Source organism: Triticum urartu, chromosome 2A, assembly GCF_056163025.1.
Source record: "Triticum urartu cultivar PI428250 chromosome 2A, HENAU_Tu73, whole genome shotgun sequence".
Taxonomy (NCBI): Eukaryota; Viridiplantae; Streptophyta; class Magnoliopsida; order Poales; family Poaceae; genus Triticum; species Triticum urartu.
The window spans coordinates 209442230-209514318 of record NC_141874.1 but is presented as its reverse complement, the minus strand read 5'-3'; the positions used below and the strand labels follow the sequence as shown (position 1 = coordinate 209514318).

General features: G+C 47.0%; 2 protein-coding genes and 1 pseudogene across 3 annotated transcripts; 1 reads left to right on the top strand and 2 right to left on the bottom strand.

Annotated features, from left to right (window-relative positions):
- Window positions 1–2305: 2305 nt before the first annotated feature.
- On the bottom strand, window positions 2306–2758 carry LOC147984583 (uncharacterized). Its single transcript, XM_087541168.1, has one exon. It carries the CDS (start codon window positions 2756–2758, stop codon window positions 2306–2308), a length of 453 nt encoding a protein of 150 aa, XP_087397294.1.
- Window positions 2759–31904: 29146 nt separating this feature from the next.
- LOC147984582 (uncharacterized) lies at window positions 31905–36724 on the top strand (annotated as a pseudogene). Its single transcript, XR_015616134.1, has 3 exons — window positions 31905–32598; window positions 32754–33310; window positions 35817–36724. The product of XR_015616134.1 is annotated as an uncharacterized LOC147984582 (transcript).
- Window positions 36725–37520: 796 nt separating this feature from the next.
- LOC125541443 (aspartic proteinase nepenthesin-1) lies at window positions 37521–39180 on the bottom strand. Its single transcript, XM_048704857.2, has one exon. It carries the CDS (start codon window positions 39146–39148, stop codon window positions 37841–37843), a length of 1308 nt encoding a protein of 435 aa, XP_048560814.2. The 5' UTR covers window positions 39149–39180; the 3' UTR covers window positions 37521–37840.
- Window positions 39181–72089: the final 32909 nt, after the last annotated feature.

The following is a 72089-nucleotide window of genomic DNA, read 5'->3' as shown; positions in this document are numbered from 1 at the left end:
GTTAACAAATAAACCCTAAAACCCTAGGTGCATGATTGCTGCATTCGCAGGTACCAGGTACGTGGTGGATCACCTTTGTAGGAATAGTCAGCTCGCCTGATAATTTGATCCGTAGGAGTTGATGGTCGGGACCACAGGTGAACGACTTGGAGCGCGGTGGCTCACCAGTTGCCACAGATCGAGTAGCCATGTTTAAAATATCGTTTTTTAGCGGGGTTAAGAGTTCCGATTTTCAATGGCACGTTATAAGTAGTAAGTAGTTTTTAGAACGATTGGTATGGAGCGAAAATGGAATTCATAGTACTACGTACCTCCTTGGCGTATGGTTGTATGTTTTTTTGCGATGGAGGTTGTATGAGTGTATGTTGCGAGATGTTGAACCTGGTAGTTCTAGGGAAAATACTATGGTTTAGATTTAGATGCTGGTTTTCAGTAATGAAAATCGGAAGGGGAAACCCTTCTTTGATTAAAAAAACTACTACCTCCATTCTGGTTTACTAGTCCCCATCGTACTTAGGGTCAAAGTTTGTCCACGAATTTTACTTGTAAAATGTGAATGGAAAACGAGATTTTGTTATACCCAAACAAAAAAGGATTGGAGGGAGTGATTTCTCTAACACGGACGCGACCTCTCATAGCGCAGGCATTGAACCGGCGCGCCGGCCAAGAGGGCCGCACTCGCTGCAGGTCCGGCTGAGCACGCCTCCTCGCCGCGTGCAACCAGCTTAAGACTGCCCCGCCTGCCTTCATTGAATCCACGCGTGTGCCGGCAACACATCCTTCCGCGAGCCGGCAGGCATTTTAGAACACAAAAAATGACTAAAATATAATTAATTTACGCATGTCTTGACTTGTTGTGCTCGCACGGGTAGCAGGTAGTAGAGGATTTTCTTTATTTATAACTCTCCTCACATTTTTTTGGCTTTGAAATGAATCATGGTTGTGGACATTATGTATGAATGTGCAGATATCTGTAAACATGAGTTTGATGTGGAAGTTGAACTTGGAATGTCGGGCTTGCGCGTGAACTATACCATGTCCAATGCTTCGTCTGTTATTGTTTGGAAAGTAATTGCTGTTATTACATGACCCGAAAAAAAACATTTTGTGCCACATCAGTAGATGCACGGACATCACAACAGGCATGTTGATTGGATAAACATTTGAACCTAGCTATTATGAAGGAAATTTTGTATTGACAATAGTTTTAGATAGCAGGAGACGCCTAGCCTGCTCTGCCTATGCTAGCTTATTTCTGGCTTCTTCCATCTCTTCTTTGGCTTGGGTGAAGAGAGCATCCGATTGCTCTTTTCGCTTCTTCAGGAACTCAGCTACATTCTCAAGGGCTGCTGGACGCTTTCTTTCAGCCTTTACTAATGCCACGAGGACACGAACAACTGAGGACTCCACCTGGCTTGTGTGTAATCTAGCATCATCTGGGAATTTGCACCTTGTGTCTAATCCAGCATCATTAGGGAACTGGCACCTTGTGTGTAATCCAGCCTCATTTTGGAAACATGATCTCGAGGTTGACCATACTTCCCTCCTCGCAGGAACTGCATCCTGACATGAAGTTACTTCTTTTTTAGATCAATACTCAGAGCAACCTAGATCCATTTAGTAGAAGCCAGATAAACAGAACTCGGAGAAGTGAATTCAAAAGGGAAAAAATAATAAAAACAGACTACAAGGTGAGAACACACACTTCCTACATCAAGCTAAAAACGAAAGCATTAGGACGATTAAGACTCTTCTTATTACACATCGAAGAACACCACACTTAAGAGAAACCGAAACTACAACATATACACATAGAAGAACACGAGGCTACACGAAAGTAATTGAAAGGGTGTTACTTACCAAAGCTCGTTTTACAGGTTCGGTGCAGCTCCTCTTTAACTTTCCACGCTCCTTGAAGATGTCCCAAATATCCCGTGTTTGGTCTTCATTGCTCCTCTACATGTTCACACCCGTGGTTTTAAAATCTCAACATGGCAAGAAAAAAATATACTACTAGTAATACTCGCGCATCTTGTGGGCAACATTAAAGCACTCGTCTGCCATGTTAGAGCATCTCCAACAGAATCGCAATGCGCGGCGCTTTAAAAAAGTGTTTACAGTGCTGAGATCGAGAAGTAGATACTAGAGAGTAGAGGATAGTTCTCATCATAGATAGATAAAAAAAGATAATTCAACTACTCCTCATCGTCAGACTCCTCCTCGGTGATGTCCTCCTCCGACGTCTGACTGTAGGTGTGAAGATACCGATCATCGTCGGATTCCCAGGGCGACGCTACTCCTAGCCTCATGTTGAATTGAGCGTCCGCTTTTCGCCTACGCTTGTCTCGCGATAGGCGGCTCGCTCCGCCCTCCTTTGCGCGTAGAACTCGCGCTCGTTGATGATGTCCTGCGGGAAGTGTTGGCGCCACAGCGCCATGGCTTCCTCGTCCATCTCGGCGATGCCGAGACGGTGCTTCCGCCTCCGGTTGTCGCGACGATCCTCGTCGGTGCTAAGCCGCGGCAGAGGCATGAGCTCCTGCGCCCGCTCCCGCGTCGGCATGTTGGGGAAGTTCAATGTTCTATGAGGCCACCGGAGGCGCCACACCGCCGCGTCGTACGCGCGGGCGGCCTCGTTAGCGGTGTCGAAATTGCCGAGGACGAGGCGCATCCCGCAGAACAGGATCTCTGTGGAGAAGCCGCCGGAGGGGCGCGCGCGGACGCCGCGGTATCCCCAAGTTTCCCGACGACGCGGTGGCATGGTGGCGCGGCGGCGGCGAGGCGAAAAAGAGCGGGGAGAGAGCGATGGCGAGGCACAGAGCGGGGAGAGAGCGGTAGCAAGGCACAGAGCGGTGGGAGGGCGTTGGATTTTATAAAGCGCGCCGGACGCTGTGTGCCAAAACTAGCACACGCGCGGCCACTTTTTCCCCCGCGCGCGCGATCCTTTCCCGATGTCTCTGCTATCTCTACTCTCTTCTCTACTGTTATATTTATTTTATATTTAATATTTATCCCTACTTCCTTTACTTTCTACTTTTTTTCTCTATACTTTTTTTCTTGCAATATAGGCCGTCTGATTTATATCTGACAGATAGGAAGGATACAAATGGGAATTTTGCAAAAAGATACCCATACCCCTCTCCAGATTTGCAAATAAGGCCTTCCCTCGTTCATCCTTTTCTCCCACAAGATAAACTACTCATACAAATGCATCTTGACGCGTGCAACGCATGGGCATCTTGCTAGTTCTAAAAACCTTTACATCATTTGCCACACGACTGGTTGCAGATGAAAAACCTACCCAAGCACAGCGCGATACAGGAGCGACGCACAATTACAAGCTGATATTCTGTTGGACAATGGAGGCTATAACCAATTACTTTTACGGGAACAATAGCACCCAGGAAATTTGAAGGGTGGGTATGAACAAAATTGGAACTGCACATGTACTGCTAAGTGACTCAATACACACATTACCAATCGAGGAGGAGAACTATGGTCGCGGCGGCCTCTGTGAGTCATGGTCGGCAACGAGAGTCAGTTCATTGTCCACGACGGTGGTACTTCTGCGCTTGGCGTCGGCTTCCGGGAAGCAGACCCGAGACCGTGGAAGACGATGCCGGGGAAGAGGCTCCGTGTACGATGACGATGGTGGACCGGCTCCAGTGCGGCGTACGAGGTCGTCGATGAGGCAGATGCACTGCGGTGGACGAGTGCGCCGATGTAAAGGGGAGGAGCACGAAGGCTGCGGTGCCGTGGAGAAGTCTATTTTGCGGTGGGGATAGAAAATGGGGAGTATTTAGGTGTACTACTCTGGGTGTCAGGATGGGGTTGGCTGGGTAGGGTGAACCTGAAGTTACAAAAATAGCCCCCTACCAAGCGTCATCCGCAGGCCTGTTCCGAAGGCTATGATGGTAACTTCCCACTGCTCGAATCAGGGTCGCGGGAGATTTTCCCGCCGACCTCAAAATTTTGTGACACTGGACTCCCCGTGTGGCATGTTGAGTGATTCGACTAAGCAACTAGCGAGTAGTAGTAAACTCTGCATATTAGGTTTGACCGAAGTCAAACTTCCTAAAGTTTGACCAAGTTTATAGAAAAATATAAACATTTACCATAACAAATATGTATGATGTGAAAGTACATTCAATAATGAATCTAATGGTATTTATTTGTTATTGTATATGTTAATATTTTTTGTTATAAGCTTTCTGAGAGTTTACAAAACTTGACTTTGACCAATGCTAATACGCGGACTTAAATAAAAACAGAGGGAGTACACATTTGTTTTCTTAGTTTGTAGTGAACTAATCATTTGTTGAAATTGTGAAATAAATATATTAGGCTATTGACTTCAAATGTAATGGTCTATACAATTCAATAGTTACAATCATTGTCGAATCCCAAGATGTATACAAGGTCTATAGTACTTCACAACATGCTCAAACTCACATAATCCCAGTCAAATGAGAATCTAAATGCATTTCATAGTTATTACTTTGTAGGATGCAACAAAAACAACCATAACTCTACATCAGCCATTATAGAAGCAACATTTTGACATATCCCAATGTGTGAATGAAACGTGCAGAGAGAGCTTTTGAAGATGGAGCAGATAGGGCGGGAAAGATTGTATGTATGTGGACGAGAGAGTAGGAGACAAACCTAACAAGACAGAGAGAGAGAGAGAGAGAAAGAGAGAGGAAGAAGTTGGGTCTGTGAGAAATATGGATACATGTAATATACATGAGATGCGTGTGCATCTGGATTCTGTATACGTGGAAGGAGAAGAGACATCATGTTTGATGAGAGAGCTGGAAAAATATGGACGAGAGGGGAAGGATCTCGTGGGTTGAGGGATTGACAATTTTGTGCGGGGGAGAGAGGGATTGGTAATTTTGTGCAAGAGAGAGAGAGGGTGGGGGGAGGAGTCAGTCAGCCGTCGTCACATCACCCTGCTTCCAAATGACCCCGCATTCTCTAGCGCGGTGTGGTCGCCGTCTTCGATCTGCTCGATGCCCTCTTTGAAGATTGAGGTGTTGTGCATGTTGGGGTGCAAAGAAGCACAAGCGAGAGTGGTCGCCGTATAACCTTGGATGGGGATGAATTGTGTGCTCGGGGGAGTGTGTGTGTGTTGTGCTGCGTGTGTCTCTCTCTGCGTGTGTGTGTGTGTCAGATATTGAGAGAAAACAAACCTAAGGAGAGAAGTGGGTATTCACAAAGAGATTGTGCGGGCCTTGACGTGGGCAGGGGCCGGGTGAGGGTGTCAAAATGTGCGCGTTGATGCATGTGTTGCATGTGACCGTGCGAGGGACGGACGAATCGAGAGAGATGGTTGTTGTGTTACGGATGCTCCTCTCTCTGTCTCTCTCTCCCTCTCTCTATCTCTCTCTCTCTCACACACACAAGTAAACTAGAAGACCGTTCTCTCATGTATACACAACGTATCGACATCTGTCTATGTCTCACTCATGCATGATCATTTGCACCTTCACACCTCTCTATGTCTATATCACACGCACACCGTCTCCACATTGCCCTTCCGCCAGAACACACATATGGACACATACACACGTTCTCTCTTAGTCACACACACAAAATCAGTATTAAAAAAACTAGGGCGCACCTAAAACGTCCAAATACAAATAAACACGAACTGGAGCTAAATTCAAATATATGGAAATATTGCAGCGTCAAGAACTTCCATAGGAAAAAAAAGTTGAGTAATATTCGAGGATTGTTTTCACACACACAAAAAGGTTCAGTGGATGTTCGTCGAGCGCGACACGGTGACGCACCGTTCGATCGACCGCGCGGCCGCAGTTCACGCGCTTGCACAGGATTCCGTATCGTGGCTGTGGTACTAACTAATAAAAGCGCTGCCTAAGTCTAATGTTTACATGTACTAGTACGGTTTTCTTTTAAGTTTGACCAACCTTATATATAAAACTAAAGTAAGCTCCCACACGCGCACTCGTCAATATACCGCCGCCGCCGTTGCGCATGCCGGCGCCCGCCTGCTCCGGCCAACAATTTCTCGCCCATCACCGCCGTGTCGCCGCCATCCCTATGCCATGAAGCCGAAGGCTCGCTCGTTCACGTCGTCTGCAGTCCCTCCTCGCGATGCCGCCACGCTGCCAAGCACGCGAGTACTGGTGGAGCCGCGTCTATGCACGCAGCGTACGAAGAGGAGGACGAGCGCGTTCTCCAGCACGCCGGCGAGGAGGAACTAGCGTGCCATTGTCGTCTCCGCCCGCGCGGAGGAGGCGCGCATGGTGGCTGCCACGGCGGAAGCTGGTCGCGCGCGCGTCGAGCCCGCATACCAGGTGCGGACGTGGAATCTACCTTCGAGACCTTGAATGCCACGTGGATCCTGCAATCTGAAGGAGCAATTTGGGTCAGTCGACTCATGTGAGCCGTTTGATGCAACATTTTCCTCCCCCCACGCTCCTCCCCCCACGCTCGTCCAATCCGTTGTGACCAGCAATATTTTCACCCCTTCGCTCCCCCGTAATTTACTCCAACAAATATGCCCACGTTGCTGTTACTTAACTGCAGGTGCATTGGGTCACTGACATATGGGCCCAACAGGCGTCTGGCCCACATGTCAGTGACGCAACTGGACCTGCAGTTAAGTCAGTGCAGCTCAGTCCATATCTTACGTAGGTGTGCCATTGCTCGCTATAAATACTATGCCTCCCACGACATCACTATCTCCTCCCCCTCACGTTCATGTTCATCGCTATCTCCTCCCCCTCCCTCCCACGTCGACCACCATGGCATCGCCCCTCCCAAGCCCTAGGAGCCCCTCGCTGCACCGCGCGAACGGTCACGCATCGCTGTTCCGTTCCTCGCCACCACTAGTCGAGGAGGACGCGTCGGTGTTCCGCTCCTCGCCGCGACGCGTCGAGGTGGACGCGTCGGCGTTCCCAATCTCGCCAGCACGCGCGCCGGAGGACGCGTCGGCTCCCCGCTACGAGGAGAACGCCGCGCCGCCCGCCAAGCGCCCCAGCCTTGAGGAGCTTTGGAAAGAAATGGATGTCGCCATGTGGGAGGCTTTGCCTCCAGCAGAGCGCGCCAATATAGAGGCGGAGAAGAAGGCCGAGGAAGAGAAGCACACTGCGGAACAAGCTGCCTGGGAGGCCTATGTCGCGTCCGAGAGAGTCAGGCAATTGGCTCTTTGGTAGAAGGCTCGTGGGAGGGCCGTGAGGGTGGCGGAGGATGCTCGTGCCGACGCCCTAAGTGCAGTCGGGCCCAAGCGCCTCATCTACGCTTGGCGGTACGTGGACCGGGTGCACGCTTCCAGCAAGGAGGAGTACCTGTTGGCACCGGATCACCACACCAGTGAGATCGCGCTCACCCGCCGGCAAGCCGCCAATCAGCACCTCGCGAGTTGCGAGGCTGAGGAAGAGGCATTGTGTCGACGCGCTGGGAAACGGCCATGCACCAGCGCACTCGTGGCACGCCGCAAGCGCTCCTGCGAGCGTCATGGCTTTTAGGAGGAGTATAATTTTTGTTTCGTAAGGCGATCTCATTAGTTTTGGGACGCAAATGATAAATCCCGAACGTTTAGGAATTTTTAGCGTCCTTAATTAAGTATGTAAAAGGGAAAGTTTGGAAACCTTGTGTATTCGTACGCATTTTGCAAGTACGTGCATATAGCACAAACTTTACTATATACTATCGCACTACACGTCTCTCTCAATATATGCTTGCAGACTGTGCTACTCCCTCCATCCAGGTCAATAAGTCATATTTGGTTGTGCACCGTGACCAAGAAGGAGGGAAGACTTATACACCTAGACGGAGGGAGTACTACTATTACTTATGTACATGCAAATGCATGTTTTAACATTACGATGCGGTTTTTGTAAAAGTAGAAAAACAACACTAGTCAAGCTTGTGAAACGATTCAATGCAAAACAAATGCAAAAATGCTCGTTTGATTGTTTACTTTTAGCTTCCTTCTCTGTGGTTATTTCTCTGTCGTACTTTGTACGGAGTATCTCACTGGTTGGAAAGGCATGCAAATTCCCAAACCGCTTCCTACACCCTGTATCGAATTTTTTGCCTAACAAGTTGTGCCGTGCAATTGGAATTCCAACTTGAGTACTACTACTAGTAGGAGTACCAGGGGCTAGTTCTTTTAGGCTTCTAGATTAGTAATCCCATAACTACTACCCCCGTCCTGGTTTATTGGTCCCCATTGTAATCTGTGTCAAATTTTGATCATAAATTTAACTAATGAAATGTTAGTGCATGTCACATGCACTACTCCATCCGTCTAGGTGAGTAAGTCATTTTAGGTTGTGCATCGTGACCAAGGAGGAGGAGAAAACGAGAAACGTTAATGTTTATTTGCTAATTAATAGTATTGCATGCAATGAACTAACCACTGCATGTCGTGTTTCATATCTCGAGTCATTAAAAGCATGCACACTCTTTATCTTTTATTGGTTGATATGTCAAAAAACAAGAAACGAGGTAGAAGTTAATGCACCGTGCCTAAGTGTTTTGGGATTATTTGGTTTTTGTAAGATGACTTACACACCTAGACGGATGGATTACAATGGTGAGGAATAAACCAGTTAAATCTTTGGTCAAAATTTAGCACAAATTACAATGGTGAGGAATAAACCAGGACGGAGTAGTAGTTTGGAAGCCCAAATAAATGAGTGAGGCGCCTTATTGTTACTCTCCACTGTGAATAGTCTTGTGGGAAAAGCTGGGGAAGCCGCCAAAAGAACTAGCCCTAGGAGTAGTAGCTAGGGATTGAGTGTGCGAGATGAACCGGAGAAAGTAAATGCAGAGAGATGAAATGCAAAAAAGACGAAGGGATGTGATGGTTGCTTGTCCGTTTATTTTACCAGGCCACTTATTACTGTGAGTGGTTGGGTTTTGTGATATGACGGCTTTACTGCCGCGCCACGAGCGGGGTGAGAGGTGAGACTCGTGTGCAGCGCCGCCCTCTACACTTGTACTACATCGGTCGTGGTTTATTAGTGCCCCATTGAATTTGACTGAAGATTTAACTGACAAAATGTTAGTGCATGTCAACAAAAACTATATCGTTGGATTCGTATTTGAACATAGTTTTGAATGATAATTTTAGGTGACCTGCATCAGCATTTATCGTACTATATATAATGTTAGTTCAATTTTTGGTCGTACTAATCTATAGTAGTAAGGTGCCCGTGCGTTACACCGAAGAGTGAAATGCATTGATCGGGGAGTTGTTTATTTTGACAAAGGATGTGGGGGTCATCTCATGTGTAGCGGGTATCGATAGGTTTCTTCGGATATTATTTCATCTCTAGAGCTCACAAACATCCGGGTGAAATAGATAAAAATGTATCTTTTGCAAACAAAAGCGTTCAACTATTCAACCTGCATCCAAAACTTGTGAAGAAATAACACTTATTGTGCTTTGCAAGAAATGATCTTTAAGAATTAGTTTTTGAGTATCGATTGTTATACATGTTGGCTACAGATGACATGGCACTTTCTTATAGTCAATAGTTGGCTATACTATTAAGTAATATTAACCATGCCCTTATACACCTAGACGGAGGGATTAAATCAGGATGACTTGCAAGCAGGCAGAGGAGATGTAAGAAATGGTCCATCGTAAGTCTTTCACCGGTACTGTAGTAAAAATTCATACATGGAACATTCTAGACTAAACCATAAATGGATACACTTTTATTCATGCGCGATACTCCAATAGAGCAAGATCTTGCATGGAAGTCTCCACATGCTTAGACAGCGGATTACATTGAGCGAAGACTAATGATCAACATTTAACTTGATAATGCGTATGTCCAGGTGAACCTCCTTGGAGTCCCCGTGCACCGCGTCGGCGTGTAAAGGATGCCATGGGTTTTCCAGGTCCACATTGGCGGGGTAGTCCTAGCTCCCCAGAGTCCAAGTCCGTTCGATGAGGCCGGTGTCGCCGCCCACGCGACCCGTCAGCGGCGTCGCCCCTGACGCACATTACAGAGACGGGGCGGCGGCCCGCGCGGGCCTCGCCGGTGCCCACGATCTAGAGGAAGACGCTGCCGTCCTCCTCCGAGACTGGCAGGCGGCGGTGATCCTCCAGCGACTCCAGCATGGTGAACAGGTAGCACGTCTCGTACTTGATGTTCTCCGCCAAGGGCCAGCAGTGACTGCTGCACGCATCCGTGAGGTGATGCACCATGTCCGCCGGCGAGCCACAAAACGGCATCAGGCACTTATAGCAGTGGACGAAGGGCTCCTTGGAGGCATCGACCATGCCGTCCATGAAACGGGAGTGGCTGTAGGGGACGTTGCGCCAGTTGAATATATGAGCAAGTTACTACGAGATTTAGTCCAAATAAGCACAAAATAAAGCATGACGGCTATAACAGAGATGAAACTAATCATGTGGACTAGCATAGTAGTAGGATACAGAGTAGAAACATGAATTCTACCACGATTTCGAACAGGAAGGACAGAAACACATACGGTGCAACGGGAGCAGCACCGTTGGCGTTGAGGTTGTCGCCCATGTCCAAACACCACGTAGACATGGTTTTTGAGCACGGTTCGTAGTCGTTCCATGCTTGGGCATTGAAGTTTGTAACTATTTTAGATTAGAATATACTACTCCTCCGGTGCTAGTAGTAGAGCAGAGTCCTACTCTACTACTCTACTCAAGCAAGTTAGGGCATAGCACTGTAGGGAGTACCAGTACTGTGATCACTCAAGCAAGTTATCTGGCATCGACATGACCCTACGCTGTTGGTATGTGTCTCGTAAGTCAAGCGGCCTGCTGTAGTAATCATCACTTGTCCACTTCCCGCAGCACATATTCGCTTCTCCATCTTTGTCCACACATAATCTCGTCCAATCTTCCATCCCCGCTAAGGCGCCTTCCCCCTCGTCCGAAACCCAAGCACTAACAATGGCAGAACCGAGCAGCGTCCGCCAAAAGAGTGGCTGGAATTCGCTCCTCACAGAGGTAATCAAGCTCATTGTTTCGTGTGTGGACAATCTCAGTACCATGCCGCTCGCCGCGTGCTCGTCGGGGCTGTACCGTTTACTCAAAGCCCTCAGGCCGGAGCTTTTTAAGCCAGCTCATTGCTTGCTGATGCCGTCTGATCTTCAGAAACGACGTGTCACGCAGCATAACGATCGTAGGGTGGCGAGCATCAACCCCCTTGACTGCGATCCGATCCCCGTCAGCCTCAACTACATTAACGGTATGTACTGGGTCGGCATGAACACGTCTTGGATGGTGCTCGTCGACGGTCGCGGCAGCTAGATGCTCGTGGAGGTCTACACCTGTCGATTGACCCCTTCCTTCGATTAACACTGCACTGCTTTGGCACCGCGGCCGAGAATACTCGGAATCTTACAGTAGCCAACATGATACCAAGTTTGATTTGCTCAAGGTTGTAACCTGCCAAGTGCCCACAAGATCTGCGAATTATAAAGACTTCAGGCTAATTGCGTTCTTCAACCACGGTCTCGCCTATCTGACAGGTCACTGCGGTAAGTGGATAAATCTGCACGTCCATCGCAGGATCATACATCCTCCATGGTTCTCTGATGCCATTGAACACAAGGGCTTCATTTACGCTGTCGACTCCTTCTATGGCTGGACGCATTGCTGGCCTACTCCAGTCATTGCTACAAACGGTTGTTACAGCAGTATGTTACTTTCCTATGATATCATGATGGCTTGCTTATATTACTGTCAACATTTGCTAAAAAAATATTCATGCTCATAACATGCTGTTCTTAAGATTGACTAAATCAAGAGCCCTTTTTTATTTGACTCCAACTTGATATGATGTTATAGGCCGCCTGGTGTCCCTACCCTTCCTAATCCCAGAACCTTTCAAAGAAAAGAGGCATGGCAGTTGCAGGTGGTTCCTGGCTCGATCAGACGATGACGAAAGATTGATGATCGTTCGCACGTACCGTACATGTTGTTTCGCGGAATACAATCACAATCACTGCAAGGTCTTTGAGCAGGATCCCAGCTTCTCTGGGCCTTCAGGAATTTTTGACTGGAGGCTAGTAAGTAGCCTTGGTACACGCTCTCTATTTGTTGGACTGAATTACCCGATTAACCAGGAGATAACCGATGGCAAGGATCACGATGGCAGCGCGGTTTCGTTCATCAGGCAAAACTGTGTGTACACAACGTACCATGCGTCTCTGCATGCACCATACCCTGATATGTGTCGCCACGCTCTGCAGCCCAAAGTAGGAGAGAGGGTCACAAGTATCAGACTTTAACCTGTTGGCTGGAGTTTCCCCCGTCAGGCACCCATCTGGTTCAAGCCGTCAGCCAATCTCCACAGCTTTATAAATAGTAACGTCTAACTGAGCCAGTTAGTTAGATGCGTACACTTGGTGTAGTAGGATCTTTATTTAGTTTGATGCATACACTTGTTCTTTTTTGGTAGCCCTTTTGTAATGATGGCTGATGTTTGGTTTGGAAGAGAGAGTTGCATCTTCACTCTTTTGGCCTGCTTACTGCTTCTGTTGCACCCCCAGCCCTGGTTGTTGTTGTTGTTTTCAATGTACAATCAGTAGTATATTTCGTCTGTTGGTTGAATAAATGTGTTGTTAGAACGACAAACACAATGTTTTGGAAGTCATTGCACGGTTCGATCCTTTAGTGTCCCGTACCGTACGTAGCGCATACTATTTTTCGTACGGAACATATTTTTCACTTGTTGATAACATGCAGCCCACCGATGAAGGCCCAACAGAGAAGCCCATAATTAACTGGAAGGGAGGCTCTCACATGAATCTGGCCCAAGTACATGCTCATGGTCCCCTAAACATATATAAGTAAATAAATAAATAAAGCTAAATGCTCATGCACCGGTTCTTTGAGAAAATAGGTAGCCCGGTATTTTTTTTTTGAAGAATACCCAAGCTAGGCCTATTTGTTTTCTCCGAATTACTGGGCTGCAAATCTTTCAAGACAAGGAGGGATGCATTTTGTCCTGGCTTAAGAGTATGGTCAATGTCTGTTAAAAGTAATATCAAAAGGGGTTGAAAATTCCAAAAAAATATAGCAAATGGGATATAAGTTTCTTTTTTTGTTTTTGTTCTTCACTGATATCTTATACGTATTTCATTGGATTTAACATGACATAGTACTAATTTATTTTTAAATTTGTTTTAATATGACTATTAATTTTGGATTAAGAATATTTCATTCCCCAGCAAAAATTTGCGAATTTTCAAAATTTCCCACATATTTAGTTATTTTTTTGACCCTGGTACTGACCAGAAAATGGCCAGCAATTCTAAAAATGGAAAACGGGCTACAATAAATTCCATATGAATTATAAAATGAGTAAAAATTATAAAAATAATAGCAAATGGGCTGTACACGCCACAGATTTCAAGGCTGACTTGTTTACGCAAGGCTTTGTCAGTGAACACACGATTCTAGCACCAGTGGTTGTTGGATGTCCATCCAACGGCTGACATGCTTCTTCAATCTCTAATCTTCCTGATCCAGTCGCCTAAACTAGTGCCGGTGGGACTGCCTGCTCCCTCCTCTTGTGGCCCGCTGTGATGCCGCGCAGGCTTCCCCGGCCCACCCTACTCCCTCCGCTGGCCTGGCCGCACACAATCAACTGCCTCCTTATTACGCGAAAAAAATGATTCCTCCCACTGACATCTGGGGCGCACCGGTTGGGAGGCTGACCTGTGGGCCTACTAAGTTGACGCGTACGCAGGGCTTGTCAACTTAGTCAACAAACGATTCTAGCAGCAGTAACCGTTGGATTTGAATCGAACGGTCCTGCTGCTTCTTCAATCGATGCTCTTCTTGCACCAGCCGCCCAAACCAGCGTCGGGGAGACCGCCTGCTCCTGCCTCCACTGGCCGGCTGTGCTGCCGTTGAGGCCTCATCGCCCCCTACTACTCCCACCGCTAGCCAGGCCCTGTGGCGACGGCAGCCTCACACCGCAGCCGAACCAGTGAACCCTCGTACTCCTCTCCGCCTGGGCATCCACTGCCGCGTCTTCCCCGGCTCCGCGTCGTCCCCTTCCTAGGCCTCGCCGTCGTTCACCGCCTTGGTGCTCTCGGCGCGGCGTGGTCAACGTGGTCAACGACATTCCATCAGAAGAGTGCTATACGTGGAGAGGCTGACAGCTGGGTCCACGGCCACAACCCAGTTTTTTTGTGATTTGCCAAGTAAGTCGCTTTGTCAGGCCTGTTGGGCTGCAAATCTTTCAAGACGAGGAGAGCTTTTATTCGGCTGGCCAAGAAAATGGCCCATCAGTAATGAGAAATGGGTTGTACATTTTTAAAACACATAAACCGGCAATTAGTTTCAAATATCTTTTTTATTTCGAGATTTTAAATTACATTAATTTTTATGAGTGGAGAATTTGTTGGATTTTATATTGATATACATTTATTTTTAAAATCAGTTTGAATGTGAGTTGAAATTTCGGGATTAAAAACAATTCGGACCGCACCGAAATATGCAAAATTTCGTATAATTTTTTAACCGTGGCCACAATATGGGCTGTAATGCTAAAAAAAGAATATGGGCTCCAAAAAAGCCTTAATAATTAGCAAATGGGTTGTAAATTATTAGAAATAATGGCAAATGGGTTGTATGCTGTTTTCCACGGATTTGAGGCTTTCCTAAAAAAAAGGTTGACGCACAAGCAGTGACTGTTGGGTGGCCATCCAATGGCCGTTGTGCTTCTTCAATCTCTGCTCTTCCTGCTCCATCCGCTCAAACAAGCACCGGCGGGACTGCCTGCTCCCTCCTCCCCGCGGCCGGCTCTGCTGCCGCGCAGGCCTCACCGCCCCATCGTACTCCCATCGCTGGCCTAGCCATCCCTCTACTCACCCACACATGCTGTTATTCTCCGGCGACGGCAGACGAACCAGTAAACCCTCGTACAATCGTACTCCCCTCCGCGTGGAAAACAACTGCCGAGTCTTCCCTGCCTCCGTGTCATTCCCTTCCTAGGCCTCGCCGTCGTCCACCGCCCTGGTGCTCTCGGCGCGGCCTGGTCAACATGGTCAACGACCGACATGCATCTGAAGTGGACTGTACGTGGAGAGGCCGACAACTGGGTTCACGGCCGCATGCAAGGAAATGCCTCCATATTACGCGCAAAATAATGATTCCTCCACCTGACATCAGGGACCCACCGAAAGGGCCTCTGTATTTCGCGAAAAAAACGTTACCGCCGCTGACAGCTCGGACCCACCAGCTATATCTTCATACGCAAGTGCCTCCTTATTACGCACAAAAAAATGAATACTCCCCCTGTTAGCTAGGACCCAGTATAGTGGCAGGCTGACTTGTGGGCCTACTAAGTTGACGGGGATGGAGGGCTTTGTCAACTTAGTCAATATGCACGATTCTAGCTCCAGTGACCGTACGATGTCCATCCAACGACCGTAGTGCTTCTTCAACCTCTGGTCTTCTTGCTCCAGCCACCCAAACCACCGCCGGTCATGCCTCGTGCTCCTGCCTCCCATGGCCGGCTGCGATGCGGCGGAGGCCTCATCGCCCCCTACTACTCCCACTGCTGGCCAGACCATCCCTCTACTCACCCACACCCCCTGTTATTCTGTGGCGATGGCAGCCTCACACCGCAGCGAACCAGTGAACCCTCGTACTCCTCTATGTGTGGGCATCCACTGCCGCGTCTTCCCCGGCTTCGCATCGTCCCCTTCCTAGGCCTCACCGTCGTCCACCGCCCTGGTGCTCTCGGCGCGGCGTGGTCAACATGGTCAAGGAACGGCTTCCATCGGACGTGGACTGTACGTGGAGAGGCCGACAGCTGGGTCCACGGCCGCAGCAAGGAAGTGCCTCCTTATTACATGCAAAATAATTATTCCTGCACCTGACAGCGGGGACCCACCGGATGGGCCATCGTATTTCATAGAAAAAATGTTTCCCCCTGACTGCTGGGACCCACCAGCTACATCTTCGCACGCAAGGAAGTGCCTGAGAGTCGGGACCCACCTGGTTGAAGCGTACGTAACGTTGTCATTCTGGTCGCGAACGTGTACGTACATATATACTGGTGGATGTAGAGGCGCGCACGTGTCGTAGTAGAGGCGCGCACGTAGCATGTACACGTACGTACAGCGGCTAGGGTGCAAGAAAGAAAATACGGCCACGTATGTGTACATACGGGCGGGGTCTCGAACGCCTACTCGCGCATATGTACGACCAGGGCTCGTATACATGGCTGGGTCAGAATGGAGAAACAGCGTCATCGTCATGTTCATGGGGAGGCAACGGAATGCGTCGTGTTCATGGGGAGGCAATGAAATGCGTCGTGTTCATGGGGAGGCAACGAAATGCGTCGTGTTCATCGGGAGGCAACAGAACACGTGGGAGCCAACCGGCTGGGTCGGAACGGAATGCATGGTCGTGTTCATCGGGAGGGCTTGGACGGAACAGACGATGGAAACGAGGCCTGGCGTACCGCAAAACGGAGGAAACAGAGCTCCTACGTTCGGAATGGGGTCCTGTTGATCGGGAGGGGTGTGGCGTACCGCAAAACGAAGGAAACGGACCTCCTACGGTCGAAACGGGGGTCCTGTTGATCAGGAGGGGTGTGGCGTACCGCAAAACGGACGAAACGGATCTCCTACGGTCGAAACGGGGGTCCTGTTGATCGAGAGGGTGTGGCGTACCGCAAAACAGACGAAACGGACCTCCTATGGTCGAAATGGGGGTCCTGTTCATCGGGAGGGGTGTGGCGTACAGCAAAACGGGACTCCACGGGATACTGTTCATCTCCACCATCGACCTCCTCCAGCCTCCACGGGCTCATGTTCATTCAGCCTCCACCGCGCGCTACTCCACTAGCTACTATTCAACCACCCCTCCGCGGGCACCCCTCCACCGTCTACTGTCCATCCAGCCCTCCACACCATGGGGTCCTGTTCAACCACCCCTTCACGGGCACCCCTCCATCGTCTACTGTTCATCCAGCCCTCCACACCACGGGGTCCTGTTCATCCAGAGGCAACGCCACCGCTCACTATTCATCCACCCCCCCCCCCCCCCCCCCGCAACGCTCACTGTTCATCCAATCGATCGGCTTCAGTTAGCAGCAGTAGCGAAGGAATCGCTTGATCGGGTTCAGTTAACAGCCATCGATCGATCGCTCGGGTTCAGTAACGCGTAGCCTGTAGTGCAATCGCTCGGGTTCAGTTAGAGCCCAACGCCTCGCTCGGGTTCAGTTAGAGCCAACGCCTCGCACACAAGCGCGTACGTGTACGAGAGAAACACGCATCGCTCGGCCCCCAACCTCCCACCGTAACCGGGACTCCCCGAAATTTTCCGCCCCCTCGCTTCTGCCATGTTTTTTCCGTCATGGACGGCCCAAAGAATGTCATGCAGCTGCGTCTCCGGCCCGCCCAGGACGAAAAGCCCATTTTCTTTCATGATTTTTTGTCATAGAAGTAGAAGCCCACCACATCTATGATGATACCGGGTTTTGTCACAATTATCGTCATAGAAGTGTCATATGTATGACAGAGAAAAATTTCGTTCGGCCCAAAATGTCACGGATGTGTCTTTTTTTTGTAGTGTCACTACTATCGAGATTTAGTAAAAATAGACCACTCATCAAGGGTGCATGACCATAAAAGATATTACTCATATAAACAGAACAACCATTATTCTTTGATTTAAGTGAATAACCGTTTCGCATCAAACAAGATCCAGATAATGTTCATGCTTAACGCTGGCACCAAATAACAATTATTTAGGTCTAATACTAATCCTGAAGGTAGATGTAGAGGTAGCGTGCCAACGGCGATCACATCAACTTTGGAACCATTTCCCACGGGCATCGTCACCTCATCCTTAGCCAATCTTCGCTTAATCCGTAGCCCCTGTTTTGAGTTGCAAATATTAGCAACAGAACCAGTATCAAATACCCAGGTGCTACTGTGAGCATTAGCAAGGTAAACATCAATAACATGTATATCAAATATACCTTTCACTTTGCCATCCTTCTTATCCGCCAAATACTTGGGGCGGTTCCTCTTCCAGTGACCAGTCCCTTCACAGTAGAAGCACTCAGTCTCACGCTTAGGTCCAGACTTGGGCTTCTTCACTTGAGCAGGAACTTGCTTGCTGTTTTTCTTGAAGTTCCCCTTCTTCCCTTCTGCCCTTCTTTTGGAAACTGGTGGTATTGTTGACCATCAACACTTGATGCTCCTTCTTGATTTCTACCTCTACAGCCTTTAGCATTGCGAAGAGCTCGGGAATTGTCTTATCCATCCCTTGCATATTATAGTTCATCACGAAGCTCTTGTAGCTTGGTGGCAGTGATTGAAGAACTCTGTCAATGACACTATCATCAGGAAGATTAACTCCCAACTAAGTCAAGTGGTTGTGGTACCCATACATTCTGAGTATATGTTCACTGGCAGAACTATTCTCCTCTATTTTGCAGCTATGCAACTTGTTGGAGACTTCATATCTCTCAATCCGGGCATTTGCTTGAAATATTAACTTCAACTCCTGGAACATCTCATATGCTCCATGATGTTCAAAACGTCGTCGAAGTCCCGGTTCTAAGCCGTAAAGCATGACACACTGAACTATCGAGTAGTCATCAACTTTGCTCTGCCAGATGTTCTTAACGTTGTCAGCAGCATCTGCAGCAGGCTTGTCTCCCAGCGGTGCTTCCGGGACGTAATTCTTCTGTGCAGTAATGATGATAATCCTCAAGTTAAGGATCCAGTCCGTGTAGTTGCTACCATCATCTTTCAACTTAGCTTTCTCTATGAACGCATTAAAATTCAACGGAACAACAACACGGGCCATCTATCTACAATAACATAGACATGCAAAATACTATCAGGTACGAAGTTCATGATAAATTAAAGTTCAATTAATCATATTACTTAAGAAATCCCACTTAGATAGACATCCCTCTAATCATCTAAGTGATCACGTGATCCATATCAACTAAACCATGTCCAATCATAACGTGAGATGGAGTAGTTTTCAATGGTGAACATCACTATGTTGATCATATCTACTATATGACTCACGCTCGACCTTTCGGTCTCAGTGTTCTGAGGCCATATCTGCATATGCTAGGCTCGTCAAGTTCAACCCAAGTATTCTGCTTGTGCAAAACTGGCTTGCACCCGTTGTATGTGAACATAGAGCTTATCACACCCGATCATCATGTGGTGTCTCGGCACGACGAACTATAGCAACAGTGCATACTCAGGGAGAACACGTGTACCTTGAAATTTAGTGAGAGATCATCTTATAATGCTACCGCGGAACTAAGCAAAATAAGATGCATGAAGGATAAAATCACATGCAATCAAATATAAGTGATATGATATGGCCATCATCATCTTGTGCCTTTGATCTCCATCTCCAAAGCACCATCATGATCACCATCGTCACCGGCTTGACACCTTGATCTCTATCGAAGCATCATTGTCGTCTCGCCAGCTATTGCTTCTACGACTATCGCTACCCCTTAGTGATAAAGTAAAGCAATTACATGGCGATTGCATTTCGTACAATAAAGCGACAACCATATGGCTCCTGCCAGTTGCCGATAACTGTGTTACAAAACATGACCACCTCATACAACAATTTATATAATCACGTCTTGACCATATCACATCACAATATGCCCTGCAAAAACAAGTTAGATGTCCTCTACTTTGTTGTTGGAAGTTTTACGTGGCTGCTACGGGCTTCTAGCAAGAACCGTTCTTTCCTACGCATCAAAAACCACAACGTAGTATAGTCATTGCTTTTTGATCTTCAGAAAGAACCATGTTCGTTGAAACCGATTCAACTAAAGTTGGAGAAACAGACACCCACTAGCCACCTATGTGCGAAGCACATCGGTAGAACCAGTCTCGCGTAAGCGTACACGTAATGTCGGTCTGAGCCGCTTCATCCAACAATACCGCTGAATCAAGAATCAACTAGTGATGGCAAGCAATATGTATATACTCACGCCCACAACTCCTTTGTGTTCTACTCGTGCATATAACATATACGCATAGACCTGGCTCGGATACCACTATTGGGGAACGCAGTAATTTAAAAAAAAAACCTACGCACACGCAAGATCCATCTAGGTGATGCATAACAACGAGAGGGGAGAGTGTTGTCCATGTACCCTCGTAGATCGCAAGTAGAAGCATTATGCCAACACGGTTGATGTAGTCGTACGTCTTCACAATCCGACCGATCCTAGCACCGAAGCTACGGCACCTCCGCGATCTGCACACGTTCAGCTCGGTGACGTCCCAAGAACTCTAGATCCAGCTGAGGTCGAGGGAGAGTTTCCTCAGCACGACGGAGTGATGACGGTGATGATGAACTTACCGACGCAGGGCTTCGCCTAAGCTCTATAATGATATGACCAAGGTGGAAATCTGTGGAGGGGGCACCGCACACAGCTAAACAATCAACTTGTGTGTCTATGGGATGCCCCCTCCCCCGTATATAAAGGAGTGGAGGAGGGGAGGGCCGGCCCTCTCATGGTGCGCCCAAGGGGGGAGTCCTACTCCCGGTGAGAGTAGGTTTCCCCCTTCCCTAGTTGGAGTAGGAGAGGAAGGAAGGGTGAGAGAGGGAAGGAAAGAGGGGCACCCAATTCGGATTGGGCTTGGGGGGGCGCCCTCCACCTTGGCTGCCTCCTCCTCTCTCCCACTAAGGCCCAATAAGGCCCATTGACTCCCCGGGTGAGGGAGTCCTGGATTAGGGGGTCCTCGGACAGCCGGACTATATACTTTGACCGGACTATTGGACTATGAAGATACAAGATTGAAGACTTCATCCCGTGTCCAGGTGGGACTCTCCTTTGCGTGGAAGGCAAGCTTGGCAATTCAGATATGTAGATCTCCTCCCTTATAACCGACTCTGTGTAACCCTAGACCCCTCCGGTGTCTATATAAACCGGAGGGTTTAGTCCGTAGGACAACAATAATCATAATCATAGGCTAGCTTCTAGGGTTTAGCCTCTACGATCTCGTGGTAGATCAACTCTTGTAATACTCATATCATCAAGATCAATCAAGAAGGAAGTAGGGTATTACCTCCGTCGAGAGGGCCCGAACCTGCGTAAACATTATGTCCCCCGCCTCCTGTTACCATCAGCCTTAGACGCACAGTTCGGGACCCCCTACCCGAGATCCGCCGGTTTTGACACCGACATTGGTGCTTTCATTGAGAGTTCCACTGTGCCGTCATGTAAAGGATTGATGGCTCATTCGATCATCGGCAACGATGCGATCCAGGGTGAGGTTTTTCTCCTCGGACAGATCTTCGTATTCGGCGGCTTCGTACTGTGGGCCAACTCGCTTGGCCATCTAGAGCAGATCGAGAGCTACGCCCCTGGCCATCAGGTCTGTTTTGGAAGCTTGAACTATACTGCCGACATCCGCGGAGACTTGATCTTCGACGGATTCGAGCCCATGTCAGGTGCACCGCACAGTCACGACGAGCATGACTTAGCTCTGTTGTCGGACGATGTTTGGGAGATCACACCTGTGGCTACTCCGTCCCTCAATCCGGAGCAGATCGTGCCGTCCGAGGACAGGTGGATGGACCCCGCCACGGAGGCCGCACACTCAGCGGAGATAGAGCCAAATACTGACTTCACCTCCTATGAGACATGTGTTACCGGACCCTTGGATTTGTCCCCGGCCACAGGCTCCAAACCGCCTGCGTCCGTGCCTATCCAATCTGATTGGCCACCGATCATGGAGTTTACCTCCGTGGATATTTTTCAGCACTCGCCCTTGGGCGATGTGCTAGATTCATTGAGGTCTCTCTCCTTGTCAGGAGACCCTTGGCCGAACTATGTCCGGCTTGAGTGGGAAGTGGACGACAAAGAAATTCATTCCCCACCCACCACCCACTTAATAGCCAATGTCAACGACTTAACCGACATGCTTGATTTCGGCTCCGAAGACATCGACGGTATGGACGACGATGCAGGAGAAGAACAGGAACCACCGCCCACAGGGCGCTGGACAGCCACCTCATCATATGATATATATATGGTGGACACCCCCAAAGAAAGCGATGGCAATAAGACAACGGAGGATAATCCCCTCGAGAAGCAATCTAAGCACCGGCATCATCGGCGCCGCTCTAAGCCCCGCCATAGCAAAAGCAGCGATACCGGCACAAGAGACAATAACGCTGCAGATAGTGCTGAAGACAAAGACAATCCCCTCCAGTCAGGCTTCGAGCGGGAGGATGGGCAAGCTAGCCCTAAGGAACAGGCGACAGACGGAGAATCCGAGGATGACAATTACATGCCCCTCTCCGAAGACGAGGTGAGCCTCAGCGATGAAGAATTCATCGTGCCTGAGGATCCCGTCGAGCAGGAGCGCTTCAAGCGCTGGCTTATAGCCACAGCAACAAGCCTGAAGAAAAAGCAGCAGCAGCTTCAAGCTGATCAAGATCTGCTAGCGGATAAATGGAGCGAGGTCCTGGCAGCCGAGGAATACGAACTCGAGCGCCCAACCAAAAGTTACCCAAAGCGCAGGTTTCTGCCCCAACTCGAGAAGGAAGCATTAAAGCCTACACTATCAGCGTATGATGCGGCTGACCGGCCACCTCGTGGGCGAGATAAAGCGGCATATCAGCCCGAAGTCCAGCCCGCACCCCGTCGCCAGTCAAACAGAAACACCAAGGCCCGGGGCTACACGCAGGACCCGCGAGACATATTGGAAAACAAAGCAGGGCATACAAGATCGATCTACGGATCACGGGGGCGCGCCCCAACGCGTGACGACGACCATCATGACGGATATACTAAAAGCAAATCCGGCTGGGCCGAATACAGCAAACAAGACTCGTATGAACTGCATCGTGATATAGCCTGGCACAGAGGCGCCGCACACCTCCTATGCTTCGCCAATGAAGTAATGGATCACGAATTCCCAGAAGGGTTTAAACCCGTGAACATTGAATCATATGATGGTACAACAGACCCTGCGGTATGGATTGAAGATTTCCTCCTCCACATCCACATGGCCCGCGGTGACGATCTACATGCCATCAAGTACCTCCCACTAAAATTGAAAGGGCCGGCTCGGCATTGGCTGAATAGCCTGCCGACAAACTCCATTGGTGGTTGGGAGAACTTGGAAGACGCATTCCTTGACAACTTTCAGGGCACTTATGTGCAACCACCGGATGCTGATGACTTGAGTCACATAACCCAACATCCCGGGGAGTCAGCCAGGAAATTCTGGAGTCAGTTCCTAACTAAAAAGAACCAAATTTTCGACTGTCCGGATGCCGAGGCCTTAGCAGCATTTAAGCATAACATCCGCGACGAGTGGCTCGCCCGACACCTTGGCCAAGAGAAGCCGAAGTCCATGGCAGCCCTCACGACACTCATGACCCGCTTTTGTGTGGGCGAGGACAGCTGGCTGGCTCGCAACAACAACACATCAAGAAATCCTGGCAATTTAGATGCCAAAGATAGCAACGGCAAGCCACGTCGCAACAGACACAAGCGCCGCAACAACGGCGACAACGCCGAAGACACGGCAGTCAATGCCAGATTCAGTGGCTCTAAGTTCGGTCAGCGGAAAAAGGCATTCAAAACAAGCAATCTGGGCCCGTCCAGTTTGGACCGCATACTCGATCGCTCGTGTCAAATTCACGGCACCCCCAATAAACCAGCCAACCACACCAACAGAGAATGCTGGGTGTTCAAACAGGCCAGCAAGTTGAATGCCAAAAACAAGGAAAAGGGGCTGCATAGCGACGACAAGGAGGAGCCCCGGCCGCCGAACACAGGAGGACAGAAGAAATTTCCTCCCCAAGTGAAAACGGTGAACATGATATACGCAACCCATATTCCCAAGCGGGAACGGAAGCGTGCACAAAGGGACGTCTATGCGATGGAGCCAGTCGCCCCAAAGTTCAACCCATGGTCTTCTTATCCGATCACTTTCGATTGCAGGGACCACCCTACCAGTATCTGCCATGGCGGTTCTGCCGCATTGGTCCTTGACCCCATCATTGACGGATTTCACCTTACTCGAGTCCTTATGGATGGTGGCAGCAGCCTGAACCTTCTCTATCAGGATATAATGCGCAAAATGGGTATCGACCCCTCAAGGATCAAACCCACAAAGACCACCTTTAAAGGTGTCATACCAGGTGTAGAGGCCTGTTACACGGGCTCAATCACACTGGAAGTGGTCTTCAGATCTCCGGACAACTTCCGAAGCGAGGAGTTGATCTTCGATAGCATCCCCTTCCGCAGTGGCTATCACGCACTGCTCGGACGAACCGCATTCGCCAGATTCAATGCGGTACCGCATTATGCATACCTCAATCTCAAAATGTCAGGACCTCGTGGGGTTATAACAGTTAATGGAAACACAGAACGCTCGCTCCGTACGGAGGAGCACACTGCGACCCTCGCAGCAGAAGTACAAAGCAAACCGCCAATTCGGCGATAAAGCCCCCGGACACCTTCAAGCGAGTCCGGAGTACCCTCAACAGGATCGCCCGACACGTTCAGAGCTCGCATAGCAATTCGGCCTCCGTCCTAGTCCCATTCAAGCGGCGAAATTTGCGTCGCGCATACATAATTACGCACTCAAAATACCATGGGCATAGGTGGAGGCACGACTATGGCACAGCCCACAATGCGGCTCAACCGCCTCAGGACCCGTATATCTTTACCATTTTCTTCCTTTCAGGACCCTATTCTCTGAAGGACCTCTCCGATACCCTGATTATCGGACCCATCACGGGAAGGAAACACCAAGGAAGCAAGAAGCTTTGACGTACAAGGGAATCCCCAGGTGGTCTCTGATAACGATCGCTATACCTGTTTTACATACCCACACGCAGCCTGCCCTTGGATAGGACATGTCAAATAGTCCTATTTTTGCTTATTGCACTACTTATGCGTACGCTTTGATGTATCATTTAAATAACAATGTATAGCGTTAGCTTATTATTGCATTTCTTCATCTTTTTTCCCTGTCTGCTTATTTACGACAAATTGCACCCGTACATTCTGGTACGTCCAGTGCGCCAGGGGCTTCAGTATACCCCATAACACGGCAAGAAAAGTCCGAACACTTTCGATAGTGCGGCACCCCGAACTTATAGCATTATATGCATCAGCTCCGAATCATGTCTTGGGTCAATAGTTGGGTTTGCTCAGCTCCCATGTTTTGGTACCTTACGTTCCGCTATATCGGCTAAGGTAGCATTGGGAGAACTACTGCGATTGTGTCCCGGTTCTTCCGGTCGAGCACCTCAGTAGAGAAAGCTGAAAACTGACTGTCATGATGCGGCAAGAGCTGGTCGCTGTTCGAGAGGTCTCAAATTCTTAAAGATTTTTTTCCCTTCGGGTGAGGAATCGGCCTTGTTTGATTTAGGCGTATATAGCGCCCCAAGTTCGGCCTTACGAATACTAGGGGCTTCGCCAAAATTTAAAATTGTAGACTTCTATGGCTAAGTGAGAGGGGTAAAGCTGTATAGTCCGATTGCCTTGTTTGCTACGCTAAACACCTCCTTAAAGGACCAATTTTTTTGGATAAAGAGTGTTTAAGATTTATCCTGAACACCTCAGTACTAGTTACATGGGGGCAGAAGCCGACGACTGGCCAACTCTCAGATTTTATAAACGGCCGCACAGAAGGTAATATTTTAAATCGACAAGCGTTATATAGCACACATCAACTCGTTTTCATATTACAGGATCAAATGAGTACATTCATTCAAATATTACATCCTTAGCACATTCCTCCGCCACAAGGCGGACACCCTTCAGGACACTGTCATAATACTTTTTGGGGTGGCGATGCTTCTTGCCCTCTGGTGGCCCCTCCTTCACCAGCTTTTTGACGTCCATCTTCGCCCAGTGCACTTTCGCACGGGCAAAGGCCTTGCGCGCACCTTCAATGCAGACGGACTGCTTTATGACTTCAAACCGTGGGCAGGCATTCACAAGCCGCTTTACCAGGCCGAAGTAGCTGCCAGGCGGGGGCTCGCCAGGCCACATCCGGACTATGAGACCCTTCATGGCCAGTTCGGCCGCCTTGTGAAGCTCGACCAGTTGCTTCAGCTGGTCGCTCAAGGGCATCGGATATTCGGTCCCAATATATTGAGACCAGAACAACTTTTCCATCGAACTCCCTTCCTCGGCCCGGTAGAACTCCGCGGCATCCGATACGCTGCTTGGTAGATCTGCGAACGCTCCTGGAGAGCTCCGAATTCGGGTAAGTAAAAGGAAAGTCTCCTTCACATGCTTGCTTTGCATAATGGATGCCTTACCCGCCGCCATCTTCTTGACCGCCTGAATCTCCTGGAGGGCCTTTTGGGCTTCGGCCTTGGCATTTTGTGCGTTCTCGAGGGCCTTCGCAAGCTCGGACCCCTGCGTCTTAGAGTCACGCTCCAAGGACTCGTATTTCTTAACAAAATCCTGGAGCTCTTGCTGAACCTCGCCGACTCGGGCCTCTTACTTCTCGCGCTCGATGCGCTCCTTGGCCGCTTTGTCTTCGGCCTCGGACAGCTCCTTCTTCACGGCCGCCACTTTGGTCGTGGCCCCTAACAAAATTCATGATGATCCTATGATCTAATAACCACTTTTTTCTTTATCAATATACAAACGGGGTATCACTTACCTTTGTTCTCTTCGAGCTGCCTCTTGGTAAGGCTGAGCTCTTCCTCGGACCGCTCAAGGTCCCGCTTCAGTCCGAAGACCTCCGCAGTACGAGCGGCAGCGGCCCGCAGCGAAGCCTGCTTATTCACATAGACATATTCTGATTAGACTCCTGTGATTGTTATTTGATCCTCTGTTCGGCCTTTCTTTGTGAACACCAAACAGAGCATCAAGGGCTACTGTCTATGATGTGATATTTTCTCATAATTTGATTACTTACCTCAAAGCCTGTTAGGAGGCTGGCACAGGCTTTGGTCAATCCGCTTTTGGTGGACCGAACCTTCTCGACCACCGCACTCATGATGGTGCGGTGCTCTTTGTCAATGGAAGCGCCGCGAAGCTCTTCCAGCAAGTTGTCTGATGCCTCTGGATGGACAAAGGCCATCGACACAGATGGCTCACCCCCCTTAGTGAGGGGTCGCCTGACAGAATCCGAAACCACTGGAGGTTCCGGCGCAGTATCCGGCTGGGGGCCAAACTTGCTGCGTCCCCCGTCATTAGAACCCATGGGAGTCTTACCCCCCATGCGCCCGGCATCTGGGATGTCGCCTTGGGGTGCCTCCAGAATTATCTCCCCTTGGTTCGGTGCCCTTTGAGACAACACCTCGATGTCGTCCGTGGGCCGGGGGGAGGTGGCTGTCGGGAGTGAATCGCTATTCATCGCCGACTGTCCCAAAGACTCATCCGAAGAGGATACGTCGATATGGGCTTTGGATGGACTGCATGATCATGTTTGACATGATAAGAAGCAATAAAACGAAACATACCAGAATTATTATAGTATACGGATACTTACAACTTCGCCAGGGGCTTGTCCATGGGCAACCACTCCTCGTCGCTGTAAGCGGCTGTTCTGGAGTGGTCCGAAAGGAGGGTCCTTCCCTTCTTGGACCCTTCGCCCTCCCCAGATGGGGCGGCCTTCCTTTTCTTGTCCCCCCGGTTGGGGGGGGGAACTTTCCTCTTCCTCCTCCTCGTTTTCATGGGAGGAGTGCGCCTCGGTGTTTTTGGACGATGAGTCCGATACAACCTTGCGCCGGAGACCTTTCCTGGTCCCCGCGGCCTTCTTCTTGGCCTTCTTCTCCGGCGCCTCATAGGGTGCCGGAACCATCATCTCCGTTAAAAGAGCCCTTGCTGGATCTTCGGGCAATGGGGTCGGACAATCGATCCGCTCCGCCATCGCTACCCAGTCCTGTTAAAATGGCGTGGAGGCTCAGATCCCTCACATGATTATACTGGGGAAAGGAACATATTATGAGATATAAAGAGCTTACCGGATTGGCAGGGCACTTTGCGCTGAGTCCGCGATCCTCGATAAGGGGAGGAGGTACCTCAGCGGCCTTGAACAGCACCTTCCAGATGTCTTTGTGCGTTGTGTCGAAAAGCTCTCGTAGCGTCTGGTGCTCGGCCGGGTCGAACTCCCACATATTGCCCGTCTTTGACACGGAAGGATCCGGCGGAAGAGCATGACCTGGACCACGTTGACAAGCTTGATTTTCTTGCTTATCATATTTTTAACACAGTTCTGGAGTCCGGTCAGCTCCACCGATGAACCCCAGGATAGGCCATTCTCTTTCCAGGAGGTGAGCCGCGTGGGGATGTCAGATCGAAATTCGGGGGCCGCCACCCAGTTGGTGTCGCGCGGCTCGGTGATGTAGAACCACCCCGATTGCCACCCCTTCACGGTCTCCACATAGGAGCCTTCGAGCCAGGTGACGTTGGGCATTTTGCCCACCATGGCGCCTCCGCACTCCGCTCGCTGGCCTGCCACCACCTTCGGTTTCACGTTGAAGGTCTTCAGCCACAAGCCGAAGTGGGGCTTGATGCGGAGGAAGGCCTCGCACACGACGATAAACACCGAGATGTTGAGGATGAAATTGGGGGCCAGATCATGGAAGTCCAGCCCGTAGTAGAACATGAGCCCACGGACAAATGGGTGGAGGGAAAATCCCAGTCCGCGGACGAAGTGGGTGAGGAATACAACCCTCTCATGGGGTTCTGGAGTAGGGACGATCTGCCCTGTGTCTGGGAGCCGGTGCGCGATGTCTGCGGCCAGGTATCCGGCTTCCCGGAGCTTCGTAATGTTCTCCTCCATAATGGAGGAGACCATCCACTTGCCTCCCGCTCCAGACATGTTTGGAATGGCTTTGCGGAGAAGACGAGAACCTGGGCGCTGGAGCTCGAGTGCGCGAGAATGGATGGGCAGGGGAAGAAGAAGGCGTGGGTGAAAAAGAGGAATTCTTGTCCCTTTATAAAGGCGGTAGAAACTGTGCGCCTCCCTACTTGCCCCATAAAATCGCTTATTCCCCAAGCACCATGATTGATGGCACGGTTGGGTTACCCATATCTGTATTGATGAGAATATCATGATAAGGGGAACACGATCTCTGCTTCGACAAGACGTGCCAATAAAACTGCCTCGCAACACGTGCAGTGGCAAGCAGGGAAAACGGTTTGTAATGACCGGGCCACGGCAGGACGTCACGTTATGAAAAGTTGTCAGCAGATTAGATTTGTGGAATAATATACTCTCTACGGTGGTATGTGGAATTTGTTTTGCAGATCCGAACACGATCCTTGTGTTCAAAATCTTCTATGGAGTATTCGTAGAAGGAACCCGCCTTGCAATGCCGAAGACAATCTGCGCGCCGGACTCATCGTCATTGAAGCCTGATTCAGGGGCTACTGAGGGAGTCCTGGATTAGGGGGTCCTCGGAAGCCGGACTATATACTTTGGCCGGACTGTTGGACTATGAAGATACAAGATTGAAGACTTCGTCCCATGTCCGGGTGGGACTCTCCTTTGCGTGGAAGGTAAGCTTGGCAATTCAGATATGTAGATCTCCTCCATTGTAACCGACTCTGTGTAACCCTAGACCCCTCCGGTGTCTATATAAACCAGAGGGTTTAGTCCGTAGGACAACAACAATCATAATCATAGGCTAGCTTCTAGGGTTTAGCCTCTACGATCTCGTGGTAGATCAACTCTTGTAATACTCATATCATCAAGATCAATCAAGAAGGAAGTAGGGTATTACCTCCATCGAGAGGGCCTGCACCTGGGTAAACATTGTGTCCCCCGCCTCCTGTTACCATCAGCCTTAGACGCACAGTTCGGGACCCCCAACCCGAGATCCGCCGGTTTTGACATCGACACCGGGGGGTTCCGGTAACTCCCGGGTACTTCGGTAAATGCCTGAACTCATCCGGAACCATTCCGATGTCCAAACATAGCCTTCCAATATATCGATCTTTATGTCTCGACCATTTCGAGACTCCTCGTCATGTCTGTGATCACATCCGGGACTCCAAACTACCTTCGGTACATCAAAATACATAAACTCATAATACTGATCGTCATCGAACGTTAAGCGTGCGGACCCTACGGGTTCGAGAACTATGTAGACATGACCAAGACTCATCTCCGGTCAATAACCAATAGCGGAACCTAGATGCTCATATTGGTTCCTACATATTCTACGAAGATCTTTATCGGTCAAACCGCATAACAACATGTGTTGTTTCCTTTGTCATCAGTATGTTATTTGCCCGAGATTCGATCGTCGATATCTCAATACCTAGTTCAATCTCGTTACCGGCAAGTCTCTTTACTCGTTCCGTAATGCAACATCCCGTAACTAACTCATTAGTCATTTTTCTTGCAAGGCTTATAGTGATGTGCATTACCGAGAGGGCCCAGAGATACCTCTCCGATACACAGAGTGACAAATCCTAATCTCGATCTATGCCAACTCAACAAAAACCATCGGAGACACATGTAGAGCATCTTTATAGTCACCCAGTTACGTTGTGACATTTGATAGCACACTAAGTGTTCCTCCGGTATTCGGGAGTTGCATAATCTCATAGTCATAGGAACATGTATAAGTTATGAACAAAGCAATAACAACAAACTAAACGATCATCATGCTAAGCTAACGGATGGGTCAAGTCAATCAAATCATTCTCTAATGATGTGATCCCGTTAATCAAATGACAACTCATGTCAACGGTTAGGAAACTTAACCATCTTTGATTAACGAGCTAGTCAAGTAGAGGCATACTAGTGACACTCAGTTTGTCTATGTATTCACACATGTACTAAGTTTCGGTTAATATAATTCTAGCATGAATAATAAACATTTATCATGATATAAGGAAATATAAATAACAACTTTATTATTGCCTCCAGGGCATATTTCCTTCAGTAGCCTCGCACTGCCGCCAGTGCAACTCCTCGCCATCGTAGCTGCAAAGCTGAGGACCACCAACAAACCGCACGGCAGAGAGAAGCGTGGTCCAACAAACACCTTCCACCTGGTCGAGGGACAACAACCACCCGACACCTCCGGCAAGAGCCCGAACCGCCCGTGAAGGCTATCACCCGCTCCAAGGGGCAGCCTTGCAACGACCCAGCACCTAGCCTCGGACAACTCCCATGCTGGCACCACCTGGTGAGCACCACCGCTCGCCAGACAGCCTAGAGGTGGCCCAACGCTCTCTGCTCGCTAAGAACTCCATCCTAGCCGAGCCAACACAGTGCCGCCACTGCTCTGGTCGATGGATCGCATCGCCCCCTCCAGATACGCCATCGCGCCAGTCCGCCTCACCGCACTACTGCATGTCCCCGCCAAGACCACCGCTCCTTCACTCCTCCAGGTGTGCACTGTCGAAGGCCACCACCACACCGAGCCACCACCGCAGTCGCCTGCACCAGCATAGTGCCCAACAACCATGGAGACTCGGCGTCATCATGCCTGAATGTACCCGGTCGGCCAGATCCAGATAAGAACGAGCAGGATCGGGCAGAACCGAGACTCCTGCCTGTCATCGCCACAGGCGGCACCACCCGACGGGGAAACGCCCCACCACCACGGCCACCGCATCGGGCCACCGCCGGAACTTCGCCGCCCCACGCCGCCAAGCTCAACGCCCTCGGCGGCGGCGAGGGGGAGGAGAGGGACGGGGGGCGGTCGGCGGAGGGACGCGTGTGTGTGTGTGTTGGGGGGGGGGGGTCTTTTCAGGACTCTTCGGCCGCATTGTGGTTTGAAACGCTTTTGGGTGAACTGACTGATGTGTGCAATTCTACACTTATACCTCTTCGTCCGAAAATATTTATTTTGATGTATGTAGCACCAAATTTTTCTGGACGAAGGGAGTATACTACAAAGACCTCGAGCGGACCAAGAGGGAGCCGAGTCGTCTCTCTTGTCCATGCAACTCTTCCAAGTTCAAAACACTGCCATATCATGCAGGAGTAGAGAACAGAGCAAGCATCCCAAATAGCATAGCAGATCACAACATGGCGGCGGTACAATTCGGCCCTCACGAGAAGATGACGCTTGACGCGGAGCTGTTGCAAGTGCTAACCGCCGGCGACAAGGTCCGCATGGAGGAGATACTGAGCAGACAAGACCATGGTGCCGGCCACCGCCGCCGGCAAACAGCCGGCCAGGGCCACGTCGCGGTAAACGTCCATGGCGCGACACCAAGCCGCTTTCTCCTAGGCGTGGCGAGCAACGGGAACACGGCTCTGCACCTTGTCGCCGCCAGCCGCGGCCACGTCGAGCTGGCGACGCTCCTCTGCGAGAGGGCGCCCTCGCTGGTCACCGCGCGCAACAAGTGCCTCGACACTCCGCTGCACTGCGTGGCGAGGTTCGGCCATGCGGATGTGGCGGCTGTGCTCTTGCCGAGGATGCGAGCCGGCGGGGCGGAGGAGGAGTCCGCGCTGCGCGCGAGGAACCAGTCGGGCGCAACCGCCTTGTACGAAGCCGTCCGGCACGGGCGTGCCGGTGTGGTGGATCTGCTCATGACGGAGGCTCCCGATCTGGCCTCCGTTGACGGCGACCCTCGGCGGCGTTGTTTTCTGGTCCGGAGAGACGGACTGCTTTGCATGCTGCGGCGGCTAGGAGCAGAGGTAGGACTGAAAAGGTCTACAGCTGCCGCTTCTCTACTTCTTCCAAGAGCTTTTTGGCTTCAATTTTGATGTTTCAAGCAAAGTTACTGCTACAATCCTTTCAGTAAATTTCAACCTGTACTCACGCGCTGACATACTAGCAAATTTCCCTGTAGAAATGGCTGAAGCAATACTGAGCTCGAGCTGGGGGCCAGAAGGTCCAACGTTGCTAACCAGGGCTGATTCGTCAGGGAGCACGCCTCTCCATTTTGCAGTACTGTATGGACGGCTTGATGTAGTTGTGCTCTTCCTTGATGGCCATGCTTCCCTCGGGCTGGCTAGCATTTCTGATGGCAACGGGTCATTTCCTCTGCATATTGCTGCTATGGTGGGACAAACTAGAATCATGGAGGAGCTCATACACAGAATCCCTGACTGCTATGAGATGGTTGATGGTAAAGGAAGAAATATTCTGCACTGTGCTGTGGAGCATGGTCGGGAAACCGCGGTTCGCCATATTTGCCGGAATGACATGTTCTCGATGCTGTGGAATGCTACGGATTCTGGAGGGAACACTCCACTCCATCTGGCTGCCCATCATGGATATCCCAAGATTGTCATTTTACTACTGAAGACGACAAGTGTGGAGACAAGCATTACCAACAACGATGGGCTAACTGCTATGGATCTTGCTATCCGTGCAATAGTACCTGGCCGGATGTACTATTTCCAGGTAAAGTTGTCTTCTACTACTATCTCCACATTGTGTTATATCTCTAATGTTTACTCCCTCCGATCCATGTTAATTGTTGCCCACTTAGTACAACTTACTAACCCTGTTCATAAGGGAATGGATTTCTCTCAACCCCCAGTCCCCCACGAAAGTGCATCTTCTATCTAGGTTGTCCAATGTTGCATTGGGATCTATACTTTACTTCTTTTTTTCTTTGCGAAAAGATCTGTGCTTCACTTCGTAGAAACTTCTCTTTTCTATTTTTCCTAGACAACACAGCCTGTAACTTGAAACTTTGCAGACCAACAAATCATTCGAACAACAATATTACGTAACAAACTTAATTGTCATTCTGGAACAATAGTTCTGTTCTTTTTCTTACTTATTGTAGTTCTAGTGTGTTGTTGATCTGCAAAAAGTCAAATTTATCTATTGTGTCATTTTGAATTTGAAGAAACAATGTCAAACCACATGGACATGGTGGTTGCTTTATCTATAAAGTGAGGCGAAAACCTATTTAGAGATTATTATGCCACTAAGGATCTTAGTCTCATTCCTCGTACATAGAAATTTTAAAAAGAGGTCCAAGTGGATGTTAAAATACCTGCTCTTCCTTTGAAAATGAGATCAAAGATTTTTTTTTTCCATTTTCCCTTCGCTCAATTCCTTTGTGTCGAAGTCATGAATAGTAGCAACTTGTGGCGGGTACATACTAACGCTCACCGTTGCGTGGCTGGCACCTCCACAGCCAAGCCCACCACTAATGACCACCATATTCATGGAGTTTGACTTTGATTTGATGCATAGGAGCATCTACAGCCACGGTAGGCAAATCCGGGTCCCTATACGTCCGCTGACGCTTCTGGACGCGCCCGCGGACAATGATCGAACGGGCCTTAAATTTTTTCCATTTGCAAGCACAAACCCTATTTTTTTTATAACACCAAATACATGCAAGCGCATGCACATTGATCATTTTGGATGTTTTTAGTCCTGTTGGGCTGGCGGGATAGTTCGTACTTAAGGTTTCCAATGTCGATGACATCTGTGTTGGGCCGGAAGGTTTGGGGGTTTAGTCCCACCTCGCCGCACGAGGAGTGACGGGACCGGCTTAAATAGCCACATCGTCCAAAAGCGATAAGCTTCGGTCATCATTGCACCCATTCTGAACGAGGGATCGTCACTATCAATCTTCTCTGCTTAGATAATCCATATTCCTCACAAAGGGAGCATTGATGGTTGCCCGAATCTTTTTGAATCATTTCATCAAGCTCCGTCGGGCCATACCGGTCGTCCGACGAACCATCGGAATCTATCGTTCTGCCTACCAAAAAATTACCCAATGATCTAGTCGGACAATGTGTAGAACACGTAGAGGGCAAGGTGTAGTCTGGCGCAAGTGTGGCAGCGGAGCTAGGACACGTCCGGCGCTGAGGAGGAAGAAGAAAGGAGAGGAGCAAGTGATCTAGAGGAGGAAAAGAAGAGGAGAGGGTAGGTCGAAGGGGGTTTGGTGCACTTTTTGTTGGGATCGAGCTGTTTGTTCCGATGTAGCGGACGCACCAGGCTACGCTCGGGCGCCCCATATCCGCCCCAGATTTAGTCTGGATATGAGGGGCGCCGATCAGTCCAGGCATTTGAGGCCGGTTTGAGACACTTTTATTGTTGACCGGCCACTGATCTAGTCGGTCGTTTGAGGGTGGCACCCGTAGGGTTTGGGTATGAGTGGAGCCACCCCCCTTACCCCTCCCCCCTTGAGATTACCCACCACCCTTACCCATACCTGTCAATGGGTACAATTTTTTCTCATACCCGTTACCCGACAGGGTAGACGGGTACCCGCGGGTAAAATTACCCATGTTTCCAAAGCACTAATTTGAACAACTCATAGTCATAACAGCAACACATATCATAATTTATAAGCAACAGATTATAACAACACATAGTTATAAACAACAACACATTTAATAAACAACATCACTTTCTCATAAACAACAACACATCAAAACATCACATAGTTAAAAACAACAACACATGTTTCATACATTTTCAGTTCACATAGATTTTATATGGGTACATGGGTATGCGTTATACGATCTCATACCCTTACCCGCTCTACCTGGTGGGTTTTAGATTTTCCTATTTATATACCTATGGGTAACTTTTTGTCACACATCCTTACCCTAATAGGGTTTTTACCCGCAGGATACGTGGGTAATGGGTACCCATTGCCATCCCTATTTGAGGGGTGTTTGAGGTGTCCGGTTGTAGATGCTCTAACAATACATGTGTATCTAGGTTGACTTTGATTTGACCCTGGTTATTATAAGCATTGATTTGACCTATGTTTTTGAATTCATGTGAAGGAAACATCAAAGTTAATAGAACACTTGTGTTTACCGGTCCTTTGATTTGCGCATGCATTTCTATCTCATTTATATGTTTTTGCTGTACCTGCCTTTTAAGGATCCTGCAAACTAAATGAGCCCTAAACTTGTTTTATGAACAGGATCCTCATATTATTGTGCGCAGTTGTCTGGGCTGGTTGGGGGCAGCGATTACTTTAGATGGAGTCCACCCCCTTTATCTTCGTAACGTGTACAACAAACCCACTCGTGAAGAAGCATCACATAAACAAGACATGATTACAGAAAGTAGAACAATCGTGTCAGTGCTAATCGCCACCATGGCCTTCGGGGCAGCTTTCACAGTGCCGACGACCATGGGCATGCAGGGACAGCAACGCTGGCGAGACGTTTCGCGTTCCGGGCATTTGTGATTTCAGACACCATGGCCTTCCTCTGCTCCCTTACCGCGACCTGCTTTCTTATATATGGTGGTGCAAGAGAAATTCCGCGGGTCCACCGTCACTTGTACAACTTGCTGGCAACTGGCTTGGTGCCGGTGGGATCTCAATGTATGATTGCTGCGTTTGCATTCGGGTTTCACCTCATCCTGGGTTCAGTCAACCGTTGGGTCATCGTCCTCGCATACACCTTGTCCTTAGCTTCAGTGCTTCTCTGCTTCCCTGGCATCTGGGCTCCGTTCCATCTGGGGCTGGGGAAGGCGATATGGCGTCGAGCCGGATGGAGAGGATTTATCAACATACACGTGTTCCAAAGTCTTAGACGAGCATTGTTCGTTTTGCTCATCTCTGCTACGTTCATTGTCGCCATCGTACTCAGTATTGCTTTGCCAAACTACTGAGATGGCTTGTCTGTAATCTGAAAGGTACTCCTATTTGTTTGAGTGGCGTTGTCAGTCTTTATGCACGGACCAATTCATGGACTGTTCCTTTGGAGAGCTGCTAAAACTGGATATTATTACATGCGGCAATGCTCATCAGGGGCCACCACTTGCCAGTCGGTAAGGGGATTCTGGTTAACTTTCGTATTCGGAGAGTAGCCTTTCGGAAAGTTCAAGCTGAGCTCGTGTATTATTCTTCTAGCATCAATGGTGCACCGGGTATTTATTGCCTTGCAGTCAACAGAATTCTTCTGGCTTACTACCTTACATCAGATCAGAAGAATGTTACCGTGGGTTAGCTAGTGCGTTCTCGTATCCTATGGTCTTACTAATGAATGCCAAGTCACTTCGTACGTAAACTGTATGGATAACAGAAGAGTAGGCGAAGACTTGCACTAGAAAACCAATATCTAAAGAGCAGAAAGGAAATAAAATATCGATGAGAAGCTTTCTAGCATACGTGATACTACTAAGGTGATGGAACGCATGCCTGTGTTGATCCCAAGTCCTGTTCAGGTGTGGCGTGTCCGATTGCTCCTATGACAATATACACCCCCCTCTCTATTTTGACGTCAATGTATCGTATTTTTAGGTTTCATAAATTTTATCATATTTCATACGTAAAAAGAGAATGTAAGAAAATATATACTCGCCGTAAAAAATATTTTATATTATGTAAAGTTATGAACGTAAAAACATACATAAAAATGTGGTATTTTTAGTCTTATAACCTATTTTTTATTTTCTTATACTAAATTTTATGTAGTGAATCAATATTAATGTAACTATTTGTATTCCAAACATAATTTGTTTATAAAGCGATCGTAAGATTACCTCGGGTGAAGAATAACTTATTATGCACCCTGAGTAATGAGTAGTAACACACTATATATATATATATATGTGTGTGTGTGTGTGTGTGTATATAAATATAATGTAGTACTAACAAACATGTATCGAACCGACTCCTAAACTAGGTCAAAAGTCGTCATAGGCGGAGGAGAATCGAAAGACAAACGATGTGCCAGTGAAACAGCGGGTCCTATGTTTACCATGAACATCCAGTGTGTGTAACTACTAACTAGCTAGTGAACATTTTCGTTTCACTGTTAGACCATGTTTGTTACAAAAAAAAATCAGAATTATTTCAACTCTTTTTATTTTTAAAAAATTGTTTTTCCATTCCAGGTGCATTCGCCACACGTTTGAAAGATCCGCGTCGATATATAGTCGTCTAGTTCATAAAAATTGTGAACCGACATTATAATCAATAATGTGACACCGTGATCAAACACTAGCGCAATCAGCCGGGGTGAAGGATAGCACCCCGCCGTCGAGATCGTAGAGTACGTGCAGGTCCATCTGCATCACGTTGCCTATGACGGACACGCCCCTCGTCGGCAGCACCAGCAAGCACGCCACACGGCCTTGCTCGTCCACGGCGTCGAAGTAGCTTCGCCGCGGGACGGTGTACTCCGCGCCGCCCGCAAAACGGAGCACCAGACCTGGCACGGGCACGGCGTCGACGTCGAGGTCGCCGCCTGACTCGAAGCACAGGTCGAAGTCGAACGGGGCGCCGCTCACTCTCGTCAGCCGGCCAGCCGTCTGCGAGAGGAACGCCTGCCTCAGCATCGCGTACCCCGCCTCGGCAAAGTACGTGAAGGTCGTGCCGGAGTCGACGATCACGCCACCCGCGCCGGCGCGCGTGAAGCCGAACGTGCTGGGCGCGACCGGGAGGCCTGTCGCGCCGACCGTGACGCCGGTGATGTTCACGTAGTAGTACGGGGCGCGTCGCACCGGCACCGCGGGGTTCCGGACGAACGGCGTGGACTGGACGTTGTCGCCTGTCACGCTGGCCAGGGAGCCGAACAGTATCGGGCTGGCGCCGGCCTCCGAATCCGAGCGGAGGCAGTAGGAGAACCGGCCGATGCCGAGCTGCGACACGAGGGACAGCGGGCTGCGCCCGAGCCCCACGATGCCCGACGCGTTGTCCATGTGCCCGCCGTTCGCCGTGCTGCACCCGAACGTGACGTTGCGGAACGTGGCGTCGCCGACGGTGAGCGTCTCCGTGGCGAGGCGGCCGGCGGTGAAGCCGACGACGTAGCGGTAGTCGTAGGCACAGCCGCTGGCGTTGCAGGCGCGGAAGGGGCTCGGCATGGACTGGCAGAGCGGGCTCGCGCACGGGAGCTTGGAGAAGGTGGAGGAGCCCGCCGGGTCGTACAGCGGCGTCGGCTGCGGGAAGCACTGGGTGCACGGCGCGCACTGCGTCCAGACCAGGTCGCTGCCGGTGTCGAGGATGGCAGGGAAGGTGAGCGCCGGCGTGCCGATGGACAAGCTCATGTGGTACGCTCCGGCGCCGTTCTCGACCAGCGCCTGGAGGGCAAGGGTGGTCGTGGCGTTCGTCGTTGGAGCGCGCGCGAGGAAAGCCAGGCGGTGCGTGTCGCCGTGTATCGCGGCGGAGTAGTTGCTGAATTGTTGGCGCATGCGAGTGAGGGAGGCGCGGAAGCCATGATTGTGGTTTGCGGAAGTTATCGGCGGGAACGGGACGATGAGCACTGCAAACACGAGGACGGCGAGAGCTGTGGGGGACGCCATGTCTGGCCCCTTGTTGTCCACCGTATGTTCTCTTTCTTGTCTGTTTGGACAGTTTGATACGTTTCGATGGAACTAAGTTGACATTCTGGACACCAATCCCAGCTTCGCAAGTTGCATTGCTGGTGACTGCGACATACGAATATATTTGTATTTTAACTTGCCCGATAAATATTCCTAGGTTCTCATTTCGTACAAGACAATTATACCAATATATTGAGATAGAAATGCAAGAAGGGTTCCCAAAAGAAAATGCAAGAACGAAAAGGCTACTCCTTGCATTTTCAACATATATTTTGACAAAGTTTGAATGTTCAATCATGAAAGGTGCTGATACTTCTATGCAACTATTTTAGCATTCTGCCATGCTCCATCCCAAATTTCACATTCTATGGAACAGTTTGCATACATTAAGTTTCATCCAGATTTTCGTAGAGTGCTGGGCATATTTCACTGATCTACCACAAATGTCTTAGCTAGTGTCGCAATGGTTTGGATTATGATTTAGGGTGCGTTTGGATGACAGCCAAAACATACCATACCAAAATTTTGGCTTGCCCACAGACTTTGGGTCTCGTTTGGATTGGTGCCAAAAAATCGGCGTGCCAACGGCAGCCGCCAATCGCATGTGTAATTTTGGCCAACGAGTTGGCGAGCTGAGGACGCGGAGAAGCTCCGCCAAAAAATTGGCGCACCTTTTGCCCTCTCTGTTTTGGTGGGTCCCAGGTAGTTTTATCTTTTTTATTACTGTGGTGCATGCAACTAGGCTGCAGATTCTTTGTCCGATAGTTACTTAGTGGGCCCTCGCACGATTAGCATGCATGTGCATTTGTGGGCAGCTTTTTCGATGGCTACAATCCAAACAAGAATTGCTTATCAAAATTTTGGTCATGCCCTGACATTGGTTATACCAAAATTTTGGTGTAGCAATCTGGGGCTTAAACCAAACATACCCTTAGTACCAAATATATGCGGAACTGGGTTCCAGAACCTGGGTAGAAAACTGATTTGTCTTCACAAGAATTAGAAATGTTCTCCATACACGGGACATATTGGGCTGACCAATGTAAGCATTAAAGGGCTATTTGACCCACAACCATCAGATAGGAGCTCCCCGTACCTAGCATGAAGGACGTCGCCAACTGGATCTAAACGAGGCGAAAGCGCCCCACTAAAAAGCGGACATTGCATCAACATGGGTAACAAAAGGGATTGGCCTTTTCCTGTCGTCAATGTCCGCTTAGCCTTGTTTCGTCTCTTACATGAGGAAATCTTTTAGAATACCTTTGTGTGGCCCTTGACCAACCGAATTTGCATCACCTCATCCTTCTCCCATCACCGACACTAGCAACAAAGTGCATGACATGAGCTCATCCTCTTTCTCCTTCCCGGAAGTGGTCGGAGTAGCGCACATGGACCTGAGCTAGCTCCACACTAGGCGCCTTGACGTTCCCCTCCTGCTTCTCCATCCCGAACATCCCTGGAGCAATGATACGTCTCTGTCGTATCTACTTTTCCAAACACTGTTGCCCTTGTTTAGGATTCTAATTTGCATGATTTGAATGAAACTAACCCGGACTGACGTTGTTTTCAGCAGAATTGCCATGGTGTTATTTATGTGCAGAAACAAAAGTTCTCGGAATGACCTGAAACTCCACGGAGATTATTTTTGGAAATAATAAAAAATACTGGCAAAGAATCAAGGCCAGGGGGCCCACACCCTAGCCACGAGGGTGGGGGGCACGCCCCCTGCCTTGTGGGCCCCCTGGAGCTCCATCAACCTCAACTCCAACTCCATATATTCGTGTTCGGGGAGAAAAAAAATCAGAGAAAAAAGATTCATCGCGTTTTACGATACAGAGCCGCCGCCAAGCCCTAAACTCTCTCGGGAGGGCTGATCTGTAGTCCGTTCGGGGCTTCGGAGAGGGGAATCCGTCGCCATCGTTATCATCAACCATCCTCCATCACCAATTTCATGATGCTCATTGCCGTGCTGGGTAATTTCATCGTAGGCTTGCTGGACGGTGATAGGTTGGATGTGATTTATCATGTAATCGAGTTAGTTTTGTTAGGGTTTGATCCCTAGTATCCACTATGTTCTGAGATTGATGTTGCTATGACTTTGCTATGCTTAATGCTTGTCACTAGGGCCCGAGTGCCATGATTTCAGATCTGAACCTATTATGTTTTCATGAATATATGCAAATTCTTGATCCTATCATGCAAGTCTATAGTCACCTACTATGTGTTATGATCCGGCAACCCCGAAGTGACAATAATCGGGACCACTCCCGGTGATGACCGTAGTTTGAGGAGTTCATGTATTCACTATGTGTTAATGCTTTGGTCTGGTACTCTATTAAAAGGAGGCCTTAATATCCCTTAGTTTCCGTTAGGACCCCGCTGCCACGGGAGGGTAGGACAAAAGATGCCATGCAAGTTCTTTTTCATAAGCACGTATGACAATATTCGGAATACATGCCTACATTACATTGATGGATTGGAGCTAGTTCTGTGTCACCCTATGTTATGACTGTTACATGATGAACCACATCCGACATAATTCTCCATCACTGATCCATTGCCTACGAGCTTTCCATATATTGTTCTTCGCTTATTTACTTTTCCGTTGCTATTGTTATCATCACTACAAAATACCAAAAACATTACTTTTGCTACCGTTACTTTTGCTATGGTTACCACTACTATCATATTACTTTGCTACTAAACACTTTGCTGCAGATATTAAGTTTCCAGGTGTGGTTGAATTGACAACTCAGCTGCTAATACTTGAGAATATTCTTTGGCTCCCCTTGTGTCGAATCAATAAATTTGGGTTGAATACTCTACCCTCGAAAACTGTTGCGATCCCCTATACTTGTGGGTTATCAAGACTATTTTCTGGCGTTGTTGCCAGGGAGTATAGCTCTATTCTTTGAGTGACTTGGGATTTATATCTGCTGGTCACTATGAAGAACTTCAAAGACACGTAAACAAAAATTTATCCCTCAACTACGAGGGGAGGTAAGGAACTGCCATCTAGCTGTGCACTTAATTCACCTTATGTTTTGAGTAAGCTTGCGACACCTAAACCTGCTTCTGCTATTAATTCTGATATGTCGCATATTATTGATGATGCCACTTCTGCTATGCATGATACTTATAATGAAACTACTTCTATGCTTGATACTAATGTGCCACTTGGTGAATTTCTTGATGAACAACTTTCTAGGCCTATAGAGAATGAAATTATTGAAACTGATAATATTGATGAAAGTGATGATGAAGGCTCTCCCAATAAATATGAATTACCTATTGTGCCTGAGGGCTATGTTATGGATGAAGAAACTAAAAAAGACTTTTTTGCATGCAATGATAGAAGTGATCTTAAGAAATTATTAGCTAAGCTTAAACAAAAAACTCTGAATGCTAGAATGAAATATGATCCTGCTTATGCTACTTCACCTATCTTTGTTACTGATAAGGATTATGAATTCTCTATTGAATCTCATATAATTACTTTGGTTGAATCTGATCCGTTTTATGGCTATGAATCTGAAATTGTTGTGGCGCATCTTACTAAATTAAATGATATAGCCACCCTGTTCACTAATGATGAGAGAACTCGCTACTTTTATATCCTTAAAATATATATGTTCTCGTTAAAGGGTGATGCTAAGATATGGTTTAATTCTCTTGATCCTGGTTGTGTGCGTAATCCCCAGGATATGATTTATTACTTCTCTGCTAAATATTTCCCTGCTCATAAGAAACAAGCTCCCTTAAGGGATATATATAATTTTGTGCAAATTGAAGAAGAGAGTCTCCCACAAGCTTGGGGAGGCTTCTCCAATTACTTAATGCTTTGCCTGATCATCCTCTTAAGAAAAATTAAATACTTAATATCTTTTATAATGGACTAACCGATGCTTCCAGAGACCACCTGGACAGTTGTGCTGATTCTGTTTTCAGGGAAAGAATAACAGATGAAGCTAAAATTCTATTGAATAATATGTTGAAAAATGAAAATAATTGGACACTTCCCAAGCCAGCTCCTGAGCCAACTCCTGAGCTTATTCCTAAACCAACTCCGAAGAAAAGGGGTGTTCTATTTCTCAGTCGTGAAGATATGCAAGAGGCAAAGAAATCCATGAAAGAAAAGGGTATTAAAGCTGAAGATGTTAAGAATTTACCTCCTATTGAAGAAATGCATGGTCTTAATTTACCGACTGTTGAAGAAATATATGGTCTTAATCTATCACCTATTGAAGAAACACATGGTCTTGATAACCCGACACAGGTAGTAAAGGTAAATTCTCTCTATAGATATGATAAAGCTGAAATCCCTCCTACTAAGTTTGCTAGCCAATGTTTGGATGAGTTTGATAACTTTATGGTTAAGCAAGAAGACTTCAATGCTTATTTTGGTAGACAATTGAAACAAAATGCTTATATGATTGAACACTTGGGTGATTATATGTCTAGAGTTAAAGGTGAACTTAAACTCATTAGTAAACATGCTTCTATGGTTACCACTCAAGTAGAACAAGTACTTAAAGCTCAAGATGATTTGCTCAATGAATTGAATAGTAAGAATAACGACTATGCTGTTAGAGTGGCTACTAGAACTGGTAAGATGACCTAGGAACCTTTGTATCCTGAAGGCCACCCTAAGAGAATTGAGCAAGATTCTCAGAGAAATAATATAGATGCACCTAGTCCTTCTAAAAGGAAGAAAAAGAAAAAAGATAGGACTTTGCATGCTTCTAGTGAACCTATTGCTGAACCACCTGAGAATCCCAATGATATTTCTATTTCTGATGCTGAAACACAATATGGTAATGAACATGAACCTAATGAAAATATTAATGATGATGTTCATGTTGATGCTCGACCTAGTAATGACAATGATGTAGAGATTGAACCTGATGTTGATCTTGATAACCCACAATCAAAGAATCAACATTATGATAAGAGAGACTTTGTTGCTAGGAAACACGGTAAGGAAAGAGAGCCTTGGGTTCAGAAACCCATACCCTTTCCTCCTAAGCCATCCAAGAAAAAGGATGATGAGGATTTTGAGCGCTTTGCTGAAATGATTAGACCTATCTTTTTGCGTATGCGTTTGACTGATATGCTTAAAATGAATCCTTATGCTAAGTACATGAAAGATATTGTTACTAATAAAAGAAAGATACCAGAAGCTGAAATTTCCCCCATGCTTGCTAATTATACTTTTAAAGGTGGAATACCTAAGAAACTAGGAGATCTCGGAGTACCAACTATACCATGCTCCACTAAAAGAAACTATGTTAAAACTGCTTTATGTGATCTTGGAGCCGGTGTTAGTGTTATGCCTCTCTCTTTATATCGTAGACTTGATTTGAATAAGTTGACACCTACTGAAATATCTTTGCAAATGGCTGATAAATCAACTTCTATACCTGTCGGTATTTGTGAGGATGTGCCTGTTGTGGTTGCAAATGTTACTATTTTAACGTACTTTTTTAGTCTTGATATTCCCGAGGACGATAGTATGTCTATTATTCTTGGAAGACCTTTTTTGAATACTGCAGGGGCTGTTATTGATTGCACCAAAGGCAATGTCACTTTTCATGTTAATGGTAATGAGCATACGGTACACTTTCTGAGGAAACAACCTCAAGTCCACAGTATAAACTCTATTGGAAAATTTTCAAAAATCACTATTGGAGGCTTTGAATTATCTCTTCCTACTGTCAAGAAGAAATATGATATTCTTATTGTTGGGGATGTGCATATCCCCGTTGAGGTAACCTAGTGTTATTCGAAAACTCTCCGGTTCCATGTTATTCGGAATGAGTTTGTTAACAAGACCTGATCAACCTTGTTAGTGGATTCCTTTTGATGAGCATGAGATGGATGAATTTAGAAAACACAACTCTCTGTACCCTCTTTTTACTTTCTGTTATTTAGTTTAAATACAGCAAAAATAGTAATTTCTGTCTGTTTTCTGAATTATTCATGCAATATAAAAATACCCCGAAAATAAAAGTTCTCTAAATGCCCTGCCAATTTAATATGATTTTTTCTGAAATATTTGAGAATATTTGGCACTGAGAACACAGCAGGGGGAGCTGGCACCTGCCCATGAGGGTCCAAGGCGCGCCCCCTGCCTCGTGGGCCCATGGTGGCTCCCCTCCACTTATTCCTGCATCCATACACTTCTTCTTCCTCCCAAAAAAATCACCAGCCAGCTCAAGCACGAGTTCTAGCTCATTTTGCTGCGATTTTCGATCTCCTTGCTCAAAGCATCTCTCACAAAACTGCTTTGGGGGTTTGTTCCTTGGTATGTAACTCCTCCAATGGTCCAATTAGTTTTTGTTCTAGTGCTTTATTCATTGCATATTTTTGCTGCTTAGGTGACCCTGTACTTGAGCTTGCATGTCAAATTTATGTGGTCAAAAATAGTTTTGATGCATGATATTTCCTCTAGGCACTTGTAGGAGTAGTTGCTATCAATATTGTTGAGTTTGGTTCACTTTTATTTTGAAGTTACTAAAATTTCAGAAATTTTCAGAAAAAGATGAAGAGATTTTTTAGGGGCTCATCGAGCCGAAGCTCGAAGGATAAGCAAAGTGAGGAGGGTAAGAGGCCCAAGTATAATCTCCCTCGCACCACGGAGGTCCAGTCATGTAAATGGCCTTGTGATAATTTCTTGAGAGCAGCCGGGATTTATAATGATTTCTTGAGTTGGCTGAGAATATAGGTCTCACCGCCTTCCTCCAAGACCAACGCGAACAGTATCTCTTACTCACCAATATCTTTGTGCAAAACTTTCATTTCCATGCTAGGAGCTCACCACCTACGGTGGAATTTTATTTATATGATGAGCATAAGGAGATGTCACTTCGTGACTTTTGTCGGGTTTGTCTGATCCCTTTTGAGGGCAGTGTAGAGGAACCACATCGTGACGATGTGGATGGGTTCATTGATACCATTACTGTAGGGGAAAGGAGGAAGGTTTCCGACGCACGAATTACTAGCATACACTTCCCTGTTCTGCGTTACTTTGCTATATTTGCTAGTATATGCTTGATTGGGCGCGAAAAATGTGGAAACCTGAGTGCCCCTGATATTGTTATTTTGTGCCATGCCTTATTCCGTGATGATACATTCAGCATGGGCGCTATTACTGCAAAGCGGTTAAATCTTAACCGTACCAAGGGCCCCGTCCTTGGAGGCATCTTCGCCTCGCGCCTTGCTACACATTTTAACATACCTATTAGGCATTATGAGAAGGAAGAAAAGTTGTTGCCTCCTGTTTACTTAGATTATAAGAGTATGGTAGCACATGATTTTATTATTAAGAATAGGGAAAAGGATCTTAAGTACAAATTAATATTTGGTAAAAATCATCCTAAGACTATTACCTTGCCTGCTCCTTCCTTGTTTGATTTATCTGCAGGCAAGTACCTTGTTTCGTTGGAGGCCATTCACACCTACTGGAACCCTACATCAGCTACAGAGCCAGAGCCGGAATCACAATATTATCCCCCACGACAGTCTGATTATCAGTGGGATCCGGAGGTGATTGCCAATCAGTGGCAATCCGAGGCTTCTTCTCAGTACGACCCCAACTATTACTATGGATATCCGCCAGGCCACCCATGGCCATAGACCAACTTAGGCCAAAAGCCTAAGCTTGGGGGAGTACGTATTTCTCACCGACATTACATTCATGTTCACACACTCATTGCTAGATGTCGGTGCTCATACTTTTTCATTGTAATATCCATGCTAGTTTATTTTCTCTTTTTATGCTTTCTTCTTGTGTGTTTAACACACCTTAAGAAAAACCAAAAAAAATAGTTGTAGCTTTTAGCTAGTTTTAATTTCCATGCTTGTAGTAGTAATTAAAAATAAAACCCAAAAAGATTTCCTGTTCTTCTTTTGCTTGTTGGGAGCTTTCCCGTGTAAATAGTTTTATTTCTCTTCTTTTCTTTGGGGGTCAATAGAAGAAGACCATAATTAAATTGTTAAAGTGGCTCTTATAGGCATTATTGTTGATCTGACAAAAGAGTCCATATTGCCTTGTCTTCTCCTGTTTATTGAATGCTCGCAGATTCCAGCTTAGTCCAATGCACGTGCACTGTTATTATTATTCACATCATTCGATCGTGCAAGTGAAAGGCAATTATGACGATATATGATGGACTGATTGAGATGGGAGAAGCTGGTATGAACTCGACCTCTCTTGTTTTTGTAAATATGATTAGTTCAATGATGACCCACAAGTATAGGGCATCTATCATAGTACTTTCGATAAGTAAGAGTGTCGAACCCAACGAGGAGCAGAAGGAAATGATAAGCGGTTTTCAGCAAGGTATTCTCTGCAAGCACTGAAATTATAGGTAACAGATAGTTTTGTGATAAGATAATTTGTAACGAGCAACAAGTAACAAAAGTAAATAAAGTGCAGCAAGGTGGCCCAATCCTTTTTGTAGCAAAGGACAAGCCTGGACAAATTCTTATATAGAGAAAAGCGCTCCCGAGGACACATGGGAATTATCGTCAAGCTAGGTTTCATCACGTTCATATGATTCGCGTTCGGTACTTTGATAATTTGGTATGTGGGTGGACCGGTGCTTGGGTACTGTCCTTACTTGGACAAGCATCCCACTTATGATTAACCTCTATTGCAAGCATCCGCAACTACAACAAAAGTATTAAGTTAAACCTAACCATAGCATGAAATATATGGATCCAAATCAGCCCCTTACGAAGCAACGCATAAACTGGGGTTTAAGCTTCTGTCACTCTAGCAACCCATCATCTACTTATTAATTCCCAATGCCTTCCTCTAGGCCCAAATAATGGTGAAGTGTCATGTAGTCGACGTTCACATAACACCACTAGAGGAGAGACAACATACATCTCATCAAAATATCGAACGAATACCAAATTCACATGACTACTAATAGCAATACTTCTCCCATGTCCTTAGGAACAAACGTAACTACTCACAAAGCATATTCATGTTCATAATCAGAGGGGTATTAATATGCATATAGGATCTGAACATATGATCTTCCACCAAATAAACCAACTAGCATCAACTACAAGGAGTAATTAACACTACTAGCAACCCATAGGTACCAAACCCGGACTTAGAGACAAGAATTAGATAAAAGAGATGAACTAGGGTTTGAGAGGAGATGGTGTTGGTGAAGATGTTGATGGAGATTGTCCCCCTCCCGATGAGAGGATCGTTGGTGATGACGATGGCGATGATTTCCCCCTCCCAGAGGGAAGTTTCCCCAGCAGAACAGCTCCGCCGGAGCCCTAGATTGGTTCCGCCTCGTGGCAGCGGAGTCTCGTCCCGAAAGCTGGCTTATGATTTTTTCCTCATCGAAAGACTCCATATAGCAGAAGATGGGTATCGGAGGGCCACCAGGGGGCCCACGAGGTACGGGGCGCGCCCAGGGGGTAGGGCGCGCCCCCACCCTCATGGGCAGGGTGTGGCCCCCTGGTGAACTTCTTGCGCTCAGTATTTTTTATATATTCTGAAAATGACTTCCGTGAAGTTTCAGGACTTTTGGAGCTGTGCAGAATAGGTCTCTAATATTTGCTCCTTTTCCAGCCCAAAATCCCTGCTGCCGGCATTCTCCCTCTTTATGTAAACCTTGTAAAATAACAGAGAATATGCATAAGTATTGTGACATAATGTGTAATAACAGCCCATAATGCAATAAATATCAATATAAAAGCATGATGCAAAATGGACGTATCAACTCCCCCAAGTTTAGACCTTGCTTGTCCTCAAGCGAAAGCCGAAATCGAAAAATATGTCCACATGTTTAGAGATAGAGGTGTCGATAAAAATAAAATACGGACATGAGGGCATCATGATCATTCTTAGAACAACAACTTATATAATTCTTGTCATATGATCTCTTATGCTAGAGTAACAATTAAATCACGTTTTCAAGTATGAATCATAAACTTCATTGAAAACTAACAAACTATAATCTCAGTCATTGGAGCAATTGCAATTTATCATAACATAGGAAAGAGTCAATATAAGAGCTTTCCAGCAAGTCCACATACTCAACTATCATATAGTCTTTCACAATTGCTAACACTCACGCAATACTTATGGGTATGGAGTTTTAATCAGACACAGAGAAAGATAGGGGCTTATAGTTTTGCCTCCCAACCTTTTACCTTAAGGGTAATGTGAACAATAATAGTTCATGAAAACTCACATCCAATTAGCCATATATACCAGGATCTTTCCAACATGATGTGCTTGCCAAAAGATAAAATTTGAAAAGGAAGGGTGAAGATCACCATGACTCTTATGCGAGGTAGGAGATAAAAGTAAAAGATAGGTCCTTCGCAGAGGGAAGCAGAGGTTGTCATGCGCTTTTATGGTTGGATGCACAAAATCTTAATACGAAAGAACGTCACTTTATATTGCCACTTGTGATATGGACCTTTATTATGCACTCCGTCGCTTTTATTTCTTCCATATCACACGATCGTATAAAGCTTATTTTCTCCCACACTAATAAGTCATACATATTTAGAGAGCAATTTTTATTGCTTGCACCGATGACAACTTACTTGGAGGATCTTACTCAATCCATAGGTAGGTATAGTGGACTCTTATGGCAAAACTGGTTTAAGGGTGTTTAGAAGCACAAGTAGCATCTCTACTTCGTGCAAGGAATTTGGCTAGCATGAGGGGGAAAGGCAAGCTCAATCATGTTGGATGATCCATGACAATATAATTTATCTCAGATGTAAGAAAACATAACCCATTACGTTGTATTCCTTGTCCAATGTCAACTCTTTAGCATGTCATATTTTAATGAGTGCTCACAATCATAAAAGATGTCCAAGATAGTATATTTATATGTGAAGACCTCTCTTTCTTTATTACTTCCTATTAATTGCAACGATGAACAAAACTATGTTTGTCAACTCTGAACAACTTTTAATCATCATACTCTTTATATGTGATCTCATTACTCTCCATAAGATCCATATGATCTCTTTTATTTCTTTTTATTCTTTCTCTTTATTTTATTCACTCAAGATCATGGCAAAATAATCAAGCCCTTGACTCAATACTAATCTTTATTATATATAGCTCACGGACTCGATTACATAGAAGGATCATAAAGCAAAACTCACAACTAGATCATACTAAAACTTTATACTACTAGATCAAGATATTACCAAAAGGATCAAACTAAGAAAAACGATAAAGATAAAAGTGATGGTGATACGATACCAGGGCACTCCCCCAAGCTTGGCAGTTGCCAAGGGGAGTGCCCGTAACCATGTGATTATATCTCTCTTTTCAGGGATGGTGATGTGATATTATTGGCGATGATGCCCCTCGGGATACAATTCTCCTCCTCGAGCTTATTGACTTGCTGCTTGAGGTCCATTATTTCCTTTCGATGTTTTCCTGTAACAGCCAAAGCTCCCTGCACCCAAGGGTGCTGCATAGCTGTGGGAGAACCAGTGACACTCCTTTTCATATTCTCATAAGAAAGAAATCTAACATTGGAAGGGATAACCGAGTTTGGAATAGCCGAGCTCTGCAGTTCCCCCATTGTGAATCCAGCTCGGAAGCGGGAAGTGACTTCTTGATCCTCCTCCATGGCATCTATCCTCTTCAAATCAGCCTCCATCTCTTCCTCCGTTGCTGGCCCAAAGTGGTCAACATTGTTGTTTGTCATTGATCTCGGTGCCGGATGAGACACCCGGCTCTCCCCAACTGACTCTTGCGAAGACATCTTGCTCTAATCTGCAGCAACAACAACTCGAAACAAAGACGAGAGATATTTGCGTGATATGGGAGTCAAAACCTCTGGGAGATTATATAATGAATTTTTATCGACCAAAATACGTAATGTGTAAGAAAACGGAGCTGGAGAGCACACGAGGTGCCCACGAGGTAGGGGGCGCGCCCTCCACCCTTGTGGAGCCCTCGTGTCCTTCCCGGACTGCTTCTTATTTTTCTATTTTTCTAAATATTCCAAAACGGAAGAAAATTGCCATTAGAACTGCTTTGGAGTCGGTTTACTTACCGTACCACATACCTATTCCTTTTCGGAGTCTGAAACTCCGAAAAGTGTCCCTTATGTATTCCTCCGGGGTTACGGTTTCAATAACATTAGTTTCAACATTTATAGGATTACCTGAGATATAATGTTTAATTCTTTGACCGTTCACCACCTCCGGATTTGTGCCTTCGAAGTTGTTGATTTTTATGGCACCGGAGCGATAGACCTCCTTGATAACGTAAGGACCTTCCCATTTAGAGAGAAGTTTTCCTGCAAAAAATCTTAAATGAGAGTTGTATAGCAATACATAATCACCTACATTAAACTCACGTTTTTGTATTCTTTTGTCATGCCATCTTTTAACATTTTCTTTAAACAATTTGGCATTCTCATAGGCTTGGGTTCTCCATTCATCAAGTGAGCTAATGTCAAATAACCTTTTCTCACCGGCAAGTTTGAAATCATAATTGAGCTCTTTAATAGCCCAATAAGCCTTATTTAATTTGCGGAAATCAATTACCATCCTATAACCTATAATAATTCTTTGCGGAATCAATTCATCTTTATCATTAGGAACGACAATAATACCTCCCTTTTTAGGGACACAATGGACATGACTTACCCACTGACTATCAGCAACGGGATAAATTATACCTGCCTCAAGGAGCTTTAGTATTTCCTTTCTTACCACTTCTTTCATCTTAGGATTCAACCGTCGTTGGTGATCACGAACTGGTTTGGCATCTTTCTCCAAATTTATTTTGTGTTGACATAGTGTGGGACTAATGCCCTTAAGATCATCGAGAGTATATCCAATAGCAGCACGGTGCTTCTTCAAAGTTTTCAATAATCTCTCTTCTTCATGCTCTTAAATGTTAGCACTAATAATAACAGGATATATCTTTTTCTCATCAAGATAAGCATATTTAAGAGTATCAGGTAACGGTTTGAGCTCAAACACGGGATCACCCTTGGGTGGAGGAGGATCCCCTAGGATTTCAATAGGCAAATTGTGTTTCAGGATGGGTTCCTGTTTAAAGAATAATTCATCTATTTCCCTTCTTTCATTCATAAACATATCATTTTCATGGTCTAGCAAATACTTTTCTAAAGGATCACTAGGAGGCACGGCAATAGAAGCAAGACCAATAATTTCATCTTTACTAGGCAATTCCTCTTCACGGTGTTGTCCACGAAATTTAGAGAAATTAAATTCATGAGACATATCACCTAAACCAATAGTAACAACATCTTTTTCGCAATCTATCTTAGCATTAACCATGTTCAAGAAGGGTCTACCAAATATAATGGGACAAAAGCTATCTTGTGGGGAACCAAGAACAAGAAAATCAGCAGGATATTTAACTTTCCCACACAAGACTTCAACATCTCTAACAATTCCAATTGGTGAAATAGTATCTCTATTGGCAAGTTTAATTGTGACATCAATATCTTCTATCTCAGCAGGTGCAGTATCATGCATAATTCTTTGTATAAGTCATGAGGTATAGCACTAGCACTGGCACCCATATCACATAAGCCATGATAACAATGATCTCCTATTTTAACAGAGATAACAGGCATGCCTACCACAGGTCTATGTTTATCTTTAGCACAAGGTTCAGCAATTCTAGCAGTTTCATCACAGAAATAAATAACATGCCCATCAATATTATCAGCCAAGAGATCCTTTACAATAGCAATATTAGGTTCAACTTTAACTTGCTCAGGATGTGTATAAGTTCTAATATTTCTTTTACGAACCATAGTTGAAGCTTTATCGTGATCTTTTATCCTAACAGGAAAAGGTGGTTTCTCAACATAAGCAGTAGGAACAATAGGATCATTATAAGTGACAGTCTTTTCTTCAACTTTAATAGGTGCAGCTACTTTTACTTCTATGAGAGGATGATATTTAAAGCACTTCTCCCTAGGGAGATCAACATGACTAGCAAAAGATTCATAGAAAGAAGCTACTATTTCAGAGTCAAGTCCATATTTAGTGCTAAATTTACGAAAAACATCGGTATCCATAAAAGATTTAACACAATCAAACTTAGATATCATACCTGACTTCTTACCTTCATTGAGGTCCCAATCTTCAGAGTTGTGTTTAATTATTTCCAATAAATCCCATTTGAATTCAATAGTCTTCATCATAAAAGAGCTAGCACAAGAAGTATCGAGCATGGTGCGGTTGTTATCAGAAAGCCGAGCATATAAATTTTGGATAATCATTTCTCTAGAGAGCTCATGATTGGGGCATGAATATAACATTGATTTAAGCCTCCCCCAAGCTTGAGTGATGCTTTCTCCTTCGCGAGGCCAAAAATTATATATATAATTGTGATCACGATGAACAAGATGCATAGGATAAAACTTTTGATGAAATTCCAATTTCAATCGTTTGTAGTTCCATGATCCCATATCATCACATAGCCTATACCATGTCAATGCGTCTCCCTCCAAATATAAAGGGAAGACCTTCTTCTTGATAACATCATCGGGCACACCTGCAAGCTTAAATAATCCACAAACTTCATCCACATATATTAGGTGCTCATCGGGATGTAATGTTCCATCTCCTGCAAAAGGCTTAGCTATCAGTTTTTCTATCATACCCGAAGGAATATCAAAGTAGACATTTTCATTTTCAGTAGGTTCAATCGGTTGAGGAGCAACTCTTTGCTCTTCTGGTCGGGGTGAAGATACCCCTAACAAGACCCTCAGAGGATTACTTTCCATAGTAACAAGTGACAGTAAATTTCAGCACACTATATAAATTTTTCCTTACCAAAGGCGCTTCACTCCCCGGCAACGGCGTCCGAAAAGAGTCTTGATGACCCACAAGTATAGGGGATCTATCCTAGTCCTTTCGATAAATAAGAGTGTCGAACCCAACAAGGAGCAGAAGGAAATGATAAGCGGTTTTCAGCAAGGTATTCTCTGCAAGCACTGAAATTATAGGTAACAGATAGTTTTGTGATAAGATAATTTGTAATGAGCAACAAGTAACACAAGTAAATAAAGTGCAGCAAGGTGGCCCAATCCTTTTTGTAGCAAAGGACAAGCCTGGAAAAATTCTTATATAGAGAAAAGTGCTCCCAAGGACACATGGGAATTATTGTCAAGCTAGGTTTCATCACGTTCATGTGATTCGCGTTTGGTACTTTGATAATTTGGTATGTGGGTGGACCGGTGCTTGGGTACTGTCCTTACTTGGACAAGCATCCCACTTATGATTAACCTCTATTGCAAGCATCCGCAACTACAACAAAAGTATTAAGTTAAACCTAACCATAGCATGAAACATATGGATCCAAATTAGCCCCTTACGAAGCAACGCATAAACTGGGGTTTAAGCTTCTGTCACTCTAGCAACCCATCATCCACTTATTAATTCCCAATGCCTTCCTCTAGGCCCAAATAATGGTGAAGTGTCATGTAGTCGACGTTCACATAACACCACTAGAGGAGAGACAACATACATCTCATCAAAATATCGAACGAATACCAAATTCACATGACTACTAATAGCAAGACTTCTCCCATGTCCTCAGGAACAAACGTAACTACTCACAAAGCATATTCATGTTCATAATCAGAGGGGTATTAATATGCATATAGGATCTGAACATATGATCTTCCACCAAATAAACCAACTAGCATCAACTACAAGGAGTAATTAACACTACTAGCAACCCACAGGTACCAATCCCGGACTTAGAGACAAGAATTGGATACAAGAGATGAACTATGGTTTGAAAGGAGATGGTGCTGGTGAAGATGTTGATGGAGATTGACCCCCTCCCGATGAGAGGATCGTTGGCGATGATGATGGCGATGATTTCCCCCTTCCGGCGGGAAGTTTCCCCGGCAGAACAGCTCCGCCGGAGCCCTAGATTGGTTCCGCCAAGGTTCCGCTTCGTGGCGGCGGAGTCTCGTCCCAAAAGCTGGCTTATGATTTTTTCCTCATTGAAAGACTCCATATAGCAGAAGATGGGCATCGGAGGGCCACCAGGGGGCCCACGAGGTAGGGGGCGCGCCCCCCACCCTCGTGGGCAGGGTGTGGCCCCCCTGGTGAACTTCTTGCGCTCAGTATTTTTTATATATTCTGAAAATGACTTCCATGAAGTTTCAGGACTTTTGGAGCTGTGCATAATAGGTCTCTAATATTTGCTCCTTTTCCAGCCCAGAATCCCAGCTGTCGGTATTCTCCCTCTTTATGTAAACCTTGTAAAATAAGAGAGAATGGGCATAAGTATTGTGTCATAATGTGTAATAACAGCCCATAATGCAATAAATATCGATATAAAAGCATGATGCAAAATGGACGTATCATTCATCGTTCCTGATTCAGCTTATTATGAATAAACATGTTTGCAATGCCAATTAGAGATTATAGTTTCTTATGCCATGCTTAATTAGCTAGGAGCTTATAATGGTTTACCTTGCGTGCCAACATGCTATTAAAATGGTTGTGATGTGGTATGATAGGGTGGTACCCTCTTTTGAACGATTCGAGTGGCTTGACTTGGCACATGTTCATGCATGTAGTTGAAACAAAATCAACATAGCCTCTACGATATTTATGTTCATGGTGCATTATATCCTACTCATGCTTGCATTCGGTGTTGATTAATTTTAATGCATGTTCATGACTGTTGTCGCTCTCTGGCTGGTCGCTTCCCAGTCTTTTTCTAGCCTTCACCTGTACTAAGCGGGAATACTGCTTGTGCATCCAATCCCATAAACCCCAATGTTATTCCATATGAGTCCACCATACCTACTGAGGGAGTCCTGGATTAGGGGGTCTCCAGACTGCCGGACTATATCTTTTGGCCGGACTGTTGGACTATGAAGATACAAGATTGAAGACTTCGTCCCGTGTCTGGATGGGACTTTCCTTGGCGTGGAAGGCAAGCTTGGCAATACGGATACGTAGATCTCCTCCCTTGTAACCGACTCTGTGTAACCCTAGCCCCCTCCGGTGTCTATATAAACCGGGGGGTTTAGTCCGTAGGACAACAGACAATCATACCATAGGCTAGCTTCTAGGGTTTAGCCTCTACGATCTCGTGGTAAATCAACTCTTGTAATACTCATATCATCAAGATCAATCAAGCAGGACATAGGGTTTTAACTCCATCGAGAGGGCCCGAACCTGGGTAAACATCGTGTCCCCTGCCTCCTGTTACCATCCGCCTTAGATGCACAGTTCGGGACCGCCTACCCGAGATCCGCCGGTTTTGACACAGACATTGGTGCTTTCATTGAGAGTTCCACTGTGCCGTCACCATAAGGCTCGATGGCCCCTTCAATCATCGGTAATGATGCGGTCCAGGGTGAGGTTTTCCTCCCCGGACAGATCTTCGTATTCGGCGGCTTCGCACTACGGGCCAATTCGCTTGGCCATCTGGAGCAGATCGAGAGCTATGCCCCTGGCCATTAGGCCAGGTTCGGAAACTTAAACTACACTGCCGACATCCGCGGAGACTTGATCTTCGACGGATTCGAGCCCATGTCAGGTGCGCCGCACAATCACGACAAGCATGACGTAACTCTACCGTTGGACAGCGTTCGGGAAATCGCACCTGCAACTACTCCGGCCTTCAATCCGGAGCAAATTGCGCCATCCGAGGACGGAGGGATAGACCCCGTCATGGAGGCTGCACTCTCAGTGGTGATGGAGCCGGATACTGACTTCACCCCTTACAAGAGCCGTGTCGCCGAACCGCGGGATTCGTGTCCGGCCACGGACTCCGGGCCGCCTACATCCGTGCCTATCGAATCCGACCGGGCGCCGATCATGGAGTTCACCTCCGCGGATATCTTTCAGCACTCGCCTTTCGGCGATTTTCTAAATTCATTAAGGTCTCTCTCCTTGATAGGAGAACCTTGGCCGAACTATATCCGGCTAGAATGGGATGCGGACGACGAAGAAATTCGCTGCCCACGCACCACCCACTTAGTAGCCACTGTCGACGATTTAACCGACATGCTCGACTTCGACTCCGAAGACATCGACAGTATGGACGACGATGCAGGAGACGAACAGGAACCACCGCCCACAGGGCGCTAGACCGCCACCTCATCATATGATATATATACATGGTGGACACCCCCAAAGAAGGCAATGGCGACGAGACAACGGAGGATGACCCCTCCAAGAAGCAACCCAAGCACCGACGTCAGCGGCGCCGCTCTAAGTCCTGCCACAACAAAAGTAGTGATACCGGCACAAGAGACAATAACACTCCGGATAGTGCCGAAGACAACCACAATCCCCTACAGCACGATGTAGAGCGGGAAGGTGAACAAGCTAGCCCTCCAGAGCAGGCAGCAGATGGAGAATCGGAGGAGGACAATTACATGCCTCTCTCCGAAGAGGAGGTGAGCCTCGGCAACGAAGAATTTATCGTGCCTCAGGATCCCATCGAGCAGAAGCGCTTCAAGCTCCGGCTTATGGCCACAACAAATAGCCTGAAGAAAAAGCAACAACAGCTTCAAGCTGATCAAGACTTGCTAGCAGACAGATGGACCGAAGTCCTTGCGGCCGAGGAATACGAACTCGAACGCCCCTCCAAGAGTTACCCAAAGCGCAGGTTGCTACCTCACCTCGAGGAGGAAGCATTGAAACCTCCATCACCAGTGTATGATGCGGCTGACCGGCCATCGCGTTGCCGAGCTAGAGAGGCGTTTCAGCCTGAAGTTCAGCCTGCACCCCCCCCCGCCACTCAATCAAAAACACCAAGGCCTGGGGCAACACACGGGACCCGCGAGACATATTGGACAGCAGGGCAAAACATGCAAGGTCAATATACGGGTCACGGGGGCGCGCGCCAACGCGGGACGATGACCGTCGCGCCGAATACACTAAAAGTAAATCCGGCCGGTCCGAATACAGCAGACAAGACTCATATGAACTGCGTCGTGATATATCCCGGCACAGAGGCGCCGCACACCCCCTATGCTTCACTGATGAAGTTATGGATCACGAATTCCAGGAGGGTTTTAAACCCGTAAATATCGAATCGTATGATGGTACGACAGATTTCACTGTATGGATTGAGGATTTTCTCCTTCACATCCACATGGCTCGCGGTGATGATCTAAATGCCATCAAGTACCTCCCACTAAAACTCAAAGGACCAGCTCGGCATTGGCTGAATAGCTTGCCAGCAGACTCCGTCGGTAGCTGGGAGGATTTGGAAGACGCATTCCTTGACAACTTCCACGGGACTTATGTGCGACCACTGGATGCTGATGACTTGAGTGTTGGGTTTCGTAGTAATTTCAAAAAAATTCCTACGCACACGCAAGATCATGGTGATGCATAGCAACGAGAGGGGAGAATGTTGTCTACGTACCCACGCAGACCGACTGCGGAAGCGTTGACACAACATAGAGGAAGTAATCGTACGTCTTCACGATCCAACCGATCAAGCACCGAAACTACGGTGCCTCCGAGTTCGAGCACACGTTCAGCTCGATGACGATCCCCAGACTCCGATCCAGCAAAGTGTCAGGGAAGAGTTCTGTCAGCACGACGGCGTGGTGACGATCTTGATGCACTACAGCAGCAGGGCTTCGCCTAAACTCCGCTACAGTATTATCGAGGAATATGGTGGCTGGGGGCACCGCACACGGCTAAGGAATAGATCACGTGGATCAACTTGTGTGTTTCTGGGGTGCCTCTACCTCAGTATATAAAGGAGCCAAGGGGGAGGGGGCCGCCGGCCAGGAGGAGGGCGCAGGAGGAGTCCTACTCCTCCCGGGAGTAGGACTCCCCCCCCCAATCCTAGTTGGACTAGGATTCCCCGAGGGGGAAAGAGAGAGAGGGGGGCCGGCCACCTCTCCTAGTCCTAATAGGACTAGGGGAGGGGGGAGGCGCGCGGCCACCTTGGGCTGCCCCTTTCTCCTTTCCACTAAAGCCCATTAAGGCCCATATGGCTCCCGGGGGGTTCCGGTAACCTCCCGGTACTCCGGTAAAATCCCGATTTCACCCGGAACACTTCCGATGTCCAAATATAGGATTCCAATATATCAATCTTTATGTCTCGACCATTTCGAGACTCCTCGTCATGTCCGTGATCACATCCGGGACTCCGAACAACCTTCGGTACATCAAAATGCATAAACTCATAATACAACTGTCATCGTAACCTTAAGCGTGCGGACCCTACGGGTTCGAGAACAATGTAGACATGACCGAGACACGTCTCCGGTCAATAACCAATAGCGGGACCTGGATGCCCATATTGGCTCCTACATATTCTACGAAGATCTTTATCGGTCAGACCGCATAACAACATACGTTGTTCCCTTTGTCATCGGTATGTTACTTGCCCGAGATTCGATCGTCGGTATCCAATACCTAGTTCAATCTCGTTACCGGCAAGTCTCTTTACTCATTTTGTAATACATCATCCCGCAACTAACTCATTAGTTGCAATGCTTGCAAGGCTTATGTGATGTGCATTACCGAGAGGGCCAGAGATACCTCTCCGATAATCGGAGTGACAAAACCTAATCTCGAAATACGCCAACCCAACATGTACCTTTGGAGACACCTGTAGTACTCCTTTATAATCACCCAGTTACGTTGTGACGTTTGGTAGTACCCAAAGTGTTCCTCTGGTAAACGGGAGTTGCATAATCTCATAGTTACAGGAACATGTATAAGTCATGAAGAAAGCAATAGCAACATACTAAACGATCGGGTGCTAAGCTAATGGAATGGGTCATGTCAATCAGATCAATCTCTTAATGATGTGATCCCATTAATCAAATAACAACTCATTGTTCATGGTTAGGAAACATAACCATCTTTGATTAACGAGCTAGTCAAGTAGAGGCATACTAGTGACACTTTGTCTATGTATTCACACATGTATTATGTTTCCGGTTAATACAATTCTAGCATGAATAATAAACATTTATCATGATTATAAGGAAATAAATAATAACTTTATTATTGCCTCTAGGGCATATGTCCTTCAGTCTCCCACTTGCACTAGAGTCAATAATCTAGATTACACCGTAATGATTCTAACACCCATGGAGCCTTGGTGCTGATCATGTTTTGCTCGTGGAAGAGGCTTAGTCAACGGGTTTGCAACATTCAGATCCGTATGTATCTTGCAAATCTCTATGTCTCCCACCTGGACTAGATCCCGGATGGAATTGAAGCGTCTCTTGATGTGCTTGGTTCTCTTGTGAAATCTGGATTCCTTTGCCAAGGCAATTGCACCAGTATTGTCACAAAAGATTTTCATTGGACCAGATGCACTAGGTATGACACCTAGATCGGATATGAACTCCTTCATCCAGACTCCTTCGTTCGCTGCTTCCGAAGCAGCTATGTACTCCGCTTCACATGTAGATCCCGCTACGACGCTTTGTTTAGAACTGCACTAACTGACAGCTCCACCGTTTAATGTAAACACGTATCCGGTTTGCGATTTAGAATCGTCCGGATCAGTGTCAAAGCTTGCATCAACGTAACCTTTTACGATGAGCTCTTTGTCACCTCCATATACGAGAAACATATCCTTAGTCCTTTTCAGGTATTTCAGGATGTTCTTGACCGCTGTCCAGTGATCCACTCCTAGATTACTTTGGTACCTCCCTGCTAGACTTATAGCAAGGCACACATCGGGTCTGGTACACAGCATTGCATACATGATAGATCCTATGGCTGATGCATAGGGAACATCTTTCATATTCTCTCTATCTTCTGCAGTGGTCGGGCATTGAGTCTTACTCAACTTCACACCTTGTAACACAGGCAAGAATCCTTTCTTTGCTTGATCCATTTTGAACTTCTTCAAAATTTTGTCAAGGTATGTTGTTTGTGAAAGTCCAATTAAGCGTCTTGATCTATCTCTATAGATCTTTATGCCTAATATGTAAGCAGCTTCACCGAGGTCTTTCATTGAAAAACTCTTATTCAAGTATCCCTTTATGCTATCCAGAAATTCTATATCATTTCCAATTAGTAATATGTCATCCACATATAATATCAAAAATGCTACAGAGCTCCCACTCACTTTGTTGTAAATACAGGCTTCTCCGAAAGTCTGTATAAAACCAAATGCTTTGATCACACTATCAAAGCGTTTATTCCAACTCCGAGAGGCTTGCACCAGTCCATAAATGGATCACTGGAGCTTGCACACTTTGTTAGCTCCTTTTGGATCGACAAAACCTTCTGGTTGCATCATATACAACTCTTCTTCCAGAAATCCATTCAGGAATGCAGTTTTGACATCCATTTGCCAAATTTCATAATCATAAAATGCGGCAATTGCTAACATGATTCGGACAGACTTAAGCATCGCTACGGGCGAGAAGGTCTCATCGTAGTCAATCCCTTGAACTTGCCGAAAACCTTTCACGACAAGTCGAGCTTTGTAGACAGTAATATTACCGTCAGCGTCAGTCTTCTTCTTGAAGATCCATTTATTCTCAATTGCTTGCCGATCATTGGGAAAGTCAACCAAAGTCCATACTTTGTTCTCATACATGGATCCCATCTCAGATTTCATGGCTTCAAGCCACTTTGCGGAATCTGGGCTCACCATCGCTTCTTCATAGTTCGTAGGTTCATCATGATCTAGTAGCATGACCTCCAGAACAGGATTACCGTACCACTCTGGCGCGGATCTCACTCTGGTTGATCTACGAGGTTCAGCGGTATCTTGATCTGAAGTTTCATGATCATTATCATTAGCTTCCTCACTAACTGGTGTAGGTGTCACTAGAACAGTTTTCTATGATGTACTACTTTCCAGTAAGGGAGCAGGTACAGTTACCTCGTCAAGTTCTACTTTCCTCCCACTCACTTCTTTCGAGAGAAACTCCTTCTCTAGAAAGTTTCCGAATTTAGCAACAAAAGTCTTGCCTTCGGATCTGTGATAGAAGGTGTATCCAATAGTTTCCTTTGGATATCCTATGAAGACACATTTCTCCGATTTGGGTTCGAGCTTATCAGGTTGAAGCTTTTTCACATAAGCATCGCAGCCCCAAACTTTCAGAAACGACAACTTTGGTTTCTTGCCAAACCATAGTTCATAAGGCGTCGTCTCAATGGATTTTGATGGTGCCCTATTTAACGTGAATGCGGCCGTCTCTAGAGCGTATCCCCAAAATGATAGCGGTAAATCAGTAAGAGACATCATAGATCGCACCATATCTAGTAAAGTACGATTACGACGTTCGGACACACCATTACGCTGTGGTGTTCCAGGTGGCGTGAGTTGCGAAACTATTCCACAATTTTTCAAATGTACACCAAACTCGTAACTCAAATATTCTCCTCCACGATCAGATCGTAGAAACTTTATTTTCTTGTTACGATGATTTTCAACTTCACTCTGAAATTCCTTGAACTTTTCAAATGTTTCAGACTTATGTTTCATTAAGTAGATATACCCGTATCTGCTTAAATCATCTGTGAAGGTGAGAAAATAACGATATCCGCCACGAGCCTCAATATTCATCGGACCACATAAATCTGTATGTATGATTTCCAACAAATCTGTTGCTCTCTCCATAGTACCGGAGAACGGCGTTTTGGTCATCTTGCCCATGAGGCACGGTTCGCAAGTAACAAGTGATTCATAATCAAGTAGTTCCAAAAGTCCATCAGAATGGAGTTTCTTCATGCGCTTTACACCGATATGACCTAAACGGCAGTGCCACAAATAAGTTGCACTTTCATTATCAACTCTGCATCTTTTGGCTTCAACATTATGAATATGTGTGTTACTACTATCGAGATCCAACAAGAATAGATCACTCTTCAAGGGTGCATGACCATAAAAGATATTACTCATATAAATAGAACAACCATTATTCTCTGATTTAAATGAATAACCGTCTCGCATCAAACAAGATCCAGATATAATGTTCATGCTTAACGCTGGCACCAAATAACAATTATTTAGGTCTAATACTAATCCCGAAGGTAGATGTAGAGGTAGTGTGCCGACTGCGATCACATCGACTTTGGAACCGTTTCCCACGCGCATCGTCACCTCGTCCTTAACCAATCTTCGCTTGATCCGTAGTCCCTGTTTCGAGTTGCAAATATTAGCAACAGAACCAGTATCAAATACCCAGGTGCTACTACGAGCATTAGTAAGGTACACATCAATAACATGTATATCACATATACCTTTGTTCACCTTGCCATCCTTCTTATCCGCCAACTTGGGGCAGTTCCGCTTCCAGTGACCAGTCTGCTTGCAATAGAAGCACTCAGTTTCAAGCTTAGGTCCAGGTTTGGGTTTCTTCTCTTGAGCAGCAACTTGCTTGCCATTCTTTTTGAAGTTCCCCTTCTTCTTCCCTTTGCCCTTTTTTTTGAAACTAGTGGTCTTGTTGACCATCAACACTTGATGCTCCTTCTTGATTTCTACCTCCGCAGCTTTCAGCATCGCGAAGAGCTCGGGAATAGTCTTGTTCATCCCTTGCATATTATAGTTCATCACGAAGCTCTTGTAGCTTGGTGGCAGTGATTGAAGAATTCTGTCAATGACGCTATCATCTAGAAGATTAACTCCCAATTGAATCAAGTGATTATTATACCCAGACATTTTGAGTATATGCTCACTGACAGAACTGTTCTCCTCCATCTTGCAGCTATAGAACTTATTGGAGACTTCATATCTCTCAATCCGGGCATTTGCTTGAAATATTAACTTCAACTCCTGAAACATCTCATATGCTCCATGACGTTCAAAACGTCGTTGAAGTCCCGATTCTAAGCCGTAAAGCATGGCACACTGAACTATCGAGTAGTCATCAGCTTTGCTCTGCCAGACGTTCATAACATCCAGCGTTGCTCCTGCAGCAGGCCTGGCACCCAGCGGTGCTTCCAGGACGTAATTCTTCTGTGCAGCAATGAGGATAATCCTCAAGTTACGGACCCAGTCCGTGTAATTGCTACCATCATCTTTCAACTTTGCTTTCTCAAGGAACGCATTAAAATTCAACGGAACAACAGCACGAGCCATCTATCTACAATCAAACATAAACAAGCAAGATACTAATTAGGTACTAAGTTTCATGATAAATTTAAGTTCAGTTAATCAAGTTAATTAAAGAACTCCCACTTAGATAGACATCCCTCTAATCCTCTAAGTGATTACGTGATCCAAATCAACTAAACCATAACCGATCATCATGTGAGATGGAGTAGTTTTCAGTGGTGAACATCATTATGTTGATCATATCTACTATATGATTCACGCTCGACCTTTCGGTCTCTGTGTTTCGAGGCCATATCTGTATATGCTTGGCTCGTCAAGTATAACCTGAGTATTCCGCGTGTGCAACTGTTTTGCACCCGTTGTATTTGAACGTGGAACCTATCACACCCGATCATCACGTGGTGTCTCAGCACGAAGAACTTTCGCAAAGGTGCATACTCAGGGAGAACACTTCTTGATAATTTAGTGAGAGGTCATCTTATAATGCTACCGTCAATCAAAGCAAGATAAGATGCATAAAAGGATAAACATCACATGCAATCAATATAAGTGATATGATATGGCCATCATCATCTTGTGCTTGTGATCTCCATCTCCGAAGCACCGTCGTGATCACCATCGTCACCGGCGTGACACCTTGATCTCCATCGTAGCATCGTTGTCGTCTCGCCAAGCTTATGCTTCCACGACTATCACTACCGTTTAGTAATAAAGTAAAGCATTACATCGCGATTTCATTGCATACAATAAAACGACAACCATAAGGCTCCTGCCAGTTGCCGATAACTCGGTTACAAAACATGATCATCTCATACAATAAAATTCATCATCATGTCTTGACCATATCACATCACAACATGCCCTGCAAAAACAAGTTAGACGTCCTCTACTTTGTTGTTGCAAGTTTTACATGGCTGCTACGGGCTTAAGCAAGAACCAATCTCACCTACGCATCAAAACCACAACGATAGTTTGTCAAATAGACTCCGTTTTAACCTTCGCAAGGACTGGGCGTAGCCATACTCGGTTCAACTAAAGTTGGAGAGACAGTTGCCCGCAAGCCACCTGTGTGCAAAGCACGTCGGGGGAACCGGTCTCGCGTAAGCGTACGCGTAAGGTTGGTCCGGGTCGTCTCGTCCAACAATGCCGCCGAACCAAAGTATGACATGCTGGTAGGCAGTATGACTTATATCGCCCACAACTCACTTGTGTTCTACTCGTGCATATAAAATCAACATAAATAACCTAGGCTTTGATACCACTGTTGGGTTTCGTAGTAATTTCAAAAAAATTCCTACGCACACGCAAGATCATGGTGATGCATAGCAACGAGAGGGGAGAGTGTTGTCTACGTACCCACGCAGACCGACTGCGGAAGCGTTGACACAACGTAGAGGAAGTAATCATACGTCTTCACGATCCAACCGATCAAGCACCGAAACTACGGCGCCTCCGAGTTCGAGCACACGTTCAGCTCGATGACGATCCCCGGACTCCGATCCAGCAAAGTGTCGGGGAATAGTTCCGTCAGCACGACGGCGTGGTGACGATCTTGATGCACTACAGCAGCAGGGCTTCGCCTAAACTCCGCTACAGTATTATCGAGGAATATGGTGGCTGGGGGCACCGCACACGGCTAAGGAATAGATCACGTGGATCAACTTGTGTGTTTCTGGGGTGCCTCTACCTCAGTATATAAAGGAGCCAAGGGGGAGGGGGCCGCCGGCCAGGAGGAGGGCGCAGGAGGAGTCCTACTCCTCCCGGGAGTAGGACTCCCCCCCCCCAATCCTAGTTGGACTAGGATTCCCCGAGGGGGAAAGAGAGAGAGGGGGGCCGGCCACCTCTCCTAGTCCTAATAGGACTAGGGGAGGGGGGAGGCGCGCGGCCACCTTGGGCTGCCCCTTTCTCCTTTCCACTAAAGCCCATTAAGGCCCATATGGCTCCCGGGGGGTTCCGGTAACCTCCCGGTACTCCGGTAAAATCCCGATTTCACCCGGAACACTTCCGATGTCCAAATATAGGCTTCCAATATATCAATCTTTATGTCTCGACCATTTCGAGACTCCTCGTCATGTCCGTGATCACATCCGGGACTCCGAACAACCTTCGGTACATCAAAATGCATAAACTCATAATACAACTGTCATCGTAACCTTAAGCGTGCGGACCCTACGGGTTCGAGAACAATGTAGACATGACCGAGACACGTCTCCGGTCAATAACCAATAGCGGGACCTAGATGCCCATATTGGCTCCTACATATTCTACGAAGATCTTTATCGGTCAGACCGCATAACAACATACGTTGTTCCCTTTGTCATCGGTATGTTACTTGCCCGAGATACGATCGTCGGTATCCAATACCTAGTTCAATCTCGTTACCGGAAAGTCTCTTTACTCGTTCTGTAATACATCATCCCGCAACTAACTCATTAGTTGCAATGCTTGCAAGGCTTATGTGATGTGCATTACCGAGAGGGCCCAAAGATACCTCTCCGACAATCGGAGTGACAAAACCTAATCTCGAAATACGCCAACCCAACATGTACCTTTGGAGACACCTGTAGTACTCCTTTATAATCACCCAGTTACGTTGTGACGTTTGGTAGTACCCAAAGTGTTCCTCCGGTAAACGGGAGTTGCATAATCTCATAGTTACAGGAACATGTATAAGTCATGAAGAAAGCAATAGCAACATACTAAACGATCGGGTGCTAAGCTAATGGAATGGGTCATGTCAATCAGATCATTCTCTTAATGATGTGATCCCGTTAATCAAATAACAACTCATTGTTCATGGTTAGGAAACATAACCATCTTTGATTAACGAGCTAGTCAAGTAGAGGCATACTAGTGACACTTTGTTTGTCTATGTATTCACACATGTATTATGTTTCCGGTTAATACAATTCTAGCATGAATAATAAACATTTATCATGATTATAAGGAAATAAATAATAACTTTATTATTGCCTCTAGGGCATATTTCCTTCATTGAGCCATATAACTCGGCAGCCAGGGGAATCAACCAGGCAATTCTGGACATGGTTCCTAACTAAGAAAAACCAAATTGTCGATTGTCCGTATGTAGAGGCCTTAGCGGCATTCAAGCATAACATCCGTGACGAGTGGCTTGCCCGGCACCTCGGCCAGGAGAAGCCGAAGTCTATGGCAGCCCTCACGACACTCATGACCCGCTTTTGCGCGGGCGAGGATAGCTGGCTGGCTCGCAGCAACAACACATCAAGGAATCCGGGCACTCCGGATACCAAAGATGCCAACGGCAGACCACGTCGTAACAGACAAAAGTGCTGCAACAACAGCGATAACACCGATGATACGGCAGTTAATGCCGGATTCAGAGGCTCTAGATCCGGTTAGCGGAAAAAGACATTCAAAAGAAGTACTCCGGACCCGTCCAGTTTGGATCGCATACTTGATCGCTCATGTCAAATCCATGGCACCCCCGATAAGCCAGCCAATCACACCAACAGAGAATGTTGGGTGTTCAAGCAGGCCAGCAAGTTAAATGCCGAAAACAAGGACAAGGGGCTGCATAGTGATGACGAGGAGGAGCCCCTGCCGTCGAACACGGGAGGACAGAAGAGGTTCCCCCCACAAGTGAAGACGGTGAACATGATATACGCAACCCACATTCCCAAGAGGGAACGGAAGCATGCACTAAGGGACGTCTATGCGATGGAGCCCGTCACCCCAAAGTTCAACCCATGGTCCGCTTGTCCGATCACCTTTGATCGCAGGGACCACCCCACTAGTATCCGTCATGGCGGATCCTCCGCACTGGTACTAGACCCCATCATCGACGGATTTCACCTCACTCGAGTCCTTATGGACGGCGGCAGCAGCCTGAACCTGCTCTATCAGGATACAATGCGCAAAATGGGTATAGATCCCTCGAGAATCAAATCCACCAAAACCACCTTTAAGGGCGTCATTCCAGGTGTAGAGGCCCATTGCACGGGCTCAATCACACTGGAAGTGGTCTTTGGAACTCCGGACAACTTCCGAAGCGAGGAGTTAATCTTCGATATCGTCTCGTTCTGTAGTGGCTATCACGCACTGCTTGGGCGAACCGCATTTGCAAAATTCAATGCGGTGTCGCATTACGCATACCTCAAGCTCAAAATGCCAGGACCTAGGGGGTCATAACAGTCAATGGAAACACAGAACGCTCGCTCCGCATGGAACAGCACACTGCGGCCCTCGCAGCAAAAGCACAAAGCAGCCTTTTAAGGCAAACCACCAATTCGGCGATACAGCCCCCGGACACTGTCAAGCGAGTCCGGAGTAAACTGCAACAGGATCGCCTGGCACGTTCAGAGCTCGCCTAGCAATTTGGCCCCCATCCCAGTCCCAGTCAAGCGACGAAATCAGAGCCGTGCGTACATAATTACGCACTGAAAATACCATGGGCATAGGCGGGGGCACGATCAAGGCACGTCCCGCAATGCGGCTTAACCGCCCAGGGGCTGTATACCTTTATCATTTTTTCTCTTTCAGGACCTAACTCTCTGGAAGCCCTTTCCGGCAGTACGATTACCGGACACATTACGAGAAGGAACAATCAAGGAGGCAAGAAACTAAGATGTACAAAGGAACCCCCAGGTGGTCTCTAATAATAATCGACATACCCGCTTTTTACTATCCATACGCAGCTTGCCCTTGGATAGGACATGTCAAATAGTCCTATTTTCTGCTTATTGCACTACTTGTATCAGTACGCTTCGACGTATTATTTAAATAACAATGCATAGCATTAGTTTATTATTGCATTATTCATCCCCTTTTTCTTATATGTTCATTTACAACAACTTGCACCCGTACATTCTGGTACGGTCAGTACGCTAGGGGCTTTCATTTACCCCATAATACGGTGTGAGAAGTCCGAACACTTTCGACAGTGCGGCACCCCGAACTTATAGCATTATATGCATCAGCTCCGAATCATGTCTTGGGTCAATAGTTGGGTTTGCCCGGCTCCCATGCTTTGGTACCTTACGTTCCGCTATATCGGCTAAGGTAGCGCTGGGAGAACTACTGTGATTGTATCCCGGTTCTTCCAGACGAGCACCTCAGTAGAGAAAGCCGAAAACAGACTGTCATGATAAGGCGAGAGCTAGTCGCTGTTTGAGAGGTCTCAAGTCCTTAAAGACTTTTTCTGCTTCCGGCGAGGAGTCGGCCTTGCCCGACTTAGGCATGTATAGCGCCCCATATTCGGCCTTCCGAATACTAGGGGCTTCGCCAAAATTTAAAATTGTAGACTTCTATGGCTAAGTGAGAGTGATAAAGCATTATAGTCCGATTGCCTGGTTCGTTGTGCTGAACACCTCCCTCGAAGGACCCAAAATTGGGATAAAGAGTGCTCAGGTTTATCCCGAACACCCCAGTACTAGTTACATGGGGGCAGAAGCCGACGGCTGGCCAACTCTCAGATTTTATAAACGGCCGCACAGAAGGTAATATTTTAAATTAAGAAAAAGTGTTGCATAGCGCAAATGAACTCGTTTCACATTACAGGATCACATGAGCATGTTCATTCAAAAATTACGTCTCTGGCACATTCATCCGCCACAAGGCGGGAACCCTTCATGACACTTTCATAATACATTTCGGGGCAGCGATGCTCCTTGCCCTCCGGCGGCCCCTCCTTCACCAGCTTCACGACGTCCAGCTTCGCCCAGTGCACCTTTGCCCGGGCAAAAGCCCTGCGCGCACCCTCGATGCAGACGGACCGCTTTATGACTTCAAGCCGTGGGTAGGCATCCACAAGCCGCCTCACCAGATCGAAGTAGCTGCCGGACAGGGGCTCGCCAAGCCACATCCGGACTATCAGACCCTTCATGACCTGTTCAGCCACCTTGTGAAGCTCGACCAATTGCTTCAGCCGGTCGCTCAAGGGCATTGGGTATTCGGTCCCGGTATACTGAGACCAGAACAACTTTTCCGTCGAGCTCCCCTCCTCAGCTCGTTAAAACTCCGCGGCATCCAGTACACTGCGGGGAAGATCTGCGAACGCTCCTGGAGAGCTCCGAACTCGGGTAAGTAAAAGGAAAGTCTCATTCACATGCTTGCTTTGCATAATGAATGCCTTACCCGCTGCTATCTTCTTCACCGCATCAATCTCCTGGAGGGCCTTGTGGGCTTCAGCCTTGGCGCTCCGGGCGCTTTCGAGCGCCTTCGCAAGCTCGGACTCTCGCTCTTAGAGTCAAGCTCCAAGGACTCGTATTTTTTGGCAAGAGCCTCGAGCTCTTGCTGCACCTCGCCTACCCGGGCATCTTGCTTTTCCTGCTCAATGCGCTCCCTGGCCGCTTTGTCTTCGGCCTCGGACAGCGTCTTCTTCAGGGTCGCCACTTCGGTCATGGCCCCTGGCAAATTCATGATGATCCTATTACTTTATACCCGAACTTCTTTTTAAATATATAGACAAGGTATTGCTTACCTTTGCTCTCCTCGAGCTGCCTCTTGGTAAGGCCGAGCTCGTCCTCGGACCGCTCCAGGTCCTGCTTCAGTGCAGAGACCTCCGCAGTATGTGCGGCAGCGGCTAGCATTGAAGCCTGCACATACACATAGACATATTCTGATTAGACTCCCGAGTCATCATTTGATCCTCTATTCGGCCTTTCTTCGCGAATGCCGAACAGAGCATCAGGGGCTACTGTCTATGCGGTAATATTTTCTTATATTTTGATTGCTTACCTTAAAGCCTGTTAGGAGGCTGGCGCAAGCTTCGGTCAGTCCGTTTTTGGCGGACTGAACTTTCTCGATCACCGCACTCATGATAGTGTGGTGCTCTTCGTCGATGGAAGCGTCGCGAAGCGCTTCCAGCAAGTTATCCGGTGCCTCTGGATGGACAGAGGACACCGGCACGGGCGGCTTGCCCCCCTTAACGGGGGATCACCTGTCGGAGTCCGGAACCACCGAAGGTTCCGGGGCAGTATTCGGCTGGGGGCCAAATTTGGAGCCCGTGGGAGTCTTGCTCCCTTTGCGCCTAGGGTCCGAAAGGTTGCCTCGAGGCGCCCCCAGGACTACCTCCCCTCAGCTTGGTGCCTTTTGGGACAACACCTCGACGTTGTCCGTAGGGCAAGGGGTGGAGGCGGTCGGAAGTGAATCACTATTCATATCCGACGAGTCCAATGAACCGTCCGACGAATCTATGTCGAGATGAGCTCGGGACAGACTACATAATCATATGCAGCGTAATGAGAAACAATGCAATAAAACATACCATGAATTACTATGGTGTCCGGATACTTACGACTTCGCCAGGGGCTTCTCCCTGGGTAACCACTCGTCGCCGCTGTAGGCGGCCGTCGTGGAGCAGTCCGGAAGGAGGGTCCTTCCCTTCTTGGACCCTTCGGACTCCCCGGTTGGGTCGGCCTTCCTTTTCTTGTCTCCCTCGGCTGGGGGGGAGAACTTTCCTCCTCATCCTCCTTGTTTTCGTGGGAGGAGTGCGCGTCGGAGTCATCGGACGATGAGTCCGATATAACCTTGCGCCGAAGACCCTTTCGGGTCCCCGGGGCCTTCTTCTTGGTCTTCTTCGCCGGCACCTCGTAAGGTGCCGGAGCCAGCATCTCCGTTAGGAGAGCATCTGCGGGATCTTCAGGTAGGGGGGCTGGGCAATCAAGCTGCTCCACTGTCTTTACCCAGTCCTGTTAATGGCGTGGAAGCTTAGATCCCGCATATGATTAAACTGGGGCAAATAAATATCCCGTGAGATATGAAAACTTACCGGATTGGCATTGCGCTTTGCACTGAGTCCGCGGTCCTCGGTAAGGGGAGGAGGTACCTCGGCGCCCTTGAACAACACCTTCCAGACGTCCTTGTGCGTCGTGTCAAAGAGCTCTCGCAGCGTCTGGTGCTTGGCCG

Excerpts from the sequence above, each read along its gene's own strand:
- LOC147984583 (XM_087541168.1), bottom strand. The coding sequence starts at position 2,758 with ATGCCACCGCGTCGTCGGGAAACTTGGGGATACCGCGGCGTCCGCGCG.
- LOC125541443 (XM_048704857.2), bottom strand. The coding sequence starts at position 39,148 with ATGGCGTCCCCCACAGCTCTCGCCGTCCTCGTGTTTGCAGTGCTCATC.